This window comes from Xyrauchen texanus, chromosome 49 (assembly GCF_025860055.1).
Source record: "Xyrauchen texanus isolate HMW12.3.18 chromosome 49, RBS_HiC_50CHRs, whole genome shotgun sequence".
NCBI classification, from domain to species: domain Eukaryota; kingdom Metazoa; phylum Chordata; class Actinopteri; order Cypriniformes; family Catostomidae; genus Xyrauchen; species Xyrauchen texanus.
Genome location: NC_068324.1, coordinates 15,179,329 through 15,239,279, shown reverse-complemented (window position 1 = coordinate 15,239,279; position 59,951 = coordinate 15,179,329). Strand labels below are relative to the sequence as shown.

The 59,951-nt window shown below is 37.2% G+C and overlaps 4 protein-coding genes across 4 annotated transcripts; 2 read left to right on the top strand and 2 right to left on the bottom strand.

Annotated features, from left to right (window-relative positions):
- Nucleotides 1-8,966: 8,966 nt before the first annotated feature.
- On the top strand, nt 8,967-23,736 carry man2c1 (mannosidase, alpha, class 2C, member 1). Its single transcript, XM_052123084.1, has 26 exons — nt 8,967-9,124; nt 9,432-9,557; nt 9,658-9,781; nt 11,446-11,516; nt 11,837-12,014; nt 12,127-12,316; nt 12,469-12,575; nt 12,673-12,783; nt 13,062-13,154; nt 15,131-15,247; nt 15,325-15,420; nt 15,502-15,647; nt 15,826-15,949; nt 16,603-16,724; nt 16,807-16,892; nt 17,544-17,705; nt 17,849-17,931; nt 18,027-18,121; nt 20,600-20,704; nt 20,828-20,984; nt 21,077-21,220; nt 22,187-22,296; nt 22,419-22,498; nt 22,762-22,901; nt 22,994-23,097; nt 23,172-23,736. Exons 1-26 carry the CDS (start codon nt 9,024-9,026, stop codon nt 23,284-23,286), a joined length of 3,087 nt encoding a protein of 1,028 aa, XP_051979044.1. The 5' UTR covers nt 8,967-9,023; the 3' UTR covers nt 23,287-23,736.
- A 54-nt stretch (nt 23,737-23,790) lies between these two features.
- On the bottom strand, nt 23,791-35,881 carry neil1 (nei-like DNA glycosylase 1). The gene is made up of 11 exons (XM_052123085.1): nt 35,817-35,881; nt 29,184-29,642; nt 27,838-27,957; nt 25,703-25,805; nt 25,525-25,618; nt 25,050-25,171; nt 24,788-24,815; nt 24,619-24,683; nt 24,358-24,538; nt 24,169-24,267; nt 23,791-24,080 (listed from the first exon to the last, which is right to left on the bottom strand). The coding sequence occupies exons 2-11, from the start codon at nt 29,639-29,641 to the stop codon at nt 24,031-24,033; spliced, it is 1,320 nt and encodes a 439-aa protein (XP_051979045.1). The 5' UTR covers nt 29,642; nt 35,817-35,881; the 3' UTR covers nt 23,791-24,030.
- Nucleotides 35,882-36,825: 944 nt separating this feature from the next.
- On the bottom strand, nt 36,826-40,445 carry LOC127640592 (COMM domain-containing protein 4-like). Its single transcript, XM_052123231.1, has 8 exons — nt 40,366-40,445; nt 40,080-40,151; nt 39,933-39,998; nt 39,803-39,842; nt 39,502-39,621; nt 39,115-39,195; nt 37,611-37,787; nt 36,826-37,463 (listed from the first exon to the last, which is right to left on the bottom strand). The coding sequence occupies exons 1-8, from the start codon at nt 40,366-40,368 to the stop codon at nt 37,423-37,425; spliced, it is 600 nt and encodes a 199-aa protein (XP_051979191.1). The 5' UTR covers nt 40,369-40,445; the 3' UTR covers nt 36,826-37,422.
- An 89-nt stretch (nt 40,446-40,534) lies between these two features.
- LOC127640705 (semaphorin-7A-like) lies at nt 40,535-59,336 on the top strand. The gene is made up of 14 exons (XM_052123404.1): nt 40,535-40,670; nt 43,495-43,628; nt 45,200-45,241; nt 45,331-45,426; nt 46,757-46,850; nt 47,086-47,196; nt 50,498-50,640; nt 51,773-51,951; nt 52,421-52,529; nt 53,706-53,901; nt 56,861-56,976; nt 57,116-57,261; nt 57,408-57,463; nt 58,543-59,336. Exons 1-14 carry the CDS (start codon nt 40,535-40,537, stop codon nt 58,911-58,913), a joined length of 1,929 nt encoding a protein of 642 aa, XP_051979364.1. The 3' UTR covers nt 58,914-59,336.
- The last annotated feature ends 615 nt before the right edge of the window (nt 59,337-59,951 follow it).

The window sequence follows — 59,951 nt, the reverse complement described above, 5'->3', positions numbered from 1 at the left end:
ATATCTTATTTGTTGCTTCTCAAGTAAATTTATCTAGTTTTAAGGATTTTAGACTATTTTAAATGGAAAACAAGACAAAAACACTTGATAACAATAGTTTTTTTTGCAGCGAATTTCTTTACTGTATTAAACTTAATGAAAAAAATGTTTCCCTTTAATTCAGTGAAAGTCATCTAGAGGTATTTTTAAAAGATGATTTTGTCCTTTTTATTGTTAGTACATTTTTTATTGTCGATGTTGTCGATAACGTCGACTAATCGTTTCAGCCATATATCTGATTAAAGCAAAAATAGAAAGACAATTTCGAAATAATAATTGGTAAGGGTGTTATGAAATATAAAGGTGGAGATGAAGAATCGTCATCAGTGCGAGGGAAGGAGCTGTTTATACGTTATATCTTTGTGAGATGATTGGCAGGCCTAGATGAACACGCTCCTTCCGAACTTACATTTGGAAGTTCATATTGGATTGTCATTGCTATAGTGAGTACGTCATTCGCATTGCTTAATGGGATGAGAAGTTTATTCCCTTGAAAGTCATAAGGTACAGTCTTGTACCTCTATCTTTTTCTGATTTTCAAATGCTGGTTTACTTCAAATGTTGTGATTTATCATGAACTTGTTGGCTTGTTAGAACTAGTCTTTGAACTAGTTTCAATTGTGAATTCATGGTAGTGTAATTGTTCTGTCTTCACAGTTTTTGGCATTGGCCACTGCTCTGTATGGCTCATATGCACAAGAATCTGCTCATGTGCTTCTTCACAGAAATTACCGAAAGCCACAACTAACAGACAACAGAGTAATAGTGGTCTCCTTCAAAGATGGTGAGTAGTCTAGATTGCAGTTTGAATGTATATGACCAGAAAGCTTGTGACAATTATTCTCCTATTAAAGTGTTAAATGTGAAATGCTGAAGTATATTCTGCAGTGCTTGAGGACTAAAAACTGGTCTGTTCTAAGCTTTTTGTGGGAGGGTACTGCTCAAACATCTTAATAAATTATATATGAAATATACAAAAGCCAGAATTATACTGTAAAGAGCATATTTAAAATTGTTATTTGGGACAGATGAGCTGTATGTCACAGTAGTTGTATTCTGTGGTTAAAAGCAGTTAAGAGTCATGCAAGAATTTAAAAGAGACAAAATAACTAAATCAGCACTTTAAGTATTTTAACATTCCTCAGTTTTCTAACACTGCATGCTGCTGCTTTTAGGTGTGATTTGAGACCAGAAAGAAAGCAGACATTGACACATATGTATGACCCTATTCTATTTTTATTACATTGTCTAGATCATTTATTGTAAAATAAACACACAAAGTAAATGACAAATGTATTGCTTCTTCGAAAGGACTAACCGTATCCCTGTTTTTATTATAAATGCTGTTGAAAAGTGATGCGTGAATGTTATAAATTATGTATCAGAGACTCATCGTTGTTTACAATAGTCTGGAGTCCGGGGTTTTCGAAACTTTGTGGCCTGCAGTAGTTTAATTTTAATACTCTTATTTTAATCTAAATAGTCCAATCCATATCACACTGCAGGACACTGCAGGAGGTGTCTTGTCAACAACCCATGTACATTATATTCACAAGAATCTCCTCTCAGTTGTCATGCCTCTTTTTTTCTCCTTTTTGAACATAGAAGACTTTACTTGGATGAGCTGGGGTATGTTATCAAAGCGCCAACAGTTTGTATGTGTTTGTGTGTGTGTGATCATGTTTATGTGGTTTACGAGGACAATTTTTTAGGTTACAAACTAGTAATTACAAGGGTATTATGCTATAAATGTGGTTTATGAGGACATTTCTAGGGTCCCCATAAATTAAATAGCTTTAAAAACATACTAAATGAAAATTTTGAATATTGAAAGTCATTATGACTATGGAAAGTCCTCATAATGATAAGCAGACCAATATGTGTGTGTGTGTGTGTGTGTGTGTGTGTGTGTGTGTGTGTGTGTGTGTGTGTGTGTGTGTGTGTGTGTGTGTGTGTGTGTGTGTGTGTGTGTGTGATGCCAGACACTTTCTCACCCCTTGCTAACAGACGTGACGTCTTTGTTTTGACATTCATATGTGAGGCAATGTGTTGGTGGCCATACATTGACGTGTGGCTGCAATGTATTGTCAGACTGCTCAAAGAAAATGGGTACAAATTGCTGCCTCATTTTTGGGGGGTAAAATATATATGTTGTTTGTTTTTGTTTTCAGTGTAACCCAAGCAAAAAATTACCTGTGGATGTGTCTATTTAGAGATTGTAAGTTATTAACATTTAACATTTTTAATGAAATTTTATTTAAAATCAACATGAAATCGAATTTACTTTCTAAATACATGTTCCTGGTCTTATCAGATTGGTCACACTGTGAATTTGGCAACAGCAGGTCGAAAGTTCTTCTCCTGAAATCGGTCTGTGCATACCAAAATTAAAACCACTGCCCCTAGTGGCCGAAGCTGGACGTTTTGTTGAGGTGGTACCAAAAGTGAGTTGTATTTTTTGTTGTAAATTAAGTAATCTAGTCAACAGGAATGCATATTTTAATTAGTTCCTATTCCCAACCCTAAGCCTAACCATTAGTGGAGTCAAAATGTAATCTTAGAAGGAAAATGTAACCTACAAATTGTGCTCAATGACGTACCAGTGTCTCTGAGGCAGCACTGTGGAAAGGTGAACACGTTTGAATTGATGCAAAAATGTCTAATGTGTGATGCCGCTTGTCAGTAATTTATGTTTTCCCAATCCAGTCGTTTCCTGAAGGTTAAAACCAAGTCCCACACTAGATTGTTTTTCTTTTTAAATATCCAATTTCACACTAAAAAAAGGTCACATTACAGAAGTAAAAAGGGCTGTGAATTTCATGTTGATTTTAATGTCATTGGCTTTCATTTGTGAGACACAGCATCAATTTTATAATTTCACAATTTCCTTTGATAAATGTTCACAGTTAACTTTCATAAACATGGCATTTTGTAAATGTATAAAATAGGTTTAAAAAAATGAATATGGAATGCTGCATTAAACCAACAGTTAGATTAAATAATCACACAGATAACAATGAGGTTAATTCTCCTTTCAGAATATTATATACACAATATTAGTGGCTGCCATGCTAGGATTTCTACTGATTATTACACTAGTTTGCTGTCTTTTGAGAAAAGGGTAAGTGTTAAATTTACTTTATAAATATTGAAATAAGCAATTTCCCATTTGAGCTATCCAAAAAAAAGTTTACCTTTAAACATGAAAATTTGTCAACAGAGCTGTGTTTGATATTTTGGAACTAATTTTCTTAGACACAAGAACTGCAAGGGCTGACGTCATATGCCCAAATCCAAACCTCATGGTTTTAAAAATAATGTAATAATCAAAGAAATTATTAATTATTACGTAAAGCTGATACTGTGCAACATACTGTATTTATGATGAACTTAAAGTTATATTTTAATCATAATATATTTACATTCTACAATTATGTAATATGATAGACTTAAAAAAATACCACCAACATTAATTTAGGGGACATGCGGGAAGCTTCCGGCATAAAGCACCAGTTGGACATGTCATCTTCAATCGGATTTAGTAGGAATAGGAAGAGCTACAAATTGTGCTCAATGACTTACCAGTGTCTCTGAGGCTGCTCCACTGTGGAAAGGTGAACACGTTTGAATTGATGCAAAAATGTCTAATGCGGGATGCCGCTTGTCAGTATTTTAGCAGAATGGGGTTGAATTCAGTGTACATGAACATTCAAAAGCAACATGTTTTCCCAATCCAATCATAGGAAGAATAGGAAGAGCTGGGCACCATTGTGTTTGCCCTGGTCTTATACAACTGCTTTGGATATTGTGTTTGTTTTTAACATAGAAGGATCAGACTGGAAATAAACTAAAAGCTTTAGGATTCATTAAAAAAAAAAAATGAATAAGAAATATTTAAGATTCCACACTATTTCTAGGTCACTAATCAAATAAGTCTCCTTTACTTCTTTGTACAAATGTCAGATTTCCTTGCTTCTTTTGAAGCACACAAGATGCATTTTGCAACATTCTCAAATCAAGCTGGATAACATCGATCATCAGCTTTTGTGCAAACTTGTGGAATTCATTTTGAGTTCATGCTGTCATAAAAGCAAAACGACAATGCACCAAACATTAAGAAAATCTGAAATATTTTAAAATTCAACTTTTCACTCAAATTGTTATGTTTATGATATTCTGTAATTTGTCATGAAAAACTGTATTAAATTGATGTTGTTGTTTTTTTTAAAGTAGAAGCATTTTCACAACTGGCCCTGTGAAATGTATATGACCAGAAATGACACCATGTTGAATTAATCCACAGTCATTTACAGATGCTGAGGTTTTTCACATATAGCATGAGCAACATGCTGCCCATTCTATGTTTTTTGTTTTGTTTTTTCTTTAGATCTACAAGTGAACAGCCAAAGGATACAGGCTGGCTAAGAAAAAAATATCTCCACAGTATAACTCATGTTCTCCACATCTGACTACACCTGAGCAACTAACTGTTTTAAACTTAAGCTTTGAAAGTTCACATGCAGCCGATCCATTTAAAAAAGCACAGCATGCATATTTCCTTAAAGGGAAAGTTCAGCTAAAACGAAAGTTCTGTCATCATTTACTCACCCTTATGTCTTCCAAACCTGCATGAATATCTTTGTTGCATGGAACAGAATTATCTCTAATGTTATCTAGGAGGATATGCAAGCTGCACTTTTCAGTACAATGAAGTGTCGTCTGTATGACAGTGGTCCCCATCTATTTACATTTTTTAGAAAAGGACATATCTACTTTTTTTGTACTGTACTTTACCAAAATACTCAGACTTGCTTCAACAAAGAGGTCTTTTACATATTAAAATACTGCACTGCTTACTAAAGTATGGATGTTCCATGTAAGGATGAATAAATGCTAACAGTTTCCTTTTTGGGTGAATTTTACCTTTAATTTGCATTTCTGTCCTTGATATATTGGTCTGGTCACTCATGTTAGTTGCATGCATGAATATTTAAACAGAATGACTGAAGTGTGCATGGAGCTCTCAGTTTGAATCCTGACGCCAGTTCTTCTTCAACCACAATCTAATCCGGCCTGATCCGTAAACCTAAGGTGACACCAAGGGAAGAGACTTTAAAATACGTTGTGTTCATAGAGTATGTAATTCCTCTGAGGTATGCACCACCACAGTCACCAGCTGCTTATAACAAATTGCCATGCAGCGATGATGCAAGAAGGATCCAACATAATATGCCGAGCAAACTTTGCAGGATCCACCAGGGTGGCCTTACTTAGTTGTCCACCTATCATGTGAAATCTATCTCTGCAGTGCCAAGCAGTCGTGGTGGAAAAGTGCAGCTTCTGCCCAAGGTAGAGAATACATTCTGGTCAAGCATGGATATGTGTCAGCCTGAGACGAGTATTTACAATGTCCCCACCCATTGTGCTGTTGGGCCGATTAGAGAAAGGAAAGGGTATGAGTAGAGCTGCACTCTTGGTTCCCACTGAGTGTGCCACAGAACTGGCTTATTGTTTCCTTGCCTGTATGTAGGGACATTTGACCCCTCCTTGCCTGACCAATCATGAGACCAAACGCCCATGCACACCCATTAATCCATATAAATACTGCAGAATGTGCCAGCAACACACAATACTCGGACGTGCAATCAGAAAAAGAGGTCTCTCGGACTGTTGCTGGGAAAGTACTGCACTACTGTTTAAAGTATAAAATATGTAGTACATATACATATTCAGTGCGTGTGCCTACATGCCCAATCTAACACCGATTATGCTTAATAGCAGACAACATGAAAGGTCATTTAAACAGTGGGTTTCCTTTATTGTGGTCAGGTTATAAACCAATCATCAGCACACGTACTGTAGATTTTTGACCATTACCCGTATTTCGCATTGCAGGTAAACACCTAACCGGCTTAAAGTGTTGTGTTGTGCGCATGAATGTTTATGTTTTGATGGCAAAAGCAGAAAATAAGATGATTTCATATCTCATTGATCATTGTCAGATTTTTCAATTAGCTGATTTTTGGTAGTTATCAGCGTATTGGTGTGCAGGTAAATGCACGTGACTACTACATATTCATATTTAGTATGCTTACTGTGCATAGTATGCAAATTATCTATTTGCAGGGATTAAAGGTTTGTTCATATAAGGTCGTGGGAAGAATGGAAATACAATTATTTTCATTGGCAAACAGCTTGCATATCTTGATGTCAAAGATTGTGCGTCCACAGAAACATTTGTAGAGTATTTTGGCACAAATTCAACTTTTACTTGGAAAAGGCTAAATAAGGTAGATGCCTACATGGACAGGTTGAGTGACATGCCCTCATCCAAGAAAATCATTGTCAAAACTATGCAAGGCTGCAAAAAAGAATATGATCCAGAACTGTAAATTCTCTCATCATTATTTACAGATGTGTATGACTGTCTTTCTTCTGCTGAACACAAGTGAATAGTTTTTGAAGAATATTTCAGCTCTTTTGGTCCTCACAATGCAATTGAATAGTGATCAGAACTTTAAAGCCCCAAAAGCACATAAAGGCAGCATAAAAGTCATCCATAAGACTCCAGTGTTTAAATCCATATTTTCTAAAGTGTTTTAATGAGTGTGGGTGAGAACCAGATCAATATTTAAGTCCTTTTTTTACTATCAGTCTCCTCTTTCACTTTCACATTCTTCTTTTGTTTTTGTCAGCTCGCATTCTTAATGCATATCGCCACCTACTGGGCAGGGAGGAGAATTTATAGTAAAGAAGGAGTTAAATATTGATCTGTTTCTCACCCACACCTAGCATACACCTGCACTTGAGAACCTCTGATCAAAGAGATTGATTTTCTTGGTTTTTCACTCTATCAGTCATTGAATCTTGACATTGATTTTCCTCAGACACACAAAAAGGCAAGAATGTGATTTTGGTTATTCTGTGTGTAGTTGTGCATGCTTCCACATACAGTATATGTGACCAGCACTGTGAAAATGTTTCTTCATTTCTAGGTCTATTTTTGATTTTCATTTGTTTCTTTCTAATTTGGTGTCTTAAATTATTGTTTTTGGTATTGTGTCACTTTGTTGTGATGTTTGTTGTGGTTAAATTGTCTTGACCTAATAACAAAAAATATTTGTGCTTTTCTATTATGAAAATTGCTGTTTGCAAAACTTCATTATTTAAATCACTGTACTTCATTTTCACACAGGCTTATAATGTATTAATCATCCAAAACGGCATTGTTAATAGTTGATACAGCTAAGGAATTAAACTGTGAAGATGATCTTATGACTTATATTAAAAAAGATAACAACATCAACAATCTTAAGCCTTATCTCTTTAGACATGCAACTGCAATGCTGAGCCCCCGATCAAAAGTAAAAGATATTACTCAGAGCAGATATGATTTGAAAGGAGGAAATAAAAAAAGTGAACCCAGTCAAAACCAGCCGCAAGTGATCTGTGTGCAGACTTCACACTGGGACATCAGGCATCCCTCAAAAAATTATATAACAGGGCTAAAGGCACACTTTAAGGACTTTTCTTTTCTGGTCATGGAGTGTATTAAGATTGAAAAATATATTTATTTTTATTTTCTCCCCTTTTGGAATGCCCAATTCTCAATGTGCTCTAAGTCCTCATGGTGGCGTAGTGACTGGCCTCAATCTGGGTGGAAGAGCACGAATCTCAATTACCTCCATGTCTGAGACAGTCAATCTGCACATTTGATCACCTGGCTTGCTGAGTGAGTTATGTCTCTGCAGCATCCACACACAACTCACTATGTGCCCCACTGAGAGCGAGAACCACATTATAGTGAGGATGAGGAGGTTACCCCATATGACTCTACCATCCCAGCAACAGGGCCAATATATATATATATATATATATAAAATCTCAAAACAAATGTGATAGTTTCGGGATACTTATTAACTACATACATTTTCAAAAATTATTAAACATTACATCAAATTACCTCAAAATCAACCTTTATACATTGCATGCAATGATCTCATGAATCAGGAACATTTCGCAGACCGTGAATATTGACAAAAAGGAAAGCACTGTGGTATGATGTATTGCTATTTAGTCTTTTGGGAGAAAATAAAATCAAAAGTGTAATTTACCCTGGGGGAATTTAGCCCCTTTACCCTATTTCTTAAGTTTGTATGGCCTCTAGCTTTCAAGTAGCTCTATGAATAAATAAAGCTGCGTTCAAACAGGATATATCATGCACCTTTGTGTATCGAGAACATGTACAGTAGTTTACTACATATGTACATGTTTTTTGAAGAGTAATTTTTATGCTTAGCAGACACAGGCAATTAAACAATAATTAAAATCAACAATAATTACAGATCTGGGCCTTTAGTTAATATTGTAATGCAAAAATGGGTAAGAACATGCAGTAAAAGCAGCCACAAAAAAAAAAAAAAGGTAATATGACACTAAACAATATGTAATTTACAGCAGTGCAATAGTTAATGAATGAATTATGTTGGTAATTAAGCGTGTAATATTAAAATAATTTCAATAAAAAATATTAATCTTAGAATGTAGTGATGCATTAAATATGAAGTCAATATAATGAATAATTTAATAATTAAATAAATATTACTTTCAAATATTATAATAATTATTAATAATATTAATCAAATATATTATTGATAAATTAAATATAAAATCAATAAAAAAATAATACGCACAAATAATAATAGTAATAATAAAAATTTTTTTTTATATAAATACGTATAATTTCTTACAATACCTCTATCACAGATCTGACAGAACTAGTCTTCACAATCAGTCAAAATGCGCTAGATCTAAAACAGCTGAGGAACTTGTGCAGCAATGGCGCTCTCTAATGTGAATTAACAGCAACACAACCATTATTGGTATATATATATACCATGTGCTTCCGGGTTCTAGTGCGCAGCAGCGTCGCGTCTGTAGTTGATCTGTCCATTTATTTTGTGTCACAACATTACTTTTAAATCATGTATCACAAACCAGTACTGAAAAACCGAAGAACTCTACTGGAGCGAGCAGAGAAGTTCATCTCCGATACGTATTTCACAGACTGCAATCTTAGAGGAAGGTACACGGAGCACTTCATGTTATTGTTTTGCTTTCTATGACAATGTTTGCTATTGAATTATGCACGTTTCATGGAAATTGTGCCAGTATGTTAAATAGACACACTAATAGTATTGTATATAATAAAACAAACACACACACACACACACACACACACACATATATATATATATATATATATATTAGTTAAACAAGCTTTTATTTCCTGCAAACTACAAATGGAAGGTCAATATTAGACCTTTGTTCCCGTTTATGGTTGTTGTTAATGGCTTGTTATGAGTGATTAAAGAGACTCTCATTTACTGCAGACTGTTTGGAGATACTCATCCACTTGAGTCCATCTCTGTGTTCAAGTCTGAGAAGAGAATTTCTTATTCAGAGGCAATTCAGCATGACTTTCTGCCCTGCAATGTTGGTGATGCATTTGGACCCACGTAAGTTTACATGTTTTATACAGTCTGTGGTTTACTGTCCAACACGCTCTATGTAGTGGGTGTGAGTGACTGTGGTGTTTTGCTTGTCAATGTTTCACAGATGGTGGACATGCTGGTTCAGGGTGGTCCTGAAGATCCCTGAGATCTGGAGAGGGAAGGAGGTGCATTTGAGATGGGAGAGTGATGGCGAAGGAATGGTGTGGCGGGAAGAACAGCCAGTCCAGGTGTGGTGACTCTGAGACATTTAGCATGAATTAGATAAATATAGATGAATTTGAGAATGGAAGTGAATGGGGCTAATTCTTGGAGGGTTTAATGGCAGAAATGTTATAAAAGCACTTAAATGATTTCTTTGCTAAAACTTGTGATTATTTGAGCTGTAAATTTGTTTAAAATGTTTTTATGGTAATTTTAGAGTTTTAGGGTTTTATGGTGTTGCATTGCCATAGCAACAATATTATAAAGTTGGCTATAACTTTACACCAAAAAGGTTAGTAAGTGATTTTAGCACACTAAAATCATTTTAATGTGAATATTGTTTACATCATGTCGCTATAATTTTGAAACCGTGATTATTTTTTACATTTATGGATTGGCCACATTCACATCCATTGTAAGGCCTGTCACCCATCATTTTGAAATTTTTTTTTAAGAAAACCAGGAATGTCTAGTTAAATTTTTTTGGTAATCACATTATGCCACAAATGCTGTTGATTTGAGATTTATTTGTTTTTAACCTGAAATATATATTTAAGTATTCATATATTTAAAATTCATTACATATATAATAATGTATAAATAATTTCTTTATTGATAATGGATTTATACCTTATTAATGTTCTCATAAACACTTCTTTACCACTGGTTTGTATTAAAGGAAATACATTAGTTTGGTATGGTTACTAGTTGTTTACTAAGAGTGAAAATCAATCATCAAACAGCTTATATATGAAACAATATTTAATAATTTGCAACAGAAAATATAAAAGAATAACATACTATTAGTATATACTCTATTAATATATTAACAATGTTGGAACAACGATTTGTAAATAATGTATTCATTTTAATTTAAACCAATGCTTTATAAATAATTTATATTGTGTAGTTATTATAAAGTGTTACCAGTAATCATGGGTTACAAGTATGTCAGCAATATTTCTATAAAGGTATTAGGAACCGAAAACCTATATGGGTAATTTTCTTTATTTTTTTGTCCAGATCGATTGTTAATTAAAACAATACTACTAATTAATAGATAAATAAATAAAACTATTTCTTAAAATATTTTTTTTTTTTTAATTTGCAGTGAGAAAAGTATTTTGCCTGTCAAAATTTTTTAAATATCATTTATATTTTAAAAACTTTTGTCCACTAAATCAAAGTTAGCTGGTGTAACCAACATGCAGGTAGCAATTTTGTTGTCATGTGATGTTAAAAAAAACATAAAACAGAGAATATCCTTTCAGACCTTCATGACAGTGTGTGAAGTTTTTATTTTTTATTTGATTTTTTTGGACATTTTTATGAAAAGGCACATTTTGTCAATAGAATAAAACTCCAGGGAAAAACACTACTTGACTCAGAAATTAATAATATTTGTCAAATTTACTTTGAAAAATATATTTTAAAACTTTTTTTTAAATGATTAAGCGATGAAACCAAATTGCACACAAAGATTACATTTCTTCCAACTTAACACGTGTTTCAAACTAGAAATAAAATAAAAAAAGTACCATTTTTATCACCTCAGAGAAAGGTTGTAAATTTGCCAATGACCCATAAAGTGTAAAGTACATGACCACTGCGATATCAACCAGCAAAACAAAGAAAAGACAATGTAGTGCACTTTTAATTGTGTAATGTCTGGTAAATCTTTTTTTGGCAGGGTTTGACCAAAGAGGGTGAGAAGACCAGTTATATTCTGACTGAATGCTTGAACGACAGTGAGCCTCACAGGTTTGTGGAAATGTAACAATAAAGACAGAAAAAGACGGAAAGACAGAATCGTGATATGACCTAATGTGATCATCAAATTTTAAAAGAATATGATTTAATTAAATAAATGCATGCGCTACATCCTTCAAAGTGAAATCTCAGCACTCTATGAATCAAATCCATTTGTTTTGGCATGGGGATGTGGTATTAATTTGATTTGTTCAGAGGTCTTGTAAAAAGGTCCTAAAAAAAGTCTTAAATTTGATTTTAAAAACTCTGCAGCAACCCTTTTACCTATTTGAATTCTGGTTTACTCGTATTCAATTCCGTACTCATTCTAGCATTACTCTCTATGTGGAACTGGCATGTAATTCACTATTTGGAGCTGGACAAGGATCAATGATCGCAGCCCCAGACCCAAACAGGAAGTTCACTCTCCAGAAGGCAGAGGTTGTTGTCTTCAATCGAGATGTCAGGGAGCTTCTCACAGACTTTGAGCTACTTGTGGACATCGTCAAGGTACAGTATGTTGCAAATTCACATAATGTGTTGTTGTGAAAGTCAACATGAAATGAAAATGAACCCTGTTAACTTTCTTAAGTCTTATTTTTAATACTTATATTTTGCCCAGTTACTTGGAGAGGGAGAGCAGCGTGGATACCAGGCTTTGTTCACAGCCAATGAGATGGTGAATCTGTGTGACCTAACCGATAACAGTTCATTTGCTTCTGCCCGTAGTCTAGCTCAGAGGTTTTTTTCCCAGAGAAATGGGGAAAGCCAACACGTGGTACATGCCATGGGTCACTGTCATATTGACACTGGTAAGATCATAGATTTATGAAAGTTATTGTTCATTTTCTGCTACGCAGTGCCTGTGTATATTCACCAAGCAGTTGTTGGAGTATGCTGTGATAGAAATATAGGATCTTGTTTATACTATAGTTTTGTGTAACATGATCACATCCCTCCATAGCTTGGTTGTGGCCATATGAAGAGACCATTAGGAAGTGTGCCCGCAGCTGGGTCACTGTCATCAGACTGATGGAAAACAACCCAGAGTTTGTCTTTACATGCTCCCAGGTACGTTTTTCCCCTCCATTAAGGTTTTATTGTTCTTTACTTGATTTACAAATAACTTGATGCATTATTCATACTCATTGTTTGTATATTTGCACAGGCACAACAGTTTCAGTGGGTGAAGAGCTGGTATCCAGGCCTGTTCTCGGAGATCAAACACTTTGTACAGGAAGGCCGATTTATTCCAGTTGGGGGCACATGGGTAGAGATGGTAGGAGTAAAGTATGATTCCTGGTTTAAAGGGGGAAAAGCTGGTTTTAGCTAGTATAGGCACGTATTCCATCTGAAAAGTGCCCAAAGCACCTTTAAAACCAGCTAACAGACCAGTCTGGAAAACTGGCTAAGACCAGAAACCATCTTGGGCTGTATAAGCTTCTTTTATTTCAGTGGGCATATAAACTTGTACATTTTTTCTTTTTTGCACATGCTCATTTTATAAAAAAAGCTTTACTGATTTGGTATTGCATGTGGTCTGTTTCTTTGAATCAGGATGGCAACTTGCCATCTGGGGAGTCCATGGTCAGACAGTTTCTGCAAGGCCAAAACTTCTTCAAGGAAGAATTTGGACATTACTGTAAAGAGGTATGTTAACCTTGATTTTAGATTCATTTAGGAAGTTACCCAAAAGCCTTTCACGCCTTAAAGGGTAACTAAACACCTGCTCAGAGTCTGACTCCACCCATTAGAAATATTTGAAAATGCAGGAAAAGTGGGCAGACCCCGGCGGGGATAGAGGGAACGAACCGAGTGCGGGGCTGAGCGGGGGGGGGCACCTGAGACTCGTAGTGACGGATTAATTGACAGCTGCTGTCAGACTCCATGTTATTATTATTCCTCACACGGTCGCAAGACGACATGTACATGAATCTGGCGTGGTGAGCTGGAACCTGCTTACGTCAGCTGTCACCGCTTACATCACGAAGTACTGCAACAGCCAATAGGAAAATTCAACTGCAGTAGCCACCGTTCAACCTGAAGAGGGCAGCACTCAGACGTTTTTACACCATATATTGTAGAATTAAAACACTTTATACACAAATGTCAAAAAAATTACTTGAATCAATAACCAGTACTAATAAAGCCCCATGCTTACAGATCATTAACTAAAAAAAGTTGGTTTAGGGTTTAGTTACCCTTTAAAGAAATGGTGCACCCAAAAATGAAAATTCTCTCATCATTTAATCACCCTCATGCCATCCCAGATGTGTATCACTTTTATTTTTTCTGCTGAATACACATGAATATCTCATCCTTGCAGGTCCATACAATACAAGTGAATTGTGGCCAGAGCTTTGAAGCTCCAAAAAGCAGATAAAGGCAGCATAAAAGTAATCAATACAACTCCAGTGGTTTAATCGATGTCTTCAGAAGCAATCTAATTGATTTTGTATGAGAACTGACCAAAATGTAACTCCTTTTTCACTATACAGTAAAAAATTACATCAGCAGTCTCCTTGGTGATCATGATTTCAAGCTTGGTTACACTTCTTTCTGCGCCTGTGTCAAGAACTAGGAATTTAAATCGAGCTTGAAATCATAATTGTTCTTTGAGACTGCAATAGAAAGATGTACTGTGAAAAAGGAATCAGTGATTGGGTCATGTTAAGGGATTAATGGAAAGGAGGAGGCAAGAACCGGCTTGAGAATATAAATAATATTTTAATTATGAACTTAACAAAAAGACAAATGCACAAGGGTGTCGGACAGCTGCCCGCAAATCTCTGTCTCTGTCCCACTGCAGTCTCCAGTCGGCCTTTATCCCTCTCTGAGGCTTGATTAGCCTGATTAGGGGCCGGATGTGTAGCATCACGACCTGGCCCCGCCCTCCGCCCAGTCACAGGTCACTTCAGAAATCATTGATTTAACCACCGGAGTCGGATGGATTACTTTTATGCTACCGTTATCTCCTGTCTAGGTTGATGCAGACTGCATTATCTCCAAACATTTGCGTTATCTTCGCTCCTCCAAGTGTGGGGGCACATGAGGCTGTAAAACACTAACATAACCCACGCATAGGCCTTGAGTAGAGATACATAGAAAGAGAAAATAAAGACAGAAGTACAGCACCGAGAAAACAATCTTACACCATGTCCACACTAATCCATTTTCATTTAAAAAACATTCCTAACATCTTTGTTTTTTAAAAGTACGTGGTAATAGAGAGCACATTCGTAAGCCTCCATTTTTGGTGGAGGAAAACACTGTTCCACAAACAGAAAATGCATTGAGCAAAATCAATGCATTTTCAATCAAAAACATATTAGTGTGGATGTGGCCTTAATTAATCAATTTAAATATCTTATAACGCATAGCACTAAAGAATGTGCCGCAGGTGAGGGTAAGATCTACGGAGGGCATGCACACTCATCGGTTGCTTTTATTAACTATTTTTTCACATTTTAAATAAGAAATATCCACTTAAAGATGAATGAAATTACACACAATTTGATCAATTCATGAACTAGTTGAACTGTCAATGTCATATTCTACAAACTGCTATTAACAAACCAGACACACTTCATGTTTGAACCCACTGCCTGCTGTTCTGTTTCACGCAGTTTTGGCTGCCAGACACATTTGGTTACTCTGCACAGCTCCCTCAAATCATGAAAGGATGTGGAATCACTCGTTTTCTTACTCAGAAACTGAGCTGGAACCTCGTCAACACATTTCCGGTATGTTCTGACCACAATGCTACGTTCTCTGATGAATTTGTATGTGAAAAAATCTGAATTTCTCCTCTTTTCACCAGCATAACACATTTTTTTGGGAAGGCATTGATGGCTCACAGGTCCTCACTCATTTTCCTCCTGGAAACTCCTATGAGATGAAGGGTAAAATTGAAGATGTAAGTGTTCCAACCAAGTATCATTTGAGAGCTCCCTCTAGCGGACGATGACTAATTTCTCTCTCCATTGACTCAACACAGTTGATTAATACAGTGAAGAACAACAAAGACAAGGGAAGGACCAATCACAGTGCAGCACTTTTTGGTTTTGGAGATGGGGGCGGTGGCCCAACACAGCTGATGTTGGATCGTCTGCAGCGCGTCCGGGACACCGATGGCCTCCCAAAGTCAGTTTCCTTTTTGTTTGTCTGTAGGTGTAACACAAATTTCCCATTGTTTAGACAAGGGAGTGTATTATAGCAGCATTGAATGTATCATGCATACTTGACGTCAATGAAATAAATGACCAGATTGAGACTTCTTCCTGTTGCGATTTCAGAACTGATTATTGTAAATGTCATCCAGGGTTCAGATGTCCTGTCCTGATGTCCTGTTTTCTGAGCTAGAATCCGACTCTGCTCTCCTGTGCACATGGATCGGCGAGCTCTTCCTTGAGCTGCACAATGGCACTTACACCACACAAGCAAAGGTTTGTGTGTGTCCCTCAAACCAAAATATCTAATAATAATTTTTTGTATGACTAAAGACCCCTTAAAATTGCTTGATGTGCACAGTTTTCTTTCCTGTGTGGATGTTTTTCTGTTGAAACAGGTCGTTTGGGTGGGACATATCAAGGGCTTGTTCCTTTTTTGAAATAGCCATTAGATTTTCAACATATCACAGCCAAGAACCATGATTTGCTATTTGCTAGTCAGTTGCAATTGGTATTAGATGGAGGGACATTCTCATTCTAGATAGCATTTGATTAGACAAAAAGTTTGTATAGTGCAAGATGAATCATCAATATCTTGTTTTCCTGGTAGAGGAAATGGACTGAAAATTGTAAATGCTTGTAAATCTGCTGAAAGTATGTGAGTACACTACCTTACAGAAGACCTCAAAGCTAATGGACAAGAACTTTGGTTACAATTATGTACAGCATAATTCATCAGGGTGTGTCAAGTTGTTCATGTGTAAAATGTGAATGTTCAAACAGTACGTGCTAATTAGAGGACAAGCAATAGTAGATTTTGAGAATTTCGGAATGACCAATGCAGCTTTGAGGATGTTTATTGAACTCTTATTTCAAACATGCAAGGAAAATCCTTTATTTTTTTTTATTGTTGTATCTTTGTGCTGTAGATAAAATTGGGAAATCGCCAGTGTGAAGCTCTGCTCCATGACCTTGAGGTGGCCAGCTGTCTGGCCTTGTGTAAAAGAGAAGGTTTTACATACCCAGCATGCAAACTTCAAGAACTGTGGAGGCAAGTACTCATAATATATCTTGATGATAACAGCATAGATTACATTTTCATCTGTCTCTCTGGATGCTCTTATTTGTTATAGATTGCTTCTCCTCAATCAGTTCCATGATGTGATTCCCGGAAGCTGTATTGAGATGGTTGTTGATGATGCATTGGAGTACTATGATGGTAAACCATCAGCCTGTACCACAGTCTGTCAAATTTTCTTTTGAACCATCCATTGTAATATTAGATGAATTTGTAATGTAAAAGGAATAGATCACCCAAAAAAGAAAATTGTAATCACCCTCATGTTAGTCCAAACTCATTTGATTGTCATTCTTCAGTAGAATACAAAAGGCAGAGTATTTTTTTCAACTCTTTTTCTATACAATTAAAGTGAATGGAGAGGAGGGTTGTCAAGCTCCAGAAATTATGAAAAAAATGCATATTTAAAGGACCATTAAAGGAGTCCATACATTAAATGCACTATATTGAAGGTATTCATAGATCTCGTCTAAAATCTCAGTCGCCGCCATAGCAGTAAATTCTCATTTGGATTATATTTGAATATATAAGTTAAGTTTGAGAGCTAAAGTGGAGAGGAATTTTCAACAAATTACTTTTCTGTATCTCAGAAGACTTGGAATACAGCACGCGTGTCGAATTGACTATTTTTTTATGGTGCTTTTTGTCATTTTTGGAACCCATGTACCCATTCACCTCCATTGTATAGAAAAGAGCTAATCATAAATTCACCTCCTCCTCATCTCCTGTTTGTGGTGTGCCTAATAAATTGCTATGTAAGATGTGACCAATCTTTGATCTTCATATTTCCAGAGATACGCACCACAGGGGCCAAACTACTACTTGCTGCTTGTGAATCACTGGTATCTGCTTCTGCCCAGGATGTAGGATCAAGCATGTCTGTGTTAAACACTTTATCTTGGGAAAGAACTGAAGTCGTATCACTACAAGGGGAGGACACTCAAACAAAATTGGGTACTGGTACTCCACAGACAAAAGACTACACTGTTCAGATGACCTTACTGTGGGAAAATGCTAATGACAGGGGAAATTGTTATCAAGTACAGTACAGACTGTTTATAAACATCCCCCATTTTGGTTCCCATCTGTCGCCACAGCCTTAGTGAAAGTACCTAGTGTGGGCATAGCTCAAGTCTTGGAAACTGCTGAACCTGCCCCTCTTGTTTCTGTCACAGTGATGGTACTTTATTCCCTTGGACATGTTCCATTAATCATATATTTATTTTTAATCCCACACACTTTAAAGTGAGTCAGTGAGTGCTTTTTGTGTTACAGGTTGATGGGAACATTAAGATGGAGAATGGTCTTTTGAAGGTTGTAATAGACAGAACAGGGCGTTTGATGTCCATTCTATTAGTGCAGACAAACAGGTAATAATGTAGGCCCTTCAAGCAAAGTGCACATTATCCTATAATGTTGTTTACAAGTGTAGCGGAAGTTACTTTAAAACTTGTAGTCAAGCTATGAGCAAAGTTGTTAAGCTACATTCAAGCTACTCTTTTGAAAAAGTAGTTAGCTACACAAAAGTTGCTGACTGCATTGGGCAATATCTTTTTAAATGTACAGTTGAAGTCTGAAGTTTACATACACTGAGGTTGAAGTAATTAAAACACTTTTTAAAACCACTACAGATTTAATATTAGCAAACTATAGTTTTGGCAAGTTTTTTTATCAACTGTAATTGATTACAGACTGATTGTTTCACTTTTACACTAAGTTAACTGTGCCTTTAAGCAGCTTGGAAAATTCCAAAAAATTATTTCAAGCCTTTAGACAATTAGCCAGTTAGCCTTTGATTGGAGGTGTTTTGAATTGGAGGTATTTTAAGGCCTACCTTCATACTCAGTGCCTCTTTGCTTGACATCATGGGAAAATCAGAAGAAATCAGCTAAGACCTCAGAAAAAAAACATTGTGGACCTCCACAAGTCTGGTTCATCCTTGGGAGCAATTTCCAAATGCCTGAAGGTACCACGTGCATCTGTATAAACAATAGTAAGCAAGTATAAACCCCATGGGACCATGCAGCCATCATAAAGCTCAGGAATGAATGTAGTTTTGTGTGAAATGTGCGAATCAATCACAGAACAACAGCAAAGGAATTTGTGAAGATATTGGAGGAAACAGGTAGACAAGTATCTATATCCACAGTAAAATGAGTCCTATATCAGCATAACCTGAAAGGCTGCTCATCAAGGAAGAAGCCACTGCTCCAAAACTGCCATAAGCTAGATAACAGTTTGGAAGTGCTCATGGGGACAAAGATCTTACTTTTTGGAGAAATGTCCACTGGTCTGATTAAACAAAAATGGAACTGTTTGGCAATAATGATCATCTTTATGTTTGGAGGAAAAAGTGTGAGGCTTGCAAGCCGAAGTACACCATCCCAACTGTGAAGTATGGGGGTGGCAGCATCATGTTGTGGAGGTGCTTTGCTGCAGGAAGGACTGGTGCACTTCACAAAATAGATGGCATCATGAGGAAGGAAAATGATGTGAATATATTGAAGCAACATCTCAAGACATCAGCCAGGAAGTTAAAGCTTGGTCAAAAATGGGTCTTCCAAATCGACAATGACCTCAAGCATACCTCCGAAGTTGTGTCAAAATGGCTTAAGGACAACAAAGTCAAGGTATTGGAGTTGCCATCACAAAGCCCTGACCTCAATCTGAAAATGTATGGGCTGAACTGAAAAAGTGTGTGAGAGCAAGGAGGCCTACAAACCTGATTCAGTTACACCAGTTCTGTCTGGAGGAATGGGCCAAAATTACAGCAACTTATTGTGATAAGCTTGTGGAAAGCTACCCAAAACATTTGACCCAAGTTAAACAATTTAAAGGCAATGCAACCAAATACTAACAAAGTGTATGTAAACATCTGACCCACTGGGAATGTGATGAAAGAAATCAAATCTGAAATATATAATTCTCTCTACTATTATTCTGACATTTCACATTCTTAAAATAAAGTAATGATCCTAACTGACCTAAGACAGGGAATGTTTTCTATGATTAAATGTCAGGAATTTGTGAAAAACTGAGTTTAAATGGATTTGGCTATGGTGTTTGTAAACTTTTGACTTTAACTGTATAACTTTCTGATGATACAGTTTAATCACTGTATTTTTCTGTCATAAAACAATGAGGGTTTTTGAACGAATAAACAATCTCAGTTATGGTGACAACAAACCTCATTACAGTATAATGACTCAAAAATATAGTAATGAGCAGCAGCTTGTTACTAAATATACTACTAAAACCGTTTTACTGACTAGAATGAATCAGACTTTCCAACTATACACACTGAATGAGAGAGAGGACCGTGTAGGATAAAATGATTCACCAGAATTAATCTGATTTTCCAACAGTACATATGAGGGTAGAATGTTCAGGAAGAACTGATTCACTAGAATGAATCTGAATTTCCAACGGTGCTTTTGAGACAGAGGACAGTTTTAGGACAAAATATTGACTTGAATGAATCTGACTTCCCAACACTATAAGAGAATATCATTCAGGACCAACTGATGCATTAGAATGAATCAGACTTTCCAATGCTTCTTATAAAATAGAAGACTGTTTAGGACAAACCATTCACTTGAATGAATCTGATTTTCCAACACCGGGAGAAGACTGTTCGGGACAAATTGATTCACTAGTATGAATCAATTTAAATTGAATGAATCAGACTTTCCAGTACTACATTTTAAAGATGGTTTAGGATGAACTGATTCACTAGAATGAATCAGATTTTCCTAAACAGTCCACTCTCTTATATGTAGGGTTGGAAAGGGCATCTGATATACTGTTGTGTACAATATTTAATGCAACAACCTGTGTTTTTATTTCAGGGAAGCCATTTCTGAGGGTTCCCTGGGGAACCAGTTTACTTTGTTTGATGATGTGCCACTGTACTGGGATGCCTGGGATGTGATGGACTATCACCTTCAGACAAGGTTAGCCTGTTCCTCTGCAGTCCAGTTAGATTCTGATCCAGTGTGAACCCAGCTTTGAACACTAGATGAACTCAAGCTAATGTCAGAATATTGATGGCAATAACTCTATATCTGCTTTTACAGGAAGCCTGTAATTGAGGTCATCGAGCCTGCCAAGGTGGTGAGCTCAGGAGGACTTCGAGGTAGCGTCTCCTTCATGCTAAGGATCAGTGGAAAGAGCACCATTACACAAGAAATTGTTCTGGATGCTTGCTGTCCCTATATAAAATTCAACACACAGGTGAGGGCTTGTTGCTGTAAAATGAAGCGTGATATTTAATCCACTGATTGTTCTAGAAGCTTGGTGAAGCATAAAGGATATCTTGTTTTTAGGTGGACTGGGAAGAAGCACACAAGTTTTTGAAGGTGGAGTTCCCCGTGCAGGTGCACAGCCCAAATGCTACCTATGAGATCCAGTTTGGACATTTGCAGAGACCCACACACAGAAACACCTCCTGGGACTGGGCTCGCTTTGAGGTACTGTGGATGTGTATGAGTAATCGGTTTAAAGCTAATTAGACACTAGCTAAAGTGTAAACTAGCTAAAAAAGCTAGTTTACACCTGGTATTAAGATGTGTTTTGAGTGATCCGATCCCAAATGGACAACGCTAAATACAGGTGTAAACGGGGTCCAAAAATTTGTGTTGGGATCACTTTAACCACACATGGAAGTAGTCAAAAACGCATGTGACCATATCGCATTTGTGGAATGAGCGCTAATCTGTCCTGTCAATCACCCACTGGATTACAAGTTTTAAAATTTGCCAGTAACGTGTGGATTTATAAGGGAATAACTGACCTATTGGAAAAAATGATGTTACCTAAAATCCTAAATAAATAATTAGTTAAATAAATAAGAATTCCCCATGAAACGTCTTAATTGTGCTTCGATTACATTTCTAGTTTATCTTATAAACATTGTGCTTTTTTTTTTTTACGTTTAGTTTTGCATTTTTGTTCTTTTTTTGCATATCGTTTTTGCTTGTTTCCGGCCATCGTTCTTTATGGACTTCCTCGTCTACACTTTGCTGACTTTATAATCACATAGACTGTTGTGTAGTATTCAGCTGTTAAGTCGACACCAGCTAAAGGGTGCTTTGAAAAATGCACACTTTGAAATTATGAGACGACAAATAGGACACTATGGTCTCAAACTTTATGGACTCTTGTGAGCAAAGGCCACATCAAGGGTGAAATTTGGGACATGGTCACTGCTTGCCAGGTGTACATTTCACATGTCAAATTGGCAATAAAATCTGAAAAATATGTTTTACTAGCTAAAATTAGGCAGTCCAGACATTGTTGGGCTGTTTTAATTGAGAAGTTGGACTTCAGTTGTCACTGCGGTTTTTCCATGTGTTTTTCATTGCGTAGCATGTTTCTGGTTTGATGATCCCTTGGAAAATGTTATAAAATGTATAAACTCATGGTTAATTCAATAGGTGTGGGGCCACAAATGGGCAGATCTATCTGAGCATGGTTTTGGCGTGGCTCTTCTCAACAACTCCAAATATGGCTACTCGATCCATCAAAACATCATGACCTTGTCTCTGTAAGTTTCCCTTACAGTATTGAGTGACAGACACAACAGTATCTTTCTCACACAATCACAGACAGTTCATTATGATGTTCTCTCTTGACACATTTTGGTTAACACCACCGATTTTCCCATAGCCTGCGAGCTCCAAAAGCCCCAGATGCCAATGCTGATATGGGCCGACATAATTTCACCTACGCGTTGATGCCACATATAGGTTGGTACATCTCCAATATGAAAAGAATATAAAAAAAAAAAATTTACCTACATTTTGTTCCAAATCAGTATGCAGTTTTTTTTCCCCCCCCATGAAACTCAAAGCATATATTGTTCAAGTAGAATTATATTATTCTGTGTTCCACTGAAAAAATAACAGCATACGGTTTTATCCAATATGAGGGTGAGTGGGTGAATCGATCCTTTAAACTCTAGATAATTTCCAGACCAAAGAACTATAAATAATAACATTGTCTTTGAAAGGCTCCTTCCAGGATGCTTCTGTCATCCAGTGCTCTTACAACCTCAACTTCCCACTTCGTCTGTATCATGGCATCACTTCTGTATCCTGGAGTTCGTTCACCATAAGCTCACCTTCTGTCATCATTGAGACCATAAAACAGGTGCCCATTTATAAATTGCCCACACGTTGTACTCTTGTAACAAACTCTGCCCACATTATCAGCACAAACACATTTTCCTTTCTTCTTCCTAGGCGGAAAAAAGAAAGGATGCCCTTCTTCTTCGCCTGTATGAGTCCCACGGAAGCAGTGTGACAACGATTTTATCGACTTCCCTTCCTGTGAAGGAGGCCTGGCAGTAAGTACACAATTCATACTAATGTTCTTTTACTGTGATGTCAAAAACATGAATACTCAAACACTTCATTACAGTTGCGATCTGCTGGAGCGGCCTGATCCCAGTGTTCCAATACCCAGCGCTGCCTCTGGAATATCCTTAACTTTCAAGCCCTTTCAGATCAAATCTCTGCTTTTAATTATACAGTGAGCCATTTAATTACATATCAGTTGTATGATTAATAAAAAGTTTACAATGATTAAATATGCTGAATCAATATTTTTTTTTCAGTGACTGATTCTTCAACTTAAACATTTGGTTCCACCTAATCTTTCATTTGGTTATTATGCAATACACAGAATCTGCAAATTTGATTGATTTCAGCTACCCACAAGAGTATGTATGTGGCAAAATTGTGGCATTTCAGAATATTACCTGAAAAATCAGCGCAGGAACTGGAACAAAGCCATAATGTATTAAAATATTTGTAACAGACAAACTTTAACATACTTTCATGAAGGTATTTTAAATTTCATATTGAACAATTTACATGCATTTTCAACCCTTGTGTAACTGCAATCACTTTGGCGAAATGTCTTCTATTCCATTCTGTACACATTTTCACATAGTAAAAAACCTTGAATGAACCTTTTTCCATTTTTTGTACAAATTAAATGAATAAATTACAACTTAAGATTGACTAAATTCTGTTTTTATTTCAATTCCTATAATTATGTCTTTAATCAATTGTAAGCAACATTAAAAAAAATGGTCAAGATGGTTGATTTGAAGAGGGTCACATTACAAAAAATAGGGCACCAAAGCAGGCATTTTACATTACAAACATACTGTATATAAAAGTTATATTTTCTTTAAAGATATTGATTATGAAATGACTGCAGAATATAAAAATGGATGGTTACAGTAGTGTCTCCAATTTAAAATGTATTCCCATCATCTGGTGCGTCCTCGTTTTGCACCGCCACTTCTCCGCTGAGGCTTTGCTACAACACAATCCAGAGAAAGACTGAATCAACATCTTCACAGTAGACACAATGACTCTGTATTAAAAGGACAAAACCAAATCCAAACCTTTTGTTCTCTCCTTCCTACAGGTGACAGACTTCTTTTCTTTTATCTTTTCCTCCCCATTTTGGCCTTTAATTTTGTTAGTTCTAGTCCTCAGAGGAACTTTAAAAGAAAACATTGAACTAAATTAAATCGTGATCTGAATACTAAAAGTAAAATGAACTATACAGATGGTAAAAGTGAGCTTTCTACCTGTTTTAGGTTTTTTAATCTCATCTGCAGGTTCTGCCTTGACTCTTTTGTTGCTGCTTTTCAGTGTTTTTGAGCCACTTTGTGGTTTGGATGTTTTAGTTTCCTTCTTTACTCTCTTGCTTGCAGTTTGCTTGACAGGCTTTTCACCTGCAGCTTTGTCAATGCATTTCCTTTTGGTTTTCTAATATGACAATATTTTATGGATCATCAACAGTCAGAAAGTGAACATGAAAGTCTGCCAATTGTGTAAAAGCTTCTCACCTTTGCATCAGTGTAATCATGATCATCTTTTTGTATTTTCCACTTTGCTTTGGGAGACTTGGAACCTATTGGTAGAATATTTCTAGTTAAGTGATTGTACTAAGACTGTCTTAGATGGTCAACCATTGCACTGCAATGTTATTGCATGCAGAATTAATCAAGATTTTACCTTTGGGGGCCATTGGACCAGGATCACCCTGAAACAAATCATGTAATTACAATTTAACAATGTGGGATTCAAAAGTCTGAGTCAACATTGGAAATTAAGGATTCTGATGCTGGAAATCAACAAAGTTTTGTTATTGGGGGATATAAAAACATTTTGTAAGATAAAATTAATAAATGCCCTTCTTACTAGTTTGCTGGAAAATTTCGATTTGAAAAAATTTGATAATTTAATGTAGATCTAGATGTCATTAACATGCTCATACTTTGAACCACATTGTCCGCCTGTTGTGATCCCATAATGAATTCATTCCATTCACGCAGTAACACTGCAGCCAGGCTTGAAAAGTGGAATAATCAGCTTTTTCTGGATCATAGCCCTTTCCACCTAAATAAAGAAAAAACAGATGTATAGACACTGGTCTAAATCTACAAAAGTAAATTTACAAATCTCTGAAGCCTGGTTGCAAAAATCTGATTTTATCCATTTAGTTATGAAAAGTCTGAGCAGCTAAAAAGTCCATGAAATTTCTACAAACCAGATTGAAAACATTCATATGTGGCTAAAAAAAATGTCAGCAGTTTTGCAACAATGGATGAGCAACACACACATACTGTTACAATGTTCGCTATAATGAAACAACACACAAAAAAACATGCCCGTCGGCAGTGTCCCTCAACAGATGTGGGCAGGGCCTGTACAAAGTGAAGGCAAACTATGCCTTTAAGAATGACACCAACCCAATTTCACCACCTCCAAAGGAACAGTGTGGCACAAAGAGAGAAGGTCTGGGGTCTCAGCCTCTATCCCCTTCTTTTTACTTGTATCCGCTGTCTGAAAGGAACAGAACAAAGCATTGATTTATGCCAAACTAAGTGACTACAAAGAGACTGAGATAGATGAGTCAGATTCCATCACCTCTGAAACTGTAATTTCCTGTTTAACTATCTTTTTCTCCTCATCTTCTGGTTCAAGTCCCTCCAGAACTGTCCGTGCCTTCACAAACGGAGGGATTCTTAATCTGAGAAGGATGTTTTGAGAAAAACAATAGGTTCCATTTTCTTATAATTGGTTCACTAATCAAATAAGACATTATGACATAATTTATGACATTAACCATGTTAACTCATTAGAACAAAGGCCAGATTTCTTTGCTTCCATTGATGCACAAGATCCTCTTTGGAACATTCTCAAATCATGCTGGTTAACATGGATCATCAGGTTTTGTGAAAACTTGTGGAGTTCATGCCAGTATGAGTGCATGCTCTCAATGAAGAAAAGGCTGGGTATGCTAAATTACTAGAAATTCTCTAATTTCAATTTGATCTTCCACTTTCTCTGAGTGAACTTCATAATGCGGTCTCATTTAATGATAGGTCTCGGGGTGCAGATGTTTTTTACCACTTTTTCACAGACTGTTAATGAAATTTCTACATCAGTAACATTATCTCCTATACATAAATGCAGCTCCAATCACATAAAACAAGCTCTTATTTAAATGTTTACGTAAAATGTGTTCTATAAATTTTGAATAAATAAAATAAAAATCCTGTATATCAGCCCAACACTAGTACCACCTCATTCTAGATTATATTATTTATATATAAACTCAGTAAAAAAAGAAAGGTTCTCTCACTTTCAACTGCTTTTATTTTCAGCAAACTTAACATGTGTAAATATTTGTATGTATATAAAAAGATTCAACAACAAAGACATAAACTGAACAAGTTTTACAGACATGTGAGTAACAGAAATGGAATGTGTCCCTGAACAGGGGGGTAAACAGTCTGTATCTGGTGTGGCCACCAGCTGCATTAAGTACTGCAGTGCATCTCCATCTCATGGACTGCACCAGATTTGACAGTTCTTGCTATGAGATGTTACCTTACTCTTCCACCAAGGCACTTGCAAGTTCCCGGACATTTCTGGGGGGAATGGCCCAAGCTTTCATCCTCCGATCCGACAGGTCCAAGACGTGCTCAATGGGATTGAGATCTGGGCTCTTCGCTGGCCATGGTAGAACACAGACATTCCCGTCTTGCAGGAAATCATGCACAGAAGCGAGCAGTATGGCTGGTGGCATTGTCATGTCAGGATGAGCCTGTGGGAAGGGTACCACATGAGAGAGGAGGATGTCTTCGCTGTAACGCACAGCATTGAGATTGCCTGCAATGACAACAAGCTCAGCTGTTGATGATGCTGTGACACACCGCACCAGACCATGACGGACCCTCCACCTCCAAATCGATCCCACTCCAGAGTACAGGCCTTGGTGCAACGCTCATTCCTTTGACGATAAACGAGAGTCTGACCATCAACCCTGGCGAGACAAAACTGCGACTCAACAAGGGCTTTGGCTTAGTTGCCATCACAACCCTTGAAGCTGCCACAAAGGCATTGTCCATGATGAATGGCCATATTGTCAACAACAAGCAATTGAGAGTCAGATTTTCCCGTAACATGGAGAAGATACCTCAAGATGACAACAAAGACAGCTCTGAGACAACAGATGTTATCACTAAAAAGATAAGGGAGGAGCCTAAAACAAGCTTGGACATGGCAAACCAGGAAAGCTCAGACATGCCATTGCTGGCCAGCTCTGACACTGCAATACCTGACCTTGAAATGCCAGTGTCTGATCTGCCCACAACCAGTCCTATTTCCCTGCTCTTCCTCACTGTGAGCTTCTCCAGGAGATGGAGGAGTCCACATCACTGACTCCCAATCAGACCTCTGCTCCCAGTCAACAGTGCACCCTTGGAGCAATTGGGCCACTATACATGCCAGCAATCCAGAAGATGGCCTCCTTGTGTGTGCCAACTCCTACCCCACACACCATCCCTAAACGAAACCCCAATCAAGCAGATCCACAGCAGATGCTTTGTTCAGAGATGTATTGGAAGCCTCTGTGAAATCAGTGGTGAAGACTCTGGATGGGTGGATGGATGGGTGGATCTCACTAATGCCAAATATCTAATATATTGGTAACTCGCTATTTTTAGTGCACAGTGTCAAACAATGGAAAGGTATATTACTTGATTATAGTCAATTACCTGTACAAAATCTCTGCTCGAAGATAGTTTCCAATCCCGTTGAAATACTTCTGATTTAACAGCGTCTCACAGATTGGTCTGTCAAAGGCCTTGTCAGAGAGATTTGAAAGAACATTCTCTCTGAAATATTCAAATATGCAGTTTCAGTTGTTGTACATAAACACAATATCACAATTGTAAGGCCAGTAACATACTAACACAAACATGGAAGTCTTGCCCAATGTACTTCAAAAATATTGTCCAAAATTACAAGATGCTAGGCATTAGTCCAAGATAAATTTCCCTTTATGAACAATAAAGTGAATTTCATATTTGTAACCAGTGACAGTATATAATGACTGATATTAACATTCTGCCTGGTTCTTCTTTTGTGAAAGAGACATATGAGAAAAAAAGAGACATATGGGTTTGGATAAGTACATGCACATGGTAAGTAAATGATGACAATTTTAATTTTAGAATAAACTATCCCTTTAACATCCTTGCGTTCTTGCTTTACTGTCACGATATCAATCCTCAGAACTCAAAGGAGGTGATAAGAGTATCCATCAAATATCAAATACAACATTTTGGAATGCAATGACATGTAAAATTGTGCACGCACAGCAGAAGCATCTGTATTGTATTTGTTTAAAGTATGGCTGTTACTCATCTCACTCTCTAGTTTTTAGTCAATCAGTTGTATATTGTAAGTATGAAATCGGCCCCTAGCAAGTGTGTATATCCACTCAACATTGGGACACTGATTACTCAATTACCTGCGACATGACACAATTTATCAACAACCTTGCTGTATAAGACACTACCCTGCTTTCTTTTTACAATACGATTACTGTGTGTGTTAAAACAGAATGACATTTAAGTGGATATTAAATCAAATATTATTTATAAAGTAAAGCATTTAAATCAAATATGGCAGCTATGTTGGTAACATCAAACTTTATTGGTTCTCAGCCACCAGTGATTTTGTTGCTACAAAGACTCAGAATATAGTGCATGTCATGAAGTTTAACTGTGGTTTTATGGCGTTTTCTGTCCTTTTCCGATCTTAAGTCATTATTTAATTACATTATGGCAAATAAACACTGTGAAGACTTATTAAACATTCACATTTTGTTTTTCACCGAAGAAAGAATGACATACAGGATTAGAGTGACATTGGGATAAGTAAATAATGACAAACCAATTCTCATTGGTTCTTACTGTGCATTTTGGGAATTTTTAGGGAGCATTTCAAAGCACTTGAACAATCCTGAAAATGGAATAGCTCTAAACAATTACCAATTTCCATTGCACTGACTCCTGAGCTTTTGGGCCTAGGAGAAGCAGGTGGTCTCCAGCCTTACCTGAAGCTCTCATACTCAAACATGATGCAAGGTCCTCTGTCTGGTTGCCAGATTCCATGTGGTTGCCAGCTGCCAAATCTGCGTGGATCCACAAAACTCAGAACTTTGCGTGGGGTCTCATTTGTGTAGAACCGGAGATGGGCATGTTTTGGAAGATCGTCTACTGCAGTGAAGCGGAAAAACCCAGACATCCCAAACCGGAAAACCACATTCATCGGCTGCTGGGATTGATCTTTACTAACCTTGCGTTTATTGTAATTTTCACTCTTAATGGGTGAAAGTGTGAGTCTGACCTCCTTTCCTCTGGATTGGGCTTTGATGCAGTACGCATCGCAGCAGAATGGAACCTCAGGATTTTTGCTCACTTCAGACTTCTCCACAGCTCCGGAAAACACAACTCCTTCACACATCCTGTTGACAAACAGGCTGGCCAAATGGAGCTCGGGACCCTCAGGCATTCTTAATCAGGAAATAAAACGGCAGAGATACAAATGTGGTTACACAAGATAAAAGGTGCAATTACATTATAATTGTTATACTAGACTGTGTTTATATGCACTTTCTACTTCCAAGTGTCTCCGAAAGATTTAATACCTTGCAGACTCTCAGATTTTTTGATTATTGTTCAAGATTACTGTTAACATCTAGTATCTCTCCAATGCATGTCCATGAGGGAAATCAGTAAGCATGTTGGCGTGTTAATGCGAGAACTGATGTGATACTTGGCTCCAAAGAGATTTAACACTGAATGGTAGGGTTTTATTATCTAAAGCAGAAGGGATTTCAAGATCAGTTTACATCTCTTTAGCATTAGACATGCCATTTAAAGTATGAAAGAATTAAACAAAATGTTTTTTCATTGTATATGGAGGAATAGACAGCATTATTTGGAAAAGGACATTTTATCTAATAAAGATAGTAAAGGAGGATTAGCTGCACTTAGTAATGAAACACTGAATAATACTTTTAAGGTTAATTGGTTAATTACATTTATGAAAGAAGAGAACAGCATGAGGCACATATTCCCAAAATTTCTTTTTGATTAGATGGGTGGTATAGATTTTTTTTATTTATTGGGATTTGATAATTAAATTGATAAACTTCCTGTGAAATTAGCAACATTTCATAAACAGGTGTTGTTGGCCTGTATGTTGGAGTATAAACACAATTTATCCACAAATATTTTATCGATAATAGAAGTATTCAATATAAAAATAAATCTCTCTTCTATAAAACATGGTTTGAAAATGATATTGTTTTAGTTAGACAACTTCTAAATGCAGATGGCAATTTACTGTCTTATGATGAACTCCTGCAGAAATTTGGATTGCCTGTTAACACAAAAGAGTATGCGGTTTTGTTTGATGATATACGTCAACAAGTTTTGCAATATGTAAAAGCTTATGGAGGTGTTGCTCCTGATATCACATATGTAAAAGGCAGCATGTTTATAGGAGATATAGACATTCTCAAACACAATTGTACTAATAAGCATTTTAGGAATATTATAATAGATGAAACAGCCACTCACAAAAATACATTATGGACCTATGTTTTAAAAAATATAAACTGGAGCAAAGCGTGGACAATTTGTGATAACATTTGTGTGAACAATAAAGTAAAAGAGGTCACATAAAAATTTGACATGGTATATAGCCAGAAAAAAGTGTACTAGAGAGATTTCAATGAGATATTGATTATTCCATTTATTTCTGTTAATTAGAAATAAGAGTCTATTTTCCATCTTTTTTATAATTGTGTATACACAAAGATTTTTTGGGGTGGATACGGAAAACTTTATTAGGAATAAACTGATATTGTATTTAGTTTGAATGATTTTGACCTATGTATGTATTCCTCTAATGTTGATAACAATACAAATTGTATTTTTCTTATTTTTATTTTGGGGAAATTTCACATACACAAAAAGAAATGGTCAATCTCCAGGCCAAATTTGATCAATTCCTTCAGGAGCCCAAAGAATATAGCACCAGTTTAGAAAATATTGTAATATTTTTCATGAATACAGAATATTTGATATTTGAATGACTCTGACTTTTGTGTATAAACCTGTATATTTTGAATAATTATACTTTGTTCTGGCAATAAAGAAAATAATTAAAAAAAAACTGATGTGATACAACCGGAAGTTCAGCTCGATTTGTTTACATCAGAAAGCGGTTCACAAACTTTTCAGAAAATGCCAGTGCGCTTACAAGAGACAGCATCAACTGATTCCCCTCATGGACGAGCATTGGTATGAAGGTTAATGGGTTGCAAAACTCGAGAGCTTGTAGATTGGAATTTGAGAACTTGTATAATAAATATTTGTAAGTTGAAATTTGCACTCACATCAATGATGTGAATTCTTGTCAAATAAAAATCTGAAGTTGAATGTTGCAATATGCACTCACAGACAATAATCAAAAATCTGTTTTTTCAAAGTTGCAGACAAATAGTCTGACCTTGACTTTTGCAAAAAACTTTTGCGATAATACTGTAGCAAAACTCACTTGTGCACTTGTAAACCCAGATGCGAGAGAACAGAATACTGGTGCTGGCCAAATGATTTTGTGACAAGAGCAGCATCAACTGATGCAGGACCAATCAAAACGAATCATGTTACTTACTGGCTGAATATTCTCCCACTGCATCTGAACTAGAGATATAGAAATGTGCATTATCTGGTGTTTTTAATATTCACTCAATTCCCTTATTAAGATGTCAGTATGTGATTTCAATTAAAAGTGCACGACAACGGTAATCTCAAACAATCCTGATTAAAGCAAGTCATCGCGGTCAACCAATTATGTATTTTAACAAGTTTTAAATGATATGTCTTTGTTTTTTTTCTCCCCTTTTCCTCATGGTAAATCCTCATGGTGGCGTAGTGACTCGCCTCAATCAGGGTGGCGGAGGACGAATCTCAATCTGCACATCTTATCACGTGGCTTGTCTTTATTTCACAAGTGGGTTTCTTACAATAATTACTGTACCATTACAATTCATATAAGCAAGTACAGTATGACTTATTGAGATTCAACATTTGCTTGCTAATTTGCAACAATGCAATATTACAGCATTGAAGTAGACATACAAATACGAAATAAGTACGAAGAAGAAACGACTAACTGAAATTAAAATAATTAAATAATAAAGGCAATATTTGTAATCTTCTTTAGATAGTCTGCAAGCGTGATTAATATAGTTATCCATTCATGTGAAAATGAGGAGAATTTTTTGGAAAGAATAACACTAAAGTTGTTGTGTGTTTTACACTTTCTTTCTTCAGCAGAACACAAACAAAGATTTTTAGAAGAATATCTAAAAATAGATGTTTACTTTTATTAGTTTTTGTTCTGCCATTTCCTTATTTTCATGTAATCACATAATCCATACAAAGGTAACTGTAATCTGATTATGAGTATTTTCAAATGTAATTTACTCTAATTACAAGTACTTTATTTTTTTGTAATTTGGTTACATAATCCAGTTTACATGTAATCAGGTACTGCCTGGGATTAAATTGGGATTTCAGAGGTGGAGAACCCCTAAAATCGGGTGATGTCAACACCCCCGGGTGATGACTAAATATGGATTTATTAATAGGCCTGTTTGATATGTAATTCACAGACATTTTTTCTTTCAGATTAATCGATTTGACTAGGATTCTGTCTTAATGATTTGTCTATCATTATTTATGTATGTCATTATTCAACTTTATTCAACAAAATACATAATTACATGAACTACCTTCTTGCCCTAGGTTGGGAGTCATCATATAAACCGGCTTAACTTACACCGATCAGCCACAACATTAAATATACCTTTATTATATATTGTGTAGGTCCCCCTCGTGCTACCAAAACAGTGCCAATCCGCATCTCAGAATAGCATTTGCTATTCTTCTCACTACAATTGTACATAAATGTTATCTGTGTAACCACACCATATACATTGTCAGTTTGAACCAGTCTGGCCATTCTCTGTTGACTTCTATTATCAACAAAGCATTTCCGTCCACAGAACTGCCCCTCACTTTGTTTTGGGCACCATTCTGAGTAAATTCTAGAGACTGTTGTGTGTGAGAATCCCAGGAGATCAGAAGTTACAGAAATACTCAAACCAGCTCATCTGTCACCAACAATCATGCCACGGTCCAAATCACTGAGATCACATTTTTGCAATTTGATGGTTGATGTGAACATTATCTGCATGATTTTATGCAGTACACTGCTGCCAATCGATTGGCTGATTAGATAATCGCATGGATGCTTGTTTGAGTATTTCTGTAACTGTATCTAGTGATACAATTTAAAAGTAATTCACATTGTTCTTAACGGGGAAACAAACAACCTCTGCATAACTTCTTTTTAAATGGTCTGCACTTTCATAGCGCTTTTTCAACCTTAATAGTTTTCAAAGCACTTTACACTGTGACTTATTCACACACTCACACACCAATGATGGTAACTTAGTGTTCAGTGTCTTGCCCAAGGACACTTTGGCATGTGGAGTCATGTGGGCCAGGAATCTAACCACCAACCCTGCGATTAATGGCCGAACCGCTCCATCACCTGAGCCACAGCCCCATTCTTTTTACTCAAATTGTTTTTATTAGAATTGTAAGTTTAAATTTCTTCACTGCCGCTTGAAGAAGCATTTTCACAATAGTGAAACCCATTGAATATTTGCTAGAAAAAAAGAACCAGTGAAACCTTTTACAGTGTGTTGGTCGAGTGGTCTTTTGTTCTCAAATTGTAGGCCTATGATATTTTGATCTGATGTCGCTTTGGATGTGATTGATTCCTGATTCATAACTCCTTAGTGTATTCAGCTTTTAACAAAACTAAACAAATCGCTACTGAATATCATTTGATCTAAGAAACGAGTGCTGTTGATTCCATATTAATCGATTTCTATGAATCAGAGATCTGATCACGGTGTGGTACAGAAGCAGATTCCGCGTGGTTTCGTGATTCCCTCGAATATTCTGCCTCTACCAGCATAGAGCGAAGCATAATGAGCTTGAAATATTTTTGAATAAATACACTTGCTAAATAGAGATGGAATGTCTCAAAAGGGATCAAACAAAAACCACATGGAGAATACAATAAATGGGGTGGATTGACAAACAAGCAATTTTATTTTATTTTTGTAATCAAAGGGGCTGAAACACCGTTCCAGACTGTACCGGCCCAATTTAACCCCTGGGTAGTACTACTCAGCACTGCTTACTGTTACACTAGGGATGGGCTGATCGTTACTGAAGTATTGATACATGGTATCAAGAATATCGATCCTCAAATAAAAATATTGATTCTGAAATTGTTTTAAACTAGTGATCTTATTATTTATATAACATGAATATGAATGAATCTCATAAGCTTCAAAGTGGAAAATAATAATTATATGAGCGAATAGTTGCAATGCACTGGAACTATTTTTTCTTCAGCTCATCTTGACGCACAGAAATGCTGAAATACACCAGCAGACAGTGCTCACCCTTTCAGTCATAGTGCTCATTCAAAGAGGGAGCAGTGTTTTCCTGAAGTAATGACAGAAAAGTATTTACACCATGTAATGACAAACCTAGACATGACATGTATTATAATGGGCTTGTGTGAACATTTTTACAGGATTTTTTAATTCAGAGTTATTAAAACATTGTTATCAACTGATAAATGATACCCTCATGAAAACTACCCATGGATTTACTGTAGTAATATTGTATTAAACATGACCAGTAAACACGACTGTAGTAACCATGTTTTTTTTTTTTTTGGCAGTAACCAAAGTTGATACAATAACTACATTACTGTAGTATCCATATTGTAACTTGGTTATAGTAACCATATACAAATTTATATATTAATTTTGTGGTTTATTTGTGGTTCATACTTAATTTTATACTTAAAAAGTGTAAACAAATCAGCCTAATATTTTGTTTTATTATTATTTCTGTTTAGGCATATAAATATATAAAAACTTGTAGTAATAATTTAAGTTACTAAATGTATCAAAATAATTCGTTAAAATTCAGTTCATTAGAGGTGTCGGAGTTGGTATCGATATCAGCTATCAGCTATAGGCCTACTGGCCTAAAAGTACTTGGTATCGTATCGAAAACAAAACAAGTGGTATTTCGCTCATCTCGACTAACGTGTGAACGGACTGTGGGCGTGCTGTGTGAGGCCAAAAAAAAATCCTAACAGAAAGTACATTGTTTTGGACACCTACTATGGTAATTCCACGGTATTCTTTGAAGTACATAGAAGTGAATGTGATACATAACGCCGCAGTACTTTTCAAAAGCAGGTATGAACACATACGATTAAGTTTCTGGCAAGATCTCCGAGCTACACATCCAAGTCGGTCACGATAAACGTTTAGGACAGTCAGTGATTTGCTTAAAATATTAGTGTTTTCCTAACGATGAATGATGTTATTATCAAAGACAAGGCTGCTTTAAGCGTTATGCAACTCGCACAAACTCTTATTAAATCAAAGTGCAGCATTATACCACTAGCAATGTGTGCTCGCGAAACAGCAAGTGTGCTTATATGCATCAATCATGTTTAGTAAATGTAACCGTTATTGATTACATTTAATGGATCCATTTATCCAGCTCACCTTTGCTGCAGAAGCGTGTTATCTCACGGAAATGTGCGAGCTGTACAAAGTTTATGAAACGGAACTCGTGCATCGTGGGAGTTGTAGTTCTTTTGCTTTCGGACAGAGATGTGATTTTCCAGCTTTGTGAATGTGCTCACTGTCGGAATTCACGCTGAGATAAAAATGTATATAATAATTCTAGACGCTAATATAGGATAAATGGATTGAGATAAATCACTCTAAATGCTTCCAATTTATCGTATGTTGCTGACACTGGCAAACAAGTGACACATCAAGTCTCTGGTTATTTCTGGTGCAAAAAGAATGTAAATAAATTATAAATCTGATTTATTTGGAAAAAACCTGTCTCAAATACCCCTCTTAGCAAATTATGATACTCCAAATGATTGAATAAATTCAGTCTATTTGCAAAACTGAAAATTTACAGCTGATCACAACATTTGTTTCTGAATAGAGCTCCTAGAAGGTACATAAAATAACTATAAGGTATATAAAATAACTATACAACATAGCTGAAACAGTAAATATTAATGAATGGCACTTGACTTAGTATAGTAAATCTCCAACGCATTTTAAAGTTGAGAAAATGTAACATTCCCATTTGACAGCAGACTGGCTATTACTAATTGATCAATTCCTTTTACATTTATTCATTTGGGAGATGCTTTTATCCAAAGTGACTTACAAAAGAGGAAAACATAATCAAATCATCTTAAGCAGACAGTGGTATGAAAAGTGCCATATTACAAAGTTTCAATAGCTTCTGAATAGTATTCAAAACAGATTAAAGTGCAACAAGAATTTTGTGACTGGTATGTGCTCATGGAAAAGATGTGGAGCAGACCAAGTGACTGTTTGGTATGCCAGCATCAGAGCCTTGAATTTGATACATGCATTAACCGGCAGCCAGTGGAGAAAGACAAAGAGTGGTGTAACGTACTCTCTTTGGCTTTTGGGGTCCTGAAAAATGTAGCAATATAATGAACCTAATAAACAATTAGCTGCTGTTAATTTATTTTTATTGAGCAACAAACAATGTTAAAAAGACAATTTCATTAAACAAAAATCAATACAAGATCAACGTTATGAAGGAAAATCAATGAAGTGAAATAAACATCTCTCGTTCACACTAGGCAGCAAGTGAAAAATTATTCTCTAGTGACTTCTGGTCCAGACCGGATGTGGATAAAAACATCTAAATCTGATTTAGAATAACTCCGGTTTTAATAACAGCCTTTTGCCATTTAAACAGCATGGAGTATACAAAGGCCAGACCAAGCAAATGGAGGTCCTTATTTTCAGACGAGAAGCGCTGAGGAAAAGCTGTTTCGAATAATACCCACCCTGTCACCACACATCCAATCGATACTCAATTTGATCAACAGCATTTAACTTACCAGGGAGTGAAGACCAAACCCTGAACAAAATAGCCATCTGTTGACTACAAAAGCATTTTGTATATTGCAACGTATTGGTACAAAGTGGCACATTTTAATTTTTCTGTGCAACACTTTCATATTTAAAAACAGATGGATTCAATGTATATGTGCATATGCATAAACGTGCGTATTCCAAGAAAAACATCCAACAAAAGATGACTGGATTACTGTAGAGCATTCATCATAACCTGTGCTTGCTTGAGTTCTGGAAAACAAAGAAACATAAGACAACCACATGTTATTTTCATCCACAACACAAATGATCTTATTTATCCCAGGAGGGAAAATGTGCAGTAATATGCATTCATATTTTGTGTGATCTTCCAAGCATAAAAATAACAATAATCCTTACCTGTTAACAGTACTCTGAACTTGTCAGCAGTGACTGAGACAACAGTGGTCTCTCTGGAGTCTGTCTCGGGGTTTCGAGCCTGAAGCCTGAGCTGCACTGTGGGCTCATTCACTTCCTTTAGCTCACTTGAGCTCAGAGTGTAATCCACCCTCCAATTCACAGCTTCCAGACGACCCACTAACACATGGAGAAAATCAGGTTATTAAAATTAGCTAGCTCTTTTCTTGCTTCTAAAGCATTTAAAGGCCCCTGAAATAAATTTTTGCAGCTTTTAGTGCATGCGTGTTAGATTTGAGGATATCAATAACACCTAAACAGCAACAAAATATCAATACGTTCCAAAATATTGCTGACTCATCTTGCACTCACTCATTTTTACAAAGCTCTCTATAATAAGAATGTCTCTTGCCCTAGCACTGTAATGGAGCCAAGTTTAAAATAAGAGTGCCTGGCATGGATATTATAGGGATTTTGGTTTAAAAATAAACTGCTTCTGGGATTTGTTCATTCTGAACTGTCTATGTCTGTGCCGGTCCAATACTTTTTTTACACCATTTATCGATTTAAAAATCTGTTGGCCTGTTAATAATTTATCAGCATTATTCCCGCCTTAGTTATTGGCATCAGCAAAATCCATTATCTGTAATACTCTACTCCTAAAATCACCTACTACAGACTAGCAGCTGCAAATTACAATCATGGTTCTTCGCTGTGACGTAAACTTAAGTCTCTTGGCTATTTATGTTCCGCCCCAACTTCCTGTTTCAAAAGAAAATGCGTGAACACTGGAAAGAAAATTGCACTCATCAAGCAATATCACGGGGACCATCACAGATGTGTTTGACATTCTTCTTCTGAAAAACACAAATGAAGAATATCTCAGCTCTGTAGGTTCATACGTTGTAAGTGAATGGTGGCCAGAATTTTGGAGCTCCAAAAGCACATAACGGCAGCATAAAAGTAATCCATAATATTCCAGTGGTTAACTCTATATATTCAGGAGCAATATGATAAGTGTGGGTAAGAAACAGATAAATTCTGTAAATACTATACAATAAATTCTCCTTCCAGCCCAGTAGGTGACAATATGCTCAAAGAGCACATACAAAGATAAGTGGAGATTGATTGTAATTTAAAAAAAAAAAAAGGATATAAATATTGACCTGTTTCCCACCCACACTTATCATATCGCTTCTGAAGACATGGATTAAACCATTGGAGTCTTCTGGATTACTTTTATGCTGATTTATGTGATTTTTGTAGCTTCAAAGTTTTGGTCACCATTCACTTGCATTATATAGACCTACAGAGTGGAGATATTCTTCTAAAAATCTTCATTTGTGTTCTGCAGAACTCAAGTCATAAACATCTGGGATGGCATGAGGATGAGTAAATGATGAGAGAAGTTTCATTTTTGGGTGAACTATTCCTTCAATGAAACATTCAACATCGATGCACAGTTTTACAACACAAAAGTCTATTTCCATTTTTCGGCGATACTCACATCGTAGGCTGCTCTCCCTCAGCTTTTCCTGTAGGGCGTTGTGCTTATCCTCATACGACTTACACAATCCTGTAGTGTGCTCTAAAACAGACACATGGACACTTTCACTGTCATTCATACTAAACCACAGTCCAAGATTGAGGACCATTTTGAGCAGAAATTCAACCTCTGACAGTGCATATCAAATGGGTGTCCCTAGGCCCGCCATTTAGTGGTTTGGCACACAGGAAAATTATGTTTCATGTCAGTGTTTGAGATGTGGCCTGGTGTGCAATGTTGTGCAGTGCAGCTTATGAAAGTCCAATCGAAGTTATATTTAGGCTCAAGTCATTCACTGACCTCCCCAACCAATTCTCCTCATAGTTTTTTTGTCCGAAATGTCCTTACCTTTAGGCAAGCCAAGCTGCTGTAGTTCACTTGAGAGAGATTCACTGTCTACATCATGCTTTGCAGCATTGGACAGAATAAAGCTCAGCACTGCTATACTGGCCTTAACGTCTCCACTCTCTGAAAGAGTATATAGCAAATGACAAAGAGCAAAATCAAGGAAACAGATCACATCAGGGCCTGGTGCTCATAAACAATGAGGGGAGAACAAATGTAAGAATTAAATAATCAACATGAAAAAAACATGTCAGTGGACCACTATTATGAATACGGTGGAGGGCATGGGTTGGGATTTACTCACCAAATTTGGCATCTGACGTTAGTTTTGAAATTTTGTCATACTGAAAACATATAATGCAAAAGTAGTTAGTTAAGTATCCATTTAGTAGTAGAGATTGTAAAATGACCAGCTGTATACAATAACGTCTTACATCGATGCCTTCATCGAGCAGATATTTGATGACTTGCACACACAGAAGTTTCATCTTGACGCTTGACTGTGGAGAAAAAGAACAGATGTTTGATTGCTTTTGACATGAAGGGAGAACATCCTTATAAGTGATTCAAATCGTACTTACTATTCTTGCCAGGGTGCTAATTTCGGCAAGGACCCAATCTGGACAGTCGAGATCTCCACAAAATCGGAACCTCTGTGAAAAAAGGTGTCAAATAAAATTGGTTTATTCAAAATGTTCTCTTACTTGTATTTTAGCATATAAGATTAGCGCTAGCCACGGATAAAACTGAACATTAACAAAAGAGAAAGCTGTATCGTTTAACAATTTTATAAAAGGGAAAAAGGTGCACTATGAAGCGAGAATAAAGTCTGCTATAACTTTGATTATAAATTAGATAATTTAGTACCATTTTAGCTAGTAATTCGGGTAGGTTAGTAAATTAGCTGTAGGCTACGGCAAGCCATATAGGCCTTACAACATCATTTACCAAACGCGAAAGGGCAGGACTTGAGTTCAACACTTACGAACACACACGCAATGGGATGTGCTATCTATGTAAAAGACTCATGAGGACCATGCATGTAAAAAGGCAACTCTTTTCTGTCGATTTCAAAGGGAATTTGGCGTATCATTGGTTAATTTATGGTGCTTGCTTTCAATTTGTTTTTTGCTCTAAAGTTTCCTCTAATCCCAGATTAACTTTGAGACAAGGTAAGACAGAGCTAGATAAAAAGTTGTTTAATTGCAACATTTTTACCCTATGTAAACATATTCTATTTTATTCTAGAATGCATGAATGTTGTGTAAAGTAGACAAATTTATTAAAATAGCCTAATATGTAAACGAGGCAATATCTAAATGGCCATTTATTGTATGTGTCTGTGATTTTAGAACATAATCATTATTTATATCCAGGGTTGGGAGGGTTACTTTTAAAAAGTATATATGTGTATTTTTTTCCTGTAAACATTTGATTGATCTGGTTTTAGAAACAACACTTAAGATATTTATGTTTTTCAGAGAATGTATTTTTAACATGTGTATTTTGTCTTTCTGTACTGGCAAAGTTTTTATAGTCAAAACAAGTGAAAAAAAAATTGTACGATACTGACCTTGAGTAATTTAATGGAATACATTACAAATGACATTTTACAGCATGTATTCTGTAATCTGAAGTGGAATACATTTCAAAAGTAACAATCCCAACCCTGTCTATATGATGTTAAAGGCTACATTAGCAATTCTTTTAAAAAAAATACCCTAAAAAACTTGGTGTATTTATTGGATTTACGTTTCATCGGTCAAAGCGTTTCTAACTGTTTTCTTGTTAAGCTGTAGAAACTTGATGTAGCTCCTCTTTTAAGCTCCCAAGGAAAAATTCCTCAAAGACGTCATATCCACCTTTTTACTCACAACAGTATGAACTTGTATGAATGTAACGCATATCACCTCTGTTCGAAAGCTCCTCAGATTACATCTTTTAAATGGATAAATGTTTTCCAACTGAACAGTCTAAACATTAACAAATTACAATAAAATGCAAAGTAATCTCTTCAGTAATCAAAATACCTTTTGAATGTAACTGTATTCTAATTACCAATTATTTAAATAAGGAATCCTGTTACATGTATTCTGTTACTCCCCAACCCTGGTTATATCTTACTTATGTATAACTTAACTACACTAGAAAAATGGTCCATATGGTAACTGTTACAAAGGCAGACAAGGAGTGGGGATCATGCGGTTTATTGAAAATAACAAGACAAGCAAGACTGGAACAAACAAAACATCCACAAGGGGAAACAAAAGATATAAACAAGGGAAAACATCCACGACGGGCTCAGGCAGGAACACAGACCAGAATCTACAAGATATAGACATTTACATTCACATACAACGACTGACTACGAATGGAGAAACAACAGGGTTTAAATACACAAGGACAATGATGACTAAACGACATGGAGGTGAGAACAATGACTGACTGCAATGATGAGGGCAGGGAATTATCGGAAGTGTAGTTTATGACAAGTGAAACACGGGGCAGACAATCGTGGATTGTGACATAACTCCCCCTCTAAGGAGCAGATTTCGTACACTCCTAAAAATAAAAATACCCAGACAAAAAAAAAGGCAGGCAGACCAAGGAGGGCACAAGGGGCAAACAGACAGTCCAAGAGGGCCACAAGATGGGGTCTGGGTCCGGAGGCCTGGGAGGTGGCCACAGGACAGGGGCTGGGTCAGGAGGACTGGGAGGTGGCCACAGGACAGGGACTGGGTCAGGAGGCCTGGGAGGTGGCCACAGGACAGGGACTGGGTCAGGAGGCCTGAGGGTTGGCCACAGGACAGGGACATGTTCAGGAGGCCTGAGGGTTGGCCACAGGACAGGGACATGTTCAGGAGGCCTGGGAGCCGGCCACAGGACAGGGAGTGGGTCCGGAGGCCTGGGGGTCGGCCATGGGACAGGTTCAGGAGGCCTGGGAGGCATGCGTGAGCTCTGGTTCGCTGGCCGTGGCAGGCGTGGGCTCTGGCTCGCTGGCTGTGGCAGGCGGAGACTGGGGAGCAGAAGCCTTTCCTCTTCTCCTCCTCCGGGCAGATGAAGCTGGCAACGCTGGCTCTTTGGCCGTGGCAGGCGTGGGCTTTGGCTCGCTGGCCGTGGCAGGCATGAAGGGACAAGCCATGGAAGGCTGGGGGGTGACCACTGTGGGAGGAGAGGTAAGGCCCTCTTCTACTACGCCCACAATGAATGGCGAGCCGCAAACTAGCGTCTCTTCCACAAAGTTGAGGAGCGTCCAGTGACGAGTCGCTGGTGGCAACAGCTCCTTTAGCGAACTGTGGAGATTTGCCCTGAAGAACACCACCAGGGAGTATTCTGGGAAGTCTGTTACATTTGCCAGCTCCAGAAAGTCGCAAATGTGATCCTCCACAGGACGGTCCTCTTGCTTGAGGTAGAGCAGTCTATAGTTCGCCTGTTGAACCGCTAGATCCATTATGGGTCGGTCGTTCTGTTACGAAGGCAGACGAGGAGTGGGGATCTAAATGCGGTTTATTGAAAATAACAAGACAAACAAGACTGGAACAAACAAAACATCCACGAGGGGAAACAAAATATATAAACAAGGGAAAACTTCCACGACGGGCTCAGGCAGGAACACAGACCAGAATCTACAAGATATAGACATTTACATTCACATACAGCAAGCGACTACGAAAGGAGAAACAACAGGGTTTAAATACACAAGGACAATGATGACTAAAAGACATGCAGGTGAGAACAATGACTGACTGCAATGATGAGGGCAGGGAATTATGGGAAGTGTAGTTTATGACAAGTGAAACACGGAGCAGAGAACAGGGGATCGTGACAGTAACGTCTAAATTAACAGATTTTATTCAATTTATATATATATATATATATTAATCACTAAATTTACCCAGATACATTAGTTACACCAACAAAGCACATTTTTAAGGGTTGAGGTAGAAATAGCTCCTTAAGGTAAAAATTTACAGTGTTTATTTATTTCTCCCCCAGATGACGCTCAACTGTTTTACAACAGAACTTATAGCCATACAGTCCTGTTTCATCAAGAAGCATCAAAGAGTCTATTGATCGGAGGAGCAAATGTTGTTCTTCAAGTTGATGTTGATAGTATTCAGATTTTGGAGGTAATTTTTGAATAGGAGCTGTTCATTTATAAGGAAATGATCATTTAATATATATTTAAATGAATACTTTTTAATATACAGTCCTACAGGCATTAAATAGCACATATTTGAATCTTTCTTTTACAATTCTATGCAAGAATATTTCAGAGTTGGGATGAAAAAAATATATGTTGCATATTATATAAGGTTGGATATATAACTCATTGTTGACCATAAAATGTTCTTAACCTGCCATTTTAAACCCAGATTGCTTAAGACTAAAATTAAAAGATCATACTTTTGGTTGTGACTGTATTTAGTAGGGTGAACCAATGTTAAATTATTTATGTGGATAGACTTTAGGAACAGTATCCTATACAAACAGTCACGCTCACAGACAGCTGCCTCAGACCTTGAAATTCTAACAAAGGGATCTGTCACTAGAAGCTATTTAAAGCCTTAGCCAACAAAAGCAGTTAACAGGATATTAGAAAGGCAAATGATGAATAACATAAAATTGATGTATTCATAAAAGATTTATTGCAGTCAGCAGGTTCAAATGTTGCTATGGTTGTGCTAAACATTAATGTTGTCATCGATTAGTGTGAAACATTATCTAAAGCTTTTATATTATATTGCATATACATTTTTTTTACTCAGATCATCGTTATGATAGACATTGTGAATTTGAAAATAACTCTTGACTTGTCCATAACCAAAATATGACGATCAGAGAGACTAAAATAATGGTTTATTTAATACAAAAACTAAAACACAAAAGGGGGAAAAAACAAAGGAAATATAATCAAGGGACCGACTGGAACACGCAAGACTGGAAACAAGACGAACTGGCCCTGTACAGCAAACACAAGGAAATTAAAATAGGGAGAGAATCAACAGTTTAATAAGACAGAGAGACAAGTGGCAATACAGAAACAAAACAAAGCCACGTGCTCTCACAAGACAATAAAACACTGAATGTATGAGTGCACATCGCTTGATAATAAAGGCAATATACTGCCATGCCAACTGATAAACAAAAGGAGAGAATGCATAGCAACGGCAAACATGTCATCATGTTGTGCTGAAGTTCGGCCACAAACACACTCAACACCTTATACTGAAGTGACCGAACCTCAGCACAACATGATGACAGGTCGCGGCCCGGGCGCACAACGCGAGCGCGATGCATCCCTGTTCATGAGAGAGAGACAAATTATTTATGTGAGTGTATGCTGCCATGATGACGTAATCATGGTGCACCTATGTCAATAACAGACAGACATTAAGCATGAGTGTCTGGATCCTGGCACAGACCGAACCCAAACCAGACAGAAAGTCAGGACCCAGACACCATTCTCCAGCCACCAAACAAGACCGACCGAAGAGCGCACAGCAGGGAATAAAACCGAAACCGCGCGCTCACACAAAGACAGACAATGAAACTCAAGGGTCAAGACAGATATGGGACAATGATGACGACCAAATCCCGACTGATAGAGTGACACAAAATGATACAAAAGCACAAATTACTGTATGTTGTAAGCTGTAAGAGGTATTTGAAAGTTGTTTTAATCTTTTTATTTTTGTAGATCTTTACTCTGAATCCAGAATTACCAAAATCATGTGGTGGGGTAAGTTTTGTAATTCTATTAAAAAGTGATAAAAAGAATATATGGCATTTTGGTTGTTTCACAATCTTACTGTTTTTCCATCCATACAGTGTTCTTGTGAAAATGTGGTGACCGTAATTGAAAGATTTCAAGATTTTACATTTGTATGTGGGACAAATGGAGAAGATCCAAAGTGTTGGAAACTGGTAAAAACTATAAAAGTATATAACTCATAGCATTTCTGACATAGTCTCTGCTATATATTTACTGTTTAACACCTGTAGGAACGAGGCATGAGAAGGAGGATCTACGGGTAGGCTTTTATACATAAAACTCAGAAAACTAAACACACGTAACTGAAAACATAACCGAACAAACCAAACATCCATACAGGCTTAACAACAGAGAACACGAAGGCAATATATACACAGACAAGGGAAACACATGACAAAGACAACCAATGACAAGACTTAACTAATAACAACACAAGACACATGAACATGACAAGGTTTGATAAACTTAAACTAGTGACATCTAGTAGCCGGCAGCGACTGGGAAATGGCCTCCATGGCCGGTAGTGCTGGCAGTGACAGTTGAGCAGGAGCCATTCTCCTCTTCCGGATGGCCAGCGGCACTGCTGTGGGAATTACCTCAGTAGCCAAAGATGCTGGCACTGGGAAGGGCAAGGCTTCAGGCACTGGCTCTGGGACGGACGAGGCTTCAGACGCCGGCTCTGGGATGGACGAGGCTTCAGGCGCCGGCTCTGGGATGGTCGAGGCTTCAGGCGCCGGTTCTGGGATGAAGAGGATTCAGGCACTGGCTCTGGGATGGACGAGGCTTCAGACGCCGGCTCTGGGATGGACGAGGCTTCAGGCGCAGGCTCTGGGATGAAGAGGATTCAGGCACTGGCTTTGGGATGGACGAGGCTTCAGACACCGGCTCTGGGACGGACGAGGCTTCACAGGATGACAGGAGGACAATATATACACAGACAATGGAAACACATGACAAAGACAATCAATGGCAAAAAAGAACTGATAAGTTAAAAACAATAAACCAATGAGAACAAGACACATAAACATAAGAGTAACAGGATATCACATGACAAGACAAGGAATACACAGAACTTAAAACTAAAAGTCTTAAACTTAACCTAGCGACCTCTATTTGCCGCTAGGGCAAATGTCCCAAGTGTAACAACTGCATTTTTGTAGGTAAAGATATTTTAAATTATTTAATAGGGGTTGGCCTCACAAAAAAAAAAAGCCAATATTAATAAAAAAGCCACATAATAAAGCCAAGCATAGAAATAAAAAATAATACAAAATCTCTATATATATTTAGAATGGAAATTTCCATGACTTTTTATGACTTTTTGGAATTTTGTTAATGTCCATGAATTTTACAGGCTGGTAAATTTCCCTGATATTTCCAGACAGTGGAAAGTCTGGCCTTATGAGAAAAAGAAAAAACTACCCTTTATAAATCTGTTTGTTACTGATCAATGATTATTTGTCTGCCCCCTTCTTTCCACAGTATCCCAGAGAAAGCAATCATTCTAATGAGGTTATAGAAGGCACAGGGATCTCACCTCACACATATACACAAAACTCCTTATCCCTGATGGCAGGTACATTGGAGGCACAATCAGCTTAATGCTCTGATCTGTTTAGACTTTGTGAATGAGCTGGAGATCATAATTCTAAAACCTAAGCTTCCATTTATTATTTTGTAAGTGCGTGGAGAGTTTTCCTTTCCTGCACAGGAAGAACATTGTTACATTAGGCTTTAATTGCTTATGATGCATATTTGAGTGAGCAAGAGAATGGACTTGTTAACTGAATTGTAGTGTTTTATATGTTCAGATGGAGACCTTTATGCCGCAGCTCCTCTGTACAGTGATGGTACCCTGCTACAGTTTCGTAGAAAAGCTGGCAGTCGAAAAAGTTTGTGGATGTATGATCAATGGGTCTCAGGTTGGTTGAAACACACACCCACATGCACATGCTTGCATTGCTGTCTAATGAGGAGGACATCCCTTGGACTTATATTGATTGTATACAGTATATCATTCATTCATGAATACTACTGTTAATAAAAAATGATTCTGACACTTTATTCTGCCTTCCTCGCAGTCACTCTTTGAAGTACTCCATGGGAAGGAATACACGCACACAGAATGTCACAAGCAGTTCTTCGATTTATTAAAAGCTAGCAAGGGGTTTATATGGTTCTCGTCACACAAGGCTGGTTACAATCCACAACCCCAACCTCAAACCCTCCATATATGAGGTTGTTCCTCTTTCATACAGAAGTAGATTCTTGTTAAGTAAATTTTGTGCTCAGGACAGTGCCGAAAACATAAAAGCAGATAAGCAAGCATCAGCCAAAAAAGGTCACAATGTTCCATCACAGGCCTATTTCACACATTGCCCTTGTCTCAAAGAGACAAGTGCCTCAGATGGCTATTCAGAAATCACATCCTGTTTACATTCTATCTTTTACTCATTATCATCATATTCCTTCCAATGTGTCCCATAACCATTTCTATCAGCATTTTCAATGTTTATCAGAGCGTAATTAGCAATCAAAGTATTATCAATAGTCCTACTGACCAATGCTTTAGCACATGGAATCACACAACAAATCAGTAATGCTATAACAAGTAAAATTACTCCTATAGGTATTAAAGCATTAAAAAAAATTTAAAAATGTCAACCATTTAATCATGTAAATAAGTATTTGACATCATCTACAGTTTCTCTTGCTGTCAAGTCAGCCGTTATCTATGTTTTTCAGGCCCATTTCTATGGCATGTCCATCTTCATTGTTTTCTGGAATGAAAGTACAGCAACTCGTTCCACAATAACACATACTCCTCCACTGGCAGCTATTAATTGGTCAAGGACCAGTCTGTTATGTAGCACTGTTTATCTTTGGCCTTTTCATTCTTGGTGTACTGCATCAATCATTGTTTATGTAAAATGTATGAATATCAGTTGATATCAGTTCATATCTAGTTATTTCAACTTCTTTCTGTATTACTGCAACACCCACTTGTGGGAAAAGTGCTCCAAAGAATTTCTCTGTTCCTGTCCATAATCTGTGTACTCTCAGTGTGGTATTGGGTTGACTTGGACTACTTCTTCTGTTTGTCGTTTTCTCAATAGCTCAGACCACCATGGTGTGGTCACTTAATTCTACCATGGCACATCTACCTATCCACACCGCTGGTGTAGATGCACTATGCAGCATATGCTTGCATACATAAAACTACCTTTATTTTCTCGTGTTTGTTGGCCGTAAAGTTAGCTGCTTTCCACCACAAATTGGTAGCATAGGAATGCGGTGCATCACCATTATCTATCCATGTGTCATTACCGCTAGATATGAGTATCGACTACTGTCATAAGACAGAACAATATAATGAAGAACTTCATTCTTCATCCCTTCTAATCCTCAAGTTCCCGGTTAGGCACTGGTGCTGCGTGTTCAGCTCCTCCAGTGCTTTCACCGTTCGCTTTTGAAATAGTCAGACTCTCCTCAGGTGCAGGCTTCATGTGGCTTGCGTTTATCCACTGTGGTTGCAGATCTGTCAGTACCCACGTCTTGGTTACCGCCAGAATCTTTGTTGGACCCAGATACTTGGGCTCACTTAGCTTGGTTTCAGACACTTCACTAGGACCTACTGGTTTGGAACAAATGGGTAAGTATGTATATCTTTTTGAAAGACCCCTCTCGTGGAAACAGATCTAATTGCGTTTTTCCCTCCAACCATTCGGCAAGGTTACTGACAAACGGTTCGGTTCCGAAACCTTTGTTATTTCTAAACATCCAATGTATGGGCGTTTCGCCTCATATTGGTCTACTTATCGTTTGTCCCATTTTGTTCAAACAACAAAACTTGTTTTGGTTTTTGGTATGAACAATTCTCTGATTTCATCAAAGTTCATTCCTATTACGTAGAGTGAATGCGGCAGTGAAACTTTGTGGAATCCACTGCACTTTATCCACAGGACTGGCCCATTCAACAGTCTTCAACATCAAAGATCCTCACCTCTCGTGTGATCTGACCACGGTTTTTGTGAATTTATCATTCTACGACTAGTGACACATTCCGCAGTTGTGTCACGGACGGATCCTGACCATCGCAGAGATACTGTACAAGGAATCAAAGTTTAACTGGAATCATTATATGACAATGCAGACAGGCAGATAAATTATAAAAAGATCTTACCCATCTGAAGATACCCCACTTTCTGAAACCAGAACTATTCTGATGCTTTATTCTGCCTCCGTCGCAGTCAGTCTTCGATCAGGAGATGAATTCACCGGTGGGAAGGAATACACGGACACAGAATGTCACAAGAAATTCTTTGATTTATTAAAAGCAAGCAAGGTGTTCATATCTTATCGTCACACAAGGCTGGTTACACCCCCAATCTCGAACTGAAATTGGTCTGTGCTTCCTGATAATTCTAATCACTGCCCCTGGTGGATGAAGCTGGAAGTGTTTTTGAACAAATGTGCACGTGTGAGCTCCAGTGTCTGGGTGAAATGTTCACAAAGTGGCGACAAATGTGAGTTATAAAGTGATTTGCTTTTAGCATATTTTATTAACCATATTCCCTAGCCCAAACCCCATCCCCAACCCGAAGCCTAACCATCACTGGAGTATAAATGTAATATTAGAGGGAAAATGCAAACTCCAGATTGTGCTCATCTTATGATTATGTGAAGGCAATTACTTCCTGGTTTCTGAGGGGACTAAAACCAGTGTCTCAGTTGCGAATGACCAGTTGCGTTAGAGGAAAATGTGATCACATTTGAATTGATGCAGAGATGTCTTATGGGAAATGGCGTTTGAAAAAAAAAAGAAAGAAAACGTTTAGCATTTAGCTTTATTTATTAATCAAATTTCAAATAAAGACATCTCAATTAAGATATTTGGTCCCCACAAAGTATGAAAAATCACAAGAACTTGCACATATTCTCATTTTTACCAGTCAAATAATTCCCCAGCAAAGTAGCCAACTAGTCGAATACATGGTGGGTTCAATGCTCTGTGGGTTCTGATTCAGACATTGTATTAACCAACATTTTATGTACTACTTTCTACATTTTAAAAACATTGACAACTAAATCCAAATAATGTCCATCATTTTGACAGATAAAATACAAGAAAGAGAACCATTTAAACCATAGTGTGTCAATTTACATTTTAACCAGCTTTACATTTCACTCTGTTTCTCTTACATCTGTTTACTACCCCAACAGAACCTACGTTTATCTCTAGCTTTCTGGCCAAGCGTACTGATGACCCCATGAATGAGAAGATTTACATTTTATTTCGTGAAAAAAACTCTGACACCAGTCCGGAGGCAGATCCTTGGATATCAAGTGTGGCCCGTGTTTGTAAGGTATGTTTTGCCCTCAGAAAACACAGTGCAAGATTGAAATACATGATTAGATACATCAGACGAGTGGAAGTCATTGTTAGGATAGAATGTATTTTTGTGCTCCCAATTGAGATTTGATACAGTTGAGATCTGATTTCGACAATTTGTGGCATTGTTAAGAGCAAGCTGTGGCAACGGGAGAATATGCATTTGGGGGCGTCAGATGGACTGATTGTGAGATCACGATAAATACATCAAAATAAATTGTAGATAACTAGTTTTTTGTTAGGGATCGGTTACCTTGAATGATCCAGGAGGCTGTAAACACAATGTGAGAAACTCAGAGGCTCATAGCCTTTTTAGATAACAGCACTACAAACCTCCCTGGGATCTAACTCAACAATGTACACTATGCAGTTATTGCTTGTCTGCAAACAATTTTGGAAAGGACAACACTAATGTTATGTGACTGTAAACTCTGCAGAGCCAGTGTGGAAGCACTTGCAGCAGAAAAAGAGACTCTGACGACACAGAACAGGCTCTAGAAAGAATGAATGATGAATGAATTGCACCCGCTTATAGTGTGTTTATTTGCATGTGCTGTCTGCATTGTTTTAACACCTAATTCAATAAACTTAACAGCACAAATTAGGAAACGGCCCAATAATATTTTGCTGAATGCACTTGAGCATTTAGCACTTGATTGTGAAGGATGCAACAGACTAACACAATCTGCATGACTTTTTTGGGGGCTGTACAGCAGCACTCCACCACTGCGTTCTAGGCACCTGAATCTGCTTTTTAAAAAGCAGAAAATGCACTTGACTCCTCTGCTCATATGAAATATGGCCTGTTCTTATCCATCATTTAATGAATTTCAGCTACCATTATTGCTAGAAAATATACGCATTTTTGCATATACATTTTTGCATTAATATACCACATGCAAATTTGCCGCAAAGAGTTAGATACAGAAGTTCTGTTGATGTGAATTGCTAGGAAACCAAAGCAAGGAACAAACTGCATTACAAGACTTGTCGGATAGATGTGATTGCTTGTTGTGTAACATGCCTGCTGACCTCTGTTGAACAGATGAACTATAATGAACAAATATGTCTTAGATGTACACCCGTAAAAAAAAATGTCTCTTTAGGTTGATGAGGGAGGTTCAAAGCAATTACTCCAAAACATCTGGACTTCCTTCCTCAAGGCACGGCCTGTGTGTGGGATTCCTAGAGAGTCACTGTACTTCAATCGTCTGCAAGATGTTTATGTTCAGCATGCCAAGGACTGGCGAGACTCGCGAGTGTACGCACTCTTCTCTAGCAGCTGGTAAAGACTGTATTATCTTTTAAGATTTAAACGGAAAACAGTTCCCCCAAGTTACTTCCAGTTATGGAGGTTCCCTCAGTATTGTATATATGATTACGCATTGTGTCATGTTTACTTTGACAGACAGTAACTCGACTGTGCAAAATACAGCTGTAGATCGATTATAAGCTCCGGTTGCTGTTATCTCCTCAGGCAAACTTGCCATCTGCTCACTAGCATCTGTTTGTGCTCTACCTAACTTGTTATCTAACTTTTATCAACAAAATTTCTGAAACTTTTGAAAACCTTGTTGAACAAAACCAAGTATTACCCCAAGTCCACCCCCAACACTCTTAAAAAGGAAGGAAACAATTATTTTTGCACTTCCATTTGGTGCCACTAGTAGTGCAGAATTCACCTTATTTTCTTATTTGCCAAATGCATGTGCATTTAGTACATTAACAGCCTGTTTTTTGACCCTTTGCCATAGGAACTCTACAGCTGTTTGCATATACTCTTTGGCAGAGCTTGATGCTGTGTTTGAGAATTCTACCTTCAGAGGTTATGACAATACAATACCCAGCCCAAGACCGGGAACAGTAAGCAACAACATACATATCTGGATGAATCAGTTTTTAAAACATCCTGTTTTTATATTTTCTGTTTGTATGGTTAGAATAAATGAAAAAGTCAGCGTTTAGGACAACATTGTTTTGCTACACCTGTTTTGTTTCTTTTTGTGCTGGTTCCACCTAGCTGTTGGAGTTTGTTTTGCGGAATAACACTGCTTCGGGACAGTTGTGGATGAATCTGTTCATTCCTAGTGCTTATGCCCCCTGTTGGCTGGAGTTTGTTTTGTGGAGTATTTTCGTGAGACATTGGACTCATAAACAGCCGGCTCTCTGAACACATTTGTCAGAGGAAAATAAACGGCTTTATATTGGTTGGAATTTGTTTTGTGGAGGATCACACATTCGAGACAGTTCTGTGAATGAATCTACACGTTCTTTGTGTTAATTCTGCCTATTGGCCTATTGCTGCCATATACAGATACAAATAAATCATATAGTTTAATGTATCCCTTTTGCAAAATCCTGATTTCAACAAATCCAAAAAGAAACATTTGGAAATTTTGGTTTAACATTTTGGGATCCCCAGATCTCAGTTTTATAGGTATTTACAACTGCTTTGTACTGTTTTTGGTAGTAGCATACACCCCCCTAAAGCGGCAGATACTCTGGGAGTCGTGATTACTGCTTTTGGAAAAGGTCATGAGGCATCAGTGTATTACTCCCTGTTAATTCAGAGTCTGGGGGACAGAGCTTTAACACCTCTCAATAGACTATGGGAGAAAGATTTCAACTTGGTATTGGAGGTGGGAGTGTGGACTAGGATTCTTAAAAACATCAAGACTGCATCTAGAGATGCAAGGTTGCATCTTATGTAATTCAAAATTTTGCATAGATTTTATTGAACCCCCTCTAAATTGTATAGGCTTGGTCTTAAAGAAACTTAAATGTTGATTGTGTGTATATATATATATATATATATATATATATATATATATATATATATATATGTATGTGTGTGTGTGTTTTTCTTTTTATTGTAAGATTTAATAAAAACATTTTAATTACAAGAAATGAGCAATCTTTTTACCTTGCCCTTTGGCTTGGACGCTGGGATTCTTATAGACTCAGACCTCAGACATCAAACAATGCTCCCTTTCGCTCTGTCTTATTAGATATGATATAACTCCATCTTCCATTTTCTAGTGTGTGAAAAACAGCCAGTCCATTCCCAGTGCTACCCTCAATATTGTTAGGAACTATCCAGAGATGAAGGGCTGGATTCATCCCATTCACAAGGACATGCCGTTTTTCACAAGTAATAACAACTATACCAAGATAGTTGTTGACAGAGTCCAAGCTTCAGATGAAAGCATGCACAATGTTCTGCTGTTGGCCACAGGTACGCTATGCTGCACATGGCATAATGAATTAATATAGTGAGAAATCTCTGTATAATGAAGTTTGCTGTGACTTCCTTCATACCAAACACAATTACAAAACTTTTGATCTAACGGCTCCTTCTGCTGTTTCTGTTTTTTGTCCTGAAGTTTACATCACTCACTATTTTTATTCTTTTCATTACAGTATTTTTGAAGGAACCTTTATGGCGTTAGAAGTTGGACAAAACAGCGCAAGCGCATAAACACAGCGCCCAAGTGAATATAAAAAGTGTGAGCATGATGACACAGCTCGCACGTAAAATGTAAACCTGCAGAACTTGCGAATCACAAACTCGAGCACAAAAAATATGATTGTGCACACACATTAACAAGTCCCACACACGCGCGAGTTATTTTCTGCTCACAAGTCGGTTTTGACACTCAGGGGCGGGGTCCAATCCTTTCTGTTAACAAATAGTATTGGCTGCTGACCAAATACTGTATTGATTGGCTGCATCTCTTCGAATCTCTCGTGATTGGCTGTTGTTGGACGAGAACAGACAGAAAGTGGGAACTTTTTATTTTTGACAAGAAAAAACATACAAAACTCTCTTAGTGGAGAAATAAGAAATATACATAACTTGGAATAATACAATTATTGTCAGTGTAAATGAAAGAAAAGCGTCCCCTACACAATACTGAACAACAAAAAGCAAACAACAAGGGGGTATTGGTTTAAAAAAAAAAAAAGTCTCGAGATCAAAAGGCTTGAGAAAACATTTAAATATTAAAGAGAAAAATTTAATAAAAGCATCCTTTAGACGTAGTATACAAGTGGATATTTATCGAAACAATTGTCTGGATATATCACTACACATCTTTATTACAATTTTACTAGACATTACTTATTTCAGTGAGGAAAATACAATTTATAATCGTTCATAAACCATGAAAAAGAAGGCTTCAAATATCTCCACTTACTATAATGAATGATATTTACCCATGAGGACAATCATATTAACCAAATCAGAGAGGGATGAATCTACATTATGGATCCATATAAAAGAGAATTTGTGATAAGTCAAACGTCGGGATGTCATCAATCTTAAATGACAGACAATTATGTAAATCAGACCAGAAGCTTTTGGCCATAGGACATACAAAGAACAAGTGTTCCAGAGTCTCATCAGCTGCCTTACAAAATAAACAGGGATCTACTTCCAATTTAAACCTCTTTCTAAGAAAGTCAGCAACCGGATATATTTTATAAATAATTTTAAAGTGAGTCTCTTTGACTTTAGGGGAAATGGGCCATTTGATGAATTTGAAATGTGGTTTATCTATGGACAAGTTATTCATATTTGGAATTTGTACAAACAATCCTCTATTATAATCCAAAAACATTTTGTTATATAAATTCATTTGCTATAACCTTTTCTGTAATGTCAATTACATTCATTAATTACTAAATTTGGTAAGGTTTGTGAATGTCTTATTCTCACATACATCAATGTGTTTTGGATTAACGGTAATAACACATTTTATTATATTCTCTATAAGTGCGGTTAAGATTATACTTGAACAAAAATGCAAAATGTCCCAAATATTTACCATTATCATCTCATTTATCATTCACAAACACAATACCCTTCTCATACCAATCACTTTTAAACAATGATTTCACATTAATTGTAATGAACCTGTTATTCCATAGGGTGGATCCATGGGGAATTATATTGATTATATTTATATATATAAATGTATATGTGTGTGTGTGTGTGTGTGTGTGTGTGTGTGTGTGTGTATGCACAAAACATATTACAGCTACAAGAAATTAAGGAGGAATTTAGACTGCATCATCCTTCCTACTTTATGTCTGTTCTCGAAGAGATTCGAAAAGATGCAGCCAATCAATACAGTATTTGGTCAGCAGCCAATAGCATTTGTTAACAGAAAGGATTGGGCCCCGCCCCTGAGTGTCAAAACTGAATTGTGTGCAGAAAATAACTTGTGCGTGTGTGCAGAAAATAACTCGCGCCTGTGCAAAAAGGAACTCGTGCATGAGCAGAAAGGAACTCGTGCGTGTGTACAGTTCTGCGCGTGTGCAGAAAATAACTCGCGCGTGTGCATTTTACATGCGAGCTGTTTCATCATGCTCACACTGTGCTCACATTTTTTCCCCTGAGATTAACTTCATATATTAGTCATGGTCTTGAACGCGAAACACATAATTTTGTATTTTATGAGCATTTCCCCTCTCTCAGAGTAAAACAGGCTGAATTTTTGCTGGTTCACTTTTAAGACTTCTGTGTAAACACCCTCTTCACATGTGAAATATATGAATGTTTGCACACAAGCTGCGGGTTCAGTATAGTTTGCGTTGCCCCATCCTTCCAACTGTTACGAACTGAAAGGATCAGCAACCTTAAAAATAAATTTCAACCACTAGTTTTAAATCGCTGGGATTCTGTAGAAGGATATCCACAGTGATAGGTGCAACACAAAGCCAGAACAGCACAAAGTCTGAATTCTTGGTGAAATTCTTGTGTTGTTTTATCTTAATTCACATGCCAGAAAACTGACGATAGAGTGAGGGAAGCAGCGGTTTATATACAAAGCAGCATGCAGGTTGATTGGCAGATTAGATGAGCAAGGTCTTCCTTAACTTTCATTTAATAACTCCATTAGTATCTATCCTACTTCCTTCGTTTTACTTAACCACTGTCACTGGGTGAGCCAAGTTTATGAACTTCGAAGAAGCATTGCTGAAAACTAAATGGGTCATCATATGTTAATTATTTTGGGTTTCTGATGTCAGAAATCCAGAAATTTTGCAATATTGTTTTCCATAAATGCACTTAACTTTGTAAAGTCACTGAATCCACATTGAATCTGCCTTCAATAAATGCACTCAGGGCAGTTATTGTTTACCACAGGCTGTGTTTTACCACCATTTACATTTGCAACTCTTTCACTTAGAGAATGGCATGATCCTTAAAATCCTAGAGGACGAGTCAAGAGCATTCATCATTTCTGAGACACACCTATGCAATGGCTCATCACCAATACAGTCGATGAAACTAGACTCTGAAAAGGTAATCAAACAGACGTGTCAATCTATTAACACATTGTAAACAAGATTTTTTAACTTGTTATTTTTAATGATTTACAGACCTTATCTGCATTAGTATTAAAGTATTCATATTCACTGCTCCTGTTGATTTTTACCTCCAGAGGAAGTTGTTTGTGGGATATCCTAGCCAGATGTCAGTTTTTGACCTGCAGAGATGTCAGGACTACAATGCTTCCTGTCAGGATTGTGTTCTTTCCCGTGATCCATACTGCGCTTGGACTGAACATGGTTGCATGGCACAAACTAAGTATGCTCTATACATCCTGTATATAGATGAATGTTTTTATTATAGTAATGCATTAAACCAGAAACATGTCTTTCATTTTTAGATTTGTCCTTTTTTATTGTTTATTTTGTAATATTTGTCTGGGATATTTTATTTTATTTTTTCAGAGGAGGAATACAAAATATTGCTAATGGAGAAACGTATGTGTGTGAACAGAATTCAGGTATGTTGTGACAAATGTTGGTAATTAGTGGTGATTGCAATTACTATTGCCAATCCTTATGGTTAAAGGGTTATTTTACCCCCCAAAATTTAATTCTCTCATTATTTACCCACCATCATGATACCCCAGGTGTGTGTGACTTTCTTTCTTCACCAGAATATATTTGACGAAAACAATCACCGACAGTCAGCATAAACATCATCGACATGATACCAGCTGTTAAATTCATGTCTTCTAAAGTGACATGAACAGTTTTGGTGCAAAAAAGATTAATATTTACATACTTTTTTTTTCGCTTTGGCATTTGAAACACACAAGAACTGATGCATGTGCATCACAGCTGGAAGAGCAGCGCTGTTTACAAGTGAGAAGGAGGAACTCTGTACATTATCTTGGTTGGTTTTGATCTATAATGAGCTGTTTATTTACTCACAATGGTGCATTTGTGTGCTTATCCTGGATGTCTCAAACAAGTGGGGAACGTGAGATTACGTCGCTTGTACTCCACCCTATCGTTAAGCTTACCTTCACATTGGATTATAAAAAGTACCTAAATATTGATATCTTTTCGCACCAAAAGTAATCATATCACTTTAGAAGACATTAATTTAACCACTGGAGTCATATTGATGACGTTTATGCTGACTGTCTATGATGTTTGGACCTTCAAATGAGAAATCTCCATTCACTTGCATTTTAAGGATTAAAATGAGATATTTGTCTATTTTTCTTCAAACATGTTCTGGTGAAGAGAGAAAGTCATGCACACCTGGGATATTATGAGGTTGAGTAAATAATACGAGAATTTTCATTTTTGGGTGAACTATCCCCCAATTGAACACTACTGAGTGCAGGTGTGCTATAACTTTTCTTTGACAAGCAATTGGATTGACGATTTTTGCCTGATGAGCTATAAAACAGCCAAATATATCCCATATTGCATTCAAGGACGGATATGAGCTATATGTAGAGACCAGAATATCATAGAGAATTGGGGTTGGGCTAATGTTTTATATGCCATTTTACTAAGACAACATTCTTATTTTAATTCATTTAATCTTCAATGAATCTCTTTTTAGTGGGAAGATCCAGACGAGACTCTCAACAATTAACAGCAGTTCCACTAAGAATTCTACATACTGTGCCCAATGATGTACCATTCTACCTCTCTTGTCCAGTCTATTCCAATCATGCCACTTACAGGTGGTTACATGGGGACAAGAGCAGCCCATGCCAGCAGACCCAATCTGAATGCCTCCTCCTCATTCCAGCCATGACTGATGACAAATACGGCAATTACAAATGTATATCCCAAGAACGTGATTACACCAAAACTGTGAAGGAGTATGACCTCCCTAAGCCTGCTTTAAATGCTGCATTCAAACTCAGAGCACAGGAATGGATAATTGACGTATTTGTCACTATTGCCCTCTATCTTTGCTCACTTTAAGGTCAAGGTAATTATATAAATGTCAGCACTGACGGAGCAACAGTTCAAGAGAGGGAGATGCACAAAGCAGTCTGTGTGTGTCTGTGTGCCAGGGTGGTGGGTGCTAAAAAGCAAACCTTTTGTGGAATGCTGAAAAGCGGTGTCTTATTGTGAGACACTGAAAAGTACAGCAATAAATATCTGATGTGGACTGTTCACCCAGTCCCCGCTTCCTCCTTTCCACATTAAGAACTTGGTCTGTTACCTTCTGCCTCGTCATACTAGCAGAAGACTAGAATCATTTTATGCTTGTCATCTGTTAAGATTAATAATCATGCTGTAGTGATGTCCAAAAGTCTGAGGCCACATGGGATGGATGGATGAATGGATGGATGGATGGATGGTTGAAAGTGATCATCTCTATGCCCTTCTCCCTTTGAAGAACAGATCTCTTGATGTGGGCACTCTAAAGGGAGCATAAAAGTACTGTATGAATGTACCGTTCAATAATAGTCTCGTAAAAGGGCTTTTCGTGAAAAATACTTTTTTTCGAGTGGCATCACCTTCCCGCAGTGATTTTCAAGGGCTCGAAACGTCTTTGTTATGTACGTAACCTCGGTTCCCTGAGACGAAGGGAACGACACATTGTGTGTTATTGCATATGGGGAGTGTCCTTCCACACAACCTAGTTGAACCTTATCTACAATAACGGCAATATTCTAATATTGGCTATGATGTTTGAGCCCCGCCCTTTTAGGCATGAATCTGTCCGCTATAAAAGCAGGTGCACAAACACCATTCCTCAGAATATTCTGACTGAGGGACAAGGAGCGTATCGCTCGCACATTCTTGCAGCCTTGCAGTGTGGCCAGCGTTCGCAATATCTCGTTCCCTTCGTCTCAGGGAACTGAGGTTACATACGTAAACGAGACGTTCCCTTACAACTCAATATACTTGACATAGCATGCTAATGCATATGGGGAACAGAATCCCATCACACCTCACTTAACATAACCATAACCTTCCAGAGAGGAAACATGACGCAGCAGACCTGCATAT

What these genes read in the sequence shown, in the direction of transcription:
- neil1 (XM_052123085.1), bottom strand. Translation starts at nt 29,641, where the DNA reads ATGCCTGAGGGTCCCGAGCTCCATTTGGCCAGCCTGTTTGTCAACAGG. An exon ending in CGAGCAGAGATTTTGTACAG is followed by an intron (nt 25,806 to 27,837) that starts GTAATTGACTAT and finishes CATCCTTCTCAG; the next exon opens with ATTAAGAATCCCTCCGTTTG. An exon ending in TGGTCCAATGGCCCCCAAAG is followed by an intron (nt 24,684 to 24,787) that starts GTAAAATCTTGA and finishes TTCTACCAATAG; the next exon opens with GTTCCAAGTCTCCCAAAGCA.
- LOC127640592 (XM_052123231.1), bottom strand. An exon ending in TGCTCGATGAAGGCATCGAT is followed by an intron (nt 39,843 to 39,932) that starts GTAAGACGTTAT and finishes ATATGTTTTCAG; the next exon opens with TATGACAAAATTTCAAAACT. An exon ending in GCAGCTTGGCTTGCCTAAAG is followed by an intron (nt 39,196 to 39,501) that starts GTAAGGACATTT and finishes TGTCTGTTTTAG; the next exon opens with AGCACACTACAGGATTGTGT.
- man2c1 (XM_052123084.1), top strand. Translation starts at nt 9,024, where the DNA reads ATGTATCACAAACCAGTACTGAAAAACCGAAGAACTCTACTGGAGCGA. An exon ending in GACACCGATGGCCTCCCAAA is followed by an intron (nt 15,648 to 15,825) that starts GTCAGTTTCCTT and finishes AATGTCATCCAG; the next exon opens with GGTTCAGATGTCCTGTCCTG. An exon ending in GACTATCACCTTCAGACAAG is followed by an intron (nt 20,705 to 20,827) that starts GTTAGCCTGTTC and finishes CTGCTTTTACAG; the next exon opens with GAAGCCTGTAATTGAGGTCA.
- LOC127640705 (XM_052123404.1), top strand. Translation starts at nt 40,535, where the DNA reads ATGCATGTAAAAAGGCAACTCTTTTCTGTCGATTTCAAAGGGAATTTG. An exon ending in CAGATTAACTTTGAGACAAG is followed by an intron (nt 40,671 to 43,494) that starts GTAAGACAGAGC and finishes TTTCTCCCCCAG; the next exon opens with ATGACGCTCAACTGTTTTAC. An exon ending in TACCAAAATCATGTGGTGGG is followed by an intron (nt 45,242 to 45,330) that starts GTAAGTTTTGTA and finishes CCATCCATACAG; the next exon opens with TGTTCTTGTGAAAATGTGGT.